Genomic DNA, 72,089 nt, shown 5'->3' with positions numbered 1-72,089 from the left:
TGTTGGCTTTGAGAGCAACGTCCTTGATCTTCATGCCATCTAGTTGTGCTTGTATCTCACCAAGCTTCTTTCTCTCAAGTGCCTCCTCTCTTTGCATGTCAAAAGTCATGATTCTTTGAAGCACATTATTTGGTGTGACGTGCTCAAACTTCTTCTTGTCTCTAATGAGTGTTACTACGGTCTCATTTCTAGGTGGGTAAGCTTCTAACATAATTTTGACAACCTTGTGATCATCAAACTCATCACCACCATAGCCTCTAATCTTTCCAACAATCACCATCAACCTATCAAACATCTCTTGTGGCCCTTCTACATCTAATATCACAAACCGATTGAGCTTAGCCATCAACAAATCAATTCTTGCTTTTCTTACTTTGTCAACCCCTTCATGTGCAAGGTGTAGAGTATTCCAAATTTGTTTGGTAACATCAACTCCCATGACTCTGTTGTACTCATCACCATCCAAAGCACTTAGCAACACACTTGTAGCTTGACCATTGAGATGAATGTTGCAAATTTTGGCTTGAGTTGGGTTATTGGGATCAATCGGTGGCTCAACACCATTGTGAACAATCTCCCAAATGCCCAGATGAAGACCTACAAGATAAGCCCTCATCAAATGCTTCCACTTGGCAAAGTTGGTCCCATCAAAATGAGGTAACTTGCTCGCGGGCACATTGATATAAGATCTATGATTATTGTTAGTCATAGAAGAATAGTTAAAGGATATGACTGTGTATTTGTTGTCGCTGCCCTTTCCCTTGCTTTGCTTCTTGCCACCCTTGGACACTTGATATGACTTATCATCATCTCCATCTTTGATGCTACTTGATAGCTCACTTGAAGAAGTATTACTTGCCTTATCTTCTTCTAGCTTCTTCTTCTTAGCTTCTTCTCTTTTCTTTCTTGCTTCTCTCTTTAGTCTTTGAGCTTCTTTTATTTGCATCTTCTCTTCAAGCCTTCACTGCGCTTCTTTTTTCTTTTCTCTTGCTACTCTTTTCTTTCTTCTCTGCTTCTTTTCTTCTAGTCTTTTGGACTTCCCTTCATCAGAGAGGACAACAACAGGAAAGCGAGGTGCCTGCTGTTGGGGCACTCAGCTCGCTGCTATCCATATCGTGCAGCTCCAAGTCTTCTAGGTCAACATGCACGGGTTGCACATCATCGGCTCCTTCTCTAGGCTCCATACCTCATGCGGTTAAGTGCAAACAAGATAATTGGCTTTGATACCACTTGTAGGATCGCTAGGAGGCCTAGAAGGGGGGTTGAATAGGCCTGTAAATTTTCTGCTCAAATAAATGTGAGAACTCTGCGCAACAGTGCTGCTCTATGCACAACACTACTGCCTCATAGCACTGCTGCTCTGCTCTGGCTGACACCTGAGACAATAGTTCAAAATCTACCCAACAAAAATTAGATCGAGTAAATTCCTGATGTTTCTAGGGTAGTATTGAACCTATTTCACCACTTGGAAGTTGGGGGAAGTGCACACACAAGTAGATCAAGACAAAACCCTAGAATCACTACAAACACAAATATTGCAAAGCAAATCATAAGAACGCAAGTGAGACACCAATTTATCCCATGGTTCGGCTCGCCACTAAGGCTTGCCTAACTCCACGTTGTTGAGGAGGCCACCAAGGCTTGGGTTTTGTGGAACCTTATCCTCGTTCTCAAGTCAAGAGATGAACTTTTGAGATGAGGGGTGATTTCACTAGCCGATTGGGGTGATTACAAACCTCTTAGGGCTGTAGCACAAGTTGGCAAGCTCCATAGGCGATGTGCTAGCCGGCTAGGAGCAAGCTCCAAGAGTAACGAACACAATCTGCCAGCTTGAACATGAACCAAGTGCTTTAGGCGATGAAGAATAGATTGTGAAGCTCTCTATCACAGTTTGGAGGCTCAATCTCTCAATGAATCGGAGAGGAATCAATGGGAGAAGGTTGAGGGGCTCCAATGGAGAGTGGGGAAGAGAGGAGAGCTTCTCTGGTCGAGTTCTGATGCAAATGGTCATGGGTGACTGTTGGGAGAGAAGGGAGGTGAAGGAAATACTCCCTTCTCCAATGGTTAGAAAACAAGTCATAGCAGTGCTGCTCGGAGAGCGGCAGTGCTGCTTGGAAAGCAGTAGTGCTGCACTAGACTGTCAGCTCCAAATTAAAAACTAAACCACATGCTGACTAGGCAGGGTAAAAGAGGATGTTTGGTGGATTTTTAGCACTTAGCTGCACGTTGAAGCTTGCGCCTTGTATCCCTCCTTGTAGTATGACTTTTCCTAAACTCAACTTCAAAATTAAAATGAATTATAAATGCCTTTGAGTCAGATGTCACATCCTTATTTATTTGGAGGCTCCACCATTCACATGTGTTATCCTCCTTTTGAATTTACCTACTTGTCATCTTGATAAATCTCGTTAGTCCCCTAATTGTGTGGTCATTATCACCAAAACCCATAATAGGGCTTGATTGCACTTACGCTCCTGAACCCAAGTGCAAGGCCACTGGTCATGACCACGACCCGACGTCATGCTTAGGAAACCCACTCCTAGGCTAGTCCTTAGGAGGGCTTGAGGCAACAAAGGGATATGGGTAGAGAGGAGATGGGCCCCTACGGCTCTATTTGGTGGTGCAGAGCCACACGACCATCTCTCTCTATGTTCGAGTCATCCACTTTGAAGTCTCCTAGGTTGACCCCCTCTAGGGGGAGGCATCTTGCCCTCTAGCCGCTACGGAGGTAGTTGGGGACTAATGGGATTGATGATAAATGATTTATGGGACATCTCTTGATGAGGCATAGCCGAACTCCATGTCGATTGGTGAGGATATCGGGTCCCGCTCGAATTACCCATCGACCCTGATAAGGCACACCGCTCTGACCACGTGGTTATGGTGGACATGCCTCTCCCTACATGGGGTGAAACCAAAACCTACCTATAAAAAGGCACCATGACCCCATGGATCAAGAGGGGCATCAGGAAAAGAAGGAGGTGGGCGCCAATGGCCCCACTATCAGGACAAGGCCTAGCCTCGACCGCCTCCTCCTTGAGCCTTAGATTCCTGACCCTCGAACAGATAGAAACGCATCCGCTGAGGATCACAATCCAGACATCGCCGGGTCGAGACATTGACCCTTGGTCTAGGAAGATGACTCAGAAACCTCGGCGCCACCCGAAAACATAACTTAAAATACAAACAAACTCATCTGAGCATCGCGGCACTTCACAAACAAACCCTTCTCTGATTCCCAACAAAACAGGTGTGGCCAGCACCATGCGGCCTGGCGATCTTAGGCATGGTAGAAGCGACCCAAGCTTTGGGAGCTATGGCACTAAATAGAGGCTTGCAGGACGCTCCCTTCCATTGCAACAAAACGCAACGGAGAGAAGCACCCCACAAAACTCTTCCTAGCACAGCAGCTCCCAAAGCATAGGACACGAGGGTGAGAGACTGATTCATTGCCGCCATCTCACAAGGATAGGGATGGCATGGTGGAACCACCCACAGCAAGGGCCACCTCACACATCCAAGCCAGAGCACTCCAAAAGCCTAGGAGGTCGGAAAAGTTGTGATTCCCATAACCATGCCGCCCCGTCTTGCCCAGATCGCAAGATCCTTCCTAGCACCGAATGATAGGTAGACAGATGTTGGCACCCGACCACCATAAGAAAACCTCAACAAAAACTCATGGTATCTCGCACTCTCTATTCCTCCCATTTTCCTCTTCCCTAAAAAATTGAGCCTCTCAAAAAGGAGATAGCTCTCGAACACAATTGCGAGTAGCTCAAGCAAAACAAAGGCCATTATTTATAGGCCCAAAAGCAAACCACACAGCTTAGAAGATCTGCACTGCATGACAAAACACAAGGGAGTCATGATCAACGTCAGATGCCCATGTGAGGTCGAGGAAATCAAGACCCTCCTAAAGGTAGGGCCGGTACAACATTGACGAGACCACTCAGCCCATGCCTACGTCACGAACCCCGAAACATGGCACACTGATGCGGCAAGGCTCAGAAGTCACGTACCACGTCGTCAGGGCATCTTGACAAGACCAAAAGCGCAATGGCCACCTACCACATTGAACCTACCAGCCCACAAGGGACTGGGTGATGAAGCCCAAGCAGACCATGACCACGAAGCTATGCTCTAACGCACACGCGTATCAGTGCTTTCATGATCACTTCGTGATCGCAAAAACACTCGGGGGCTAATGTTAGGGTTATAACCCCAAGGTGTCTCAAGGCACCGATTAGTTGCATGGACCTATGAACACTAGTGCAAAATCTTAACTTCTGAAGTGTATCAGAACTTCTAAAGAAAACTTTGGAACACCCAAAACTCCAAAAAGCAGCACAAGTCACTTTAAAAAATGCCATAACTTTTAGCTTCGAACTCTGATTTCAATGATCTTGGACTTCTCAAAAAGCTTATTCAAAGGGATAACCATTGAAAACTAGCTCTAAGACCAACAAGTGAAAGTGTTGTGGCATGTGTTTATATCTCATGTTAGCAATTAGATTTTTAGTTGGTTTGAGCACTCGAGACTTTCAAATTGTTCATATTATATCCCTCTTAATATAGTACAACATAAATATACTCAAGATAAAAAAGGACATGTATATTTCCATCATTTCAGCCTTCAATATTTTCACATGTCAATTCTTCTCAATATATCTTTATAATGGTTTTGCAACAATCTTTGTCTCATTCTTCTTGAGAAAATCCACCTTAAGCTTGTAACTTGAACCATTTCAACACATTTAAGTTTAATCCAATGGCTTCAAGCAACTTCACTTGTGATATAACAAAGATTTGATGCTTCACCAAGAATGACTTCTTGTGGCTTGATTAGTCCTTTAGGATTACCAAGTGCTTCTTCACCTTAGCCTTAACCCCTCGACGTCAAGCTGCTGGTTTTCCTTTATCGGAGTTATAACCCTAGGGTGTCTCAAGGCACCGATTAGTTAGCAGACCAAGCAGCCCACAACATGCTAGTTAGCAAAAGCCCAAATGACCAAGGCCCTGCTAAGCCAAGCAGAGCTGGCTGGACGCTAAGGCTAGGGTCAACCATGACCTCTTCATCCTTCCTTAGCTGCATGGCTCTCGAGCAGGGCATGACCTCATCCCCGTCATGTCCCCTAGGGGGAATAGGGAGAGGTCGAGCCTAGCTAAGCATGGCTGCTATGACAAGAGCAAGCACGCTGCACTAACCCCGTAAGGATCGAGAGGACAGTAGTCACCTCAGTCCGGTTAGATGCCATCCCTTTGCCATGCTACACAGACAAGACAACACCATGTGACGGTAGCGATAGGTACGGTACCCACCGTCCAAATATGCATGTATGATCCCATCCATTATGGGATGGGATCCATGATGAGAGCCTTGACTTTAAGACCATCCAGACTGGCGGAGAGCCATGACCCCAGTGATCGGGATGATGGCCCTCAGCTCCTCAAGCCAACCAGGCAATCGATGACCTAGGGCGGCTACCAACTCTTGTATGATGCACCAAGATACTGGGAGACGATGACAAAGACCACGATGGAGACCATGTCACATATGATGGCTGTCGAACCACCACCATGTCTACAGTTCCACCACGGCTTAGGTGAAGTGTACACACTTAGGCTTCGTTGGCAAAGTCAGATGATCATCATCCATGACTTAGTCAAAGAGGATGTTAGTATTGATACATGCACCGCAAGGTGCAATGTATGCATTGTAGTCCCCGAGCCTGACAGTAGGTGAAGAAGACACCTAGTGTCAGGATCAAAGAATATCAATGACTAAGAAAAAAGGGAACTTAGCCAACCATTAAATTTGATACAAGCACCGCAAGGTGCAATGTATACATTGTAGTCCCTGAGCCTGACGGTAGGTGAAGAATGCACCTAGTGTCAGGATCAAAGAAGTACAATGATCAATTATTTAGAATAACTAAGTCCTAGCTTAGCCGAGCACATAGCCAGTCCCCAGCTTAGCTGAAGACCAGTAAGAGGAAAAACAGTACACTCATTGCTAGGTGAAGTGTACACACTTAGTCCTTGAGCCTGCTGTAAGATAGAGCAGTATCTTGTAGCAGGATCAAAGAAACAAGTGAAAAGGACAAAATCCCCATGCTTAGCACTGGACATTGGAGTAAAATTTGGAGAGTGCTGAGCACTTAAAAATGGAGAAAAAATGAAGAGTGCTTAGCACTTTTACCATTGGAGAACATGGAGAGTGCTTAGCATTATACCATGGCGAACATGGAGAGTGCTTTGCACTATACCGTGGCGAACATGGAGAGTGCTTAGCACTATACCGTGGCGAACATGGGAAGTGCTTAACACTTAACCATGGCAAAATTTGGAGAGTGCTTAGCACTATACCATGGCAAACATGGAGAGTGCTTAGCACTTAAACCATGGAGAAAATGGAGAGTGCTTAGCACTATACCATGGCGAACATGGAGAGTGGTTAGCACTATACCGTGGTGAATATGGGAAGTGCTTAGCACTTAACCATGGTAAAATTTGGAGAGTGCTTAGCACTATACCATGGTGAACATGGAGAGTGCTTAGCACTTAAACCGTGGAGAAAATGGAGAGTGCTTAGCACTATATCAGGGCAAAATTGGAGAAGTAGACTGACAAAACAGGCTTAGTCGTTCAGTATGTCTAGAGGCCCATTAAACCAACCCAATAACCATTGATGGAGAAGTTGGAGGGGTGCAAATGACGCAGCAGAGTCAGCGCAATTTCTCGAAAACCTAGAAGGTGAAGGGTTGGGGTCAAACCATATGAATCAGCCCACCGCGACGCACTTCCCTCATTCCTCCTAGCGCGTCCTCTTCCTTACAACAGCAAAATACTCAGTGCTTCACCTTCGCACACCCTGCTACAGCGCATTACAACCATAGCACCTCCTCAATTGAATCTAAGCATAGCCAAATCGAATTAGATCTAATCCATGGCAAAGGGTGGGAAGAAACACAGCCGCTTAAGCCCGAAGAAGTCAGAGAGGGAGGCAGCAGAGAGTACTGGTGAGGTTCGCCACGACCAAGAGTGGGTCAGATCTACCATCACCCAGGAGACCCTAGAAAAAATGGTGTTCGAAGGCATCCTTCAAGATCAAGTAACCGCAGGATGGTGCCCCGCTATAGGTGAACCATTACCAACCCCTGATACCAACGAACTTGTTGTATTCGAGGCGTATTTTGTTCGTGGATTTGGTATTCATGTGCATCCTTTCCTGTGGAAGCTTCTTGGCTATTACGGCATTAACCTTTGCCATCTCCATTCCAACATCATTCTTCACATCTCCCTCTTCATCAATCTATGTGAAGCAATCATCAGAATCGCTCTACACTTCAACCTCTTTTGCTATTTCTTCTGCCTCAAACCCTTCCTTAGATCTGGGTCCCCCAAAGTTGTCAGCGGAGTTTATCTACAGTTGAGGGATGGCATGGTGAAGGAATACATACAAGTGCCTCTCAACACGTCGTTGAAGGGATGGAATGCTAAGTGGTTCTATATCTGAAATGCTAAACCAAGCCTATCGGCCAACATAGACCATTTAGCAGTGCCAAGCGCAAACTGGTTGGCAAGACCAACCAGTTCGCAGATGACCCAGGTCGATGAGCTTCTACAAATTCTAGGTCAGATGCGTAACAATCTTGACAAAATTAGTGTAGCCATCAACTTCATCATATGTTGGATCCAGCCGAGCAAGGAGAGGTTCCACCCCACGTATGAATATATAGGTGATGAAGATACCGCTCAGGAAACCCCTAAGAAGATAAATAAGGGTGATGCCTATATTTGCCTTGTAGAGCTCTTTTCAAGTAACACCAAACTAAGCAACACGGGGCAACGAGTGACATACGGCATCATGAATCCACCACCACTAGTAAGAGTGTACCATTGGTAGTCCTTGTAATGGCAAATCTTATTGATATTGAAACGTCTTCTTGAAAACTTATGGATAGGATCATGCTATGTATGTCTCCAACATGCTGGATGGGACCTGGTCAAAGGGTGTAGAAGCCCGTGCAAACCAAACTCTGGCTGGTCCTCCTTTGGAGAGTAGCTCATTGTCCTCATCCAAAGAAATGGTGGAGGAAACTCCTAGGCGTCGGCAACCATCACGTGGGAAACAACTGGCCTGAGTAGAGCCAGTGAAGAAAAAGAAAAAACCGAACACTCCACCACCATGCAAGAGGGGTGGAATTTCGATTATAGAGCCTTTGGCACATCGACAAGTCATCGTGGACTAGTCGAATGATGATGAAGATGTAGGTGAGATGCTACAGCAACGAGCTACATGGATGACCTATCCATCACTGATCGCCAGAGCCTCTGATCGGCTAGCCCAAGGCACAGTTGACCAGAGATCCACTTGGGGTGAAGTCCCTGAGCCTAGATGAGGGGCTTCAGTCAGGAGAGCCACCATGGTAAGGTCAGAAGTGCCGGAGGTGAACTGGCCACCTCTGGTGTTCTCGAGATTTGAGACGGTGGCTGAAGGATAGGGGAGCTCCAACTGGCCCCAGCCATTTAGAGCCGCACGTAGGTGATCCAATGAGTAAGTGTCTCTGCCCTAGACTTAGTCCAAGCATAACCAAAGTGGAAGTATTGATGATATGACATCATCTTGTAGGGAAGCATCAACCGAGGAACTTCACCCAATTGACATCGGCGATGCTCAGCAGGACGCTGAGTCAAGTGCCACAACTGCCGGTGCTCAGGGTGCTGGGGCGGTGTCGATGAAATATGGTCAGTAGTCTACCAAGGGGTATGCCCACAGTAGTAGATGAATCAATGAAGGTGCGTGTAATAGGAGTCGGATGGTGACACAAGCATAGAGACAAGTGATTTAGATAGGTTCAGGCCATCTGATCGACGTAATACCCTACGTCCTATGCCTTTGGTGGATTGTATTGAATATGAGATAAATTCAATGGGGGTCCCAACCCATCTTATATAGTCTAGGGGGTAGGGTTACAAGTCAGTTTAGGCCTAGATCTATTTGGCTATATGGTAAGTATTTACAAGAAATACGATATCTATCATATCTAAAAAGATCTTTCTTCATCACCAAGATATCTTCTGATTGCCTTGCGGTGTATGTCGACCAGAGCTGAACACCATAGGCCTTGATCTTATGGGGTAGAACTCCCCTGGTGATGCAGCCCATGTCCATTGTTATGGGTACCTAGGGTTGTACCCCCCCCCATAGGTGGGACAGCCAGAAGAAACATGAGAAATACCCAAAAACCAGACTAGTCCCCGAGCACCCAGAGCAAATGAATGAAGATGTTGCTACCAAGCCGACCAGTCACCCAGAGCCAAGGGCCAGTCCCCGGGCTCAAACGCCAATAATGGATCTTGGTTTCTACGTTCGACCACAAGCTGATCGGGCGCCAAGGCAGGCAAGGGAGTCCCCCGAGGTGATTTAAGAAATTAAACACGAAGCACCAAATACCCGGGATCCTCCTCCTTAGCTTTTGCGGACCTTCATGTGCCATGGAGATACAATTGAGGTGGTGGAGGACGAGGAGGTGAGTGAGTAGGTGAAGGAGCTCAGGGCAGCACTAGCATCAGTGTCTAGCCAGATTGAAGTAAGTTAGTCTGCATGACCAATTGAAGTTGGAGATTACACCAGTTAACTGTTGTTTGCCATAGGAGCTAATGAAGATCTCTGAGAACCACGCACACTAGCTAAAGTGGGCAGCTCCATCAATTGCTAAGAACCAAAGGCTACATGAGTCTATGGAGACTCTGGAGAAGATGCAGGCTAAAGCGCATGCCGATTGGGAGAAGTTGCAAGCAGAGAAGACGCGACTAGAGGCAGAAAACTAGGAGCTGATGAATTAGCTAGGCGATGGCGTAGCCTGAGATAAAAGTAAGGCCTTAGGCCCCATGGTGTATTGCTTTCATACCCTCAATTTGCACATGCTAGTAGTAATCTTTCATTGGTGTAGAGCTTGATGAAGTGAAGAAGCGGACGGAGATCGAAGCACGCCTAGCCTGTGATGCCAAGGTGGAGGCAGAGACCCAAGCTCTGCTAGCGCATGAAGCCAAAGTGCTAGCAAAGAAAGAAAGAGATGAAGCTCTAACAGTGAAAGAACAACTCACCGAAGAACTGAACCGTAAGTTATTCCTTATGTCAATACCCCTCTTGCTATGAGAAACGTGTTTAAGATCATTGCCCTTCTTGTCTACAGTGATCCAAACCAATAGTCAAGCGTAGTTCCACGACTTCGAGCTCTGGCTAGAGGCTAGTCAAGAAAAGTTGAAGACCATCTCCAATGGGATAAAACCCATGCTGGATCTCATCGACCAAGAAGTGTCGGAGCCCAACAGAGCGCCGTAGCTGGACATCATCATGGAGAGGTGCAAGTCAGCGCTGGAGAACTTTAAGCACTATGCTCATGGCATTGCTTGTTCTACCATGGGCCATGCACTAGCGGTTGTCCAGTCAGTCTACCCCTCGGTGAAGCTCAAACGAATCGACGGTGGCTTTGCCCAAAATCTGAGCGACAAGCAAATCACCGCGCTGGAGGAGGAGGTGTCCGATTCGGCGATCAAACTGGTGGACAACATGGAGCTGTTTTGCAATGCTGGCAATGAACCATGACAACTTAGAATGTAATAGGCTTGTCGGCATTATGCCGAGCAGTTGTAAATGAAACTTTAGTGTTTACTACGTATAAAGTGTTAATATTTAATATTAATGATGCATTGTTAGTCCTTTATCTTGTTATCAGCCCGGGCTATCCCACACCCCATGGCATAAAGAGCTTAGCTCCTGTACACACTAAGGAATATAGGCATCACCAAGGAGCTGCTACTGACCGCCCATAACGCAGAGTGCTACTACCCATGCACGTTTAGGTGCTAAATCGAGAATGGTACTACTTTTAGATAACGCGAATGAGAACGTGACTGGTCGGTGAATCGAATGGCGATAGAAAGCATCATCTTAAAGATGTTTAGCATGGAGAAAAACAAAAGATAATGGAGGAAAATTACGGAGAAAACAACAAATGGAGAAAACATCAGGGAGAAAATCATTATTGAAATGCATAAATACAAAAGGGGTACATATCTTAGTAGGACATCTCAAGGATAGAAACGCCTGAGGTGTTTGATGTGCCAGGAGTTAGGGATGTCTATGCTATCTTGATCACAGAGTCTATAGGATCCTGGTCAGGTCACAGCCTTGACAATGTATGGACACTCCTAAGGTGAAGATAGCTTGTGCATCCCATCGGTCTTCTGTTTCCTGCAGAGTACCATGTCACCGACCATGAAGGATCGCTCCTAGATATTACGGTTGAAGTATTTACGCAGACTATCTAGGTACTTGGCCATTCGAACACATGTGACCAACCATTCTTCCTCAAGTCGATCGACATCATCTTGTTGTGCCTGGTTGTTGTTCTCTTCATCATAGTTCTCTATCCTTGGTGCTTGGAAAGCGACATCGTCGGGTAACACAGCCTCTGATCCGAACACCAAGAAATAGGGGGAGACTCCAGTGTTATGACTGGGTTGGATCCTTAGTCCCCATACCATAGCTGGTAGTTCTTTGAGCCATTTGCCTAGATGTTTCTGATCCTTCTCATATAACCTTTTCTTCAAGGCGTCTAAAATCATGCCGTTCGCTCACTCAATCTAGCCATTAGCCCTGGGGTGCGCAGCCGATACATACTTAACGAATATGCACCAATCCTCGCACAAATCCTAGAAGTCGCTGTCGGTAAATGTAGAACCAAGATTGGTGATGATACTATTCGGTAGCCCAAACCTACGGATGATGTCGTTGAAGAGCTCTGCTGCTTTCTTTGTTGTAGACTAGATGAGCAGCTTGTACTCGATCAACTTGGAGAATTTATCAATAGCAACATAAATCCATTGGAATCCACTAGGGGCATTCTTGAATGGCCCAATCATGTCCAGTCCCTAGCATGCGAATGGCCAAGAGGAGGGAATTATCTGTAGAGCCTGAGCTGGAACGTGGATCTATTTGGCAAAAAATTGGCATCCCTCACATCGTCGGACAAGCGTTTCGGCATCTACGACTGCTGATGGCCAATAGAAACTTACTTGAAAAGCTTTGCCAACCAGACTTCAAGAGGTTGCATGGTTGCCGCAGGATCCAGCATGGATTTCTTGAAGCAATGTCACTCCTTCCTAAGACATGCACTTCTGAAGCAATTCCTCCTTTGCATTCTTTCGCATTAGCTTGCCATCGACTAGCATGTAATGCTTGCAGCGGTGAATTAGGCGTTTCATCTTGGTCTTGTTAGCTGGTACATCTGCAGTTATCAAGTACTTGATAAAAGGCTCTCGCCAATCACTCCTCGACGCAGGAATTACTAGGACCAATTGCTCAGCAGGGGAAGATTCATGAACTACTTGCTCCTACTTAATGGATGGAGTTTGAAGATCCTAGACAAAGACACCAGCTAGGACCACAGCTCTGGTCGACCCTAGCTTGGATAGCTGGTCGGCTGCTTGGTTCTAATCTCGTACGACATGGTGGTATTCAATACCATAGAATTTGTCCTCCAACTTTTTGATTTCTGAGCAGTAAGTATCCATCTTGTCACTGGTACAAGACCAATCTTTGTTGACCTGATTAATGACCAGTGCAAAGTCACCATATACCAAGAGGCATTTAACGCCAAGTTCGATGGCAATACAGAGACCATGGAGACAAGCTTTGTACTCGATGGCGTTATTGGAGGCTAGAAAATGAATTTGGAGGACATATCGGAGGTGATCTCCTGATGGAGAAATAAAAAAGATACCTACCCCAGCACCATCAAGGTTGAGGGAGCCATCGAAGTACATGATCCAGTGCTCGGGTCGGTCGGCTGAGACAGGAGCTTGCATGTCTGTCCATTAGGCGATGAAATCGGCGAGCACTTGAGACTTTATTGTCTATTGACCCCTGAAATCAATGGAGTATGTGCCGAGCTCTATCGCCCATTTCATGATGCGACCATTGGCTTCCTTATTATAGAGGATATCGTTCAGCAGATACTCAGTAACCACTACTACTTGATATGTATCAAAGTAATGGCAGAGTTTCCTAGACGTAATAAGGACAATGTACAACAGCTTTTGGACCTAAGGATATTGAGCCTTAGACTTGTTCAAGACTTCACTGATGAAGTAGATAGGGCGTTGAACTTTATAGGCGTGCCTAGCTTCTTCTCGTTCAACGATGATGGCAGTACTGACGACACAGTTGGCTGCAGCAATGTAGATCAATAAAGTTTCACCGGCTTGTGGTCCCTCTTGACTAGAGGCATTGTGAGGAATTACTTGAGCTCAGCAAAGGCCTTGTTGGCTTTAGGCATCTAGGTAAACTTCTCCAAAGCTTTGAGCAGCTTGAAGAACGGCAAACCCTTTTTGCCTAATCGGGATATGAAATGACTTAAAGCCACCATGCATCCCATTAGCTTCTGGACATCCTTCATGTAGGTCGGTGATTTCATCTTGGTAGCTGCTTCTATCTTCTCTGGGTTTGCTTCAATGCCATGGTGATGTTGCCTAGGAGTATACCAGATGTAACACCGAATATGCACTTAGTGGGATTTAGCTTTCATTGTAATTTCTTTAGGTTTTGGAAAGTTTCTTCAAGGTCAGTGATGAGGTTGTCGATAGTCTTAGACTTAACTACCACATCATCGATGTAGGCCTTGACATTCTTCCCAATTTGGTTATGGTGGCATCGCTGGATAGCCCTCTGGTAGGTGGCATCGGCGTTTTTTAGCCCAAAGGAAATGGTGGTGTAGCAATAGGCACCGAAGGGTGTGATGAATGGAGTTTTGATATGGTCTTCCTCCTTAAGGAGATCTGGTGATAACCAAAATAGCAATCAAGAAAGCACAAGAGCTCACAACCAGCCATTGAATCTATGACCTCATCAATGCGAGGTAAGCCAAAGGGGTCTTCAGGGCAGTGTTTGTTGAAATCATTGTAATCAACGCACAATCTCCATTCATTATTCTTTTTTGTACAAGGACCAGATTGGTGAGCCACTCTAGGTGATACACCTCTTTAATAAAGCTGACTGCTAATAGCTGAGTTATTTCTGCCCTAATAGCCTCTTTTTTGTCTTGCACGAATCGTCGGAGCTTTTGCTTGATCGATTTGGCGGTCGGTGAGAGGTTTAAGGAGTGCTCGATCAGCTCCCAAGGAATGCCAGGCATGTTAGTAGGTTTCCATGCAAACACATTGACATTTCTATGAAGGAAGCTAACGAGCGTGTCTTCCTATTTGGGGTCGAGATGGGCCCTAATCCAGGTCGTCTTGCTTTTGTCGCCGATCATGAGCTCAACCTCCTTTATGTCTTTGGACTTAGTCATAGACTGAGGTGGCTCCTGAGTTAGGATCGCCTGCTCCTCCACTAGGACCTTCTTGGAGTCAGTGATGCAAGCCTCCATTCTGGTCGTGAGATCCATCGCATCAGCGATGACAAGTCCTTCTTTTATTGTAGTCATAGGCGGTGGAGATGTTGGCACACAGGGTGAGAATGCCCTGTTCCGTCGAGATATTCAACACTAGGTAGATATAATGAGGCATGACCATGAACTTAGCAAGAGCTAGTCGGCCAAGGATGGCGTGGTAGGTGGTGTCGAAATCTGCCATGAGGAAGTTCATGTACTCAGTATGGAAGTGGTCGGCGATGCCAAACTAGACTGGCAAGGTGATCTGCCCCCAGAGGTTAGGACGCTCTACCAGGTACAATCCTCAAAATGGAGAATCAATAGGGATGAGATCATCCTTTGTGAGGCCTAACTCAGTTAGGGCTTCGATGAAGAGGAGATTGAGGGCACTCCCACCATTGATGAGGACCTTCTTGAACCACACATTGTGGATGGTGGGATCCAGCATGAGTGGGAAATGCCCTAGGTATGGGATATCCACCCACTGGTTGGCCCTACTGAAGGTGATAGGGTACTCCGACCAGTCTAGATCTTTAGGATCGGTGACCGTGTCGTATTTGGTGATCGACATGACCTGTTGAGCGGTGAGTTTCTACTAGCGTTTGCTCTTGGAGGTGGCGTACCCTCCGAATATTGTGGCGACGGTCTTGTTGGCATCTTGGAAAGTGGGTCATGCGTCCTTAGCACACTCCTCCCCCTTGCCATCATCTAACTCATCATCCTAGCGCCGCTACCACTTATGCTCCTCATCGTGGAAAGCTTTGGCCATGCCATAGCATTGCCGCATGGTGTGCTTGCTGTCCTTGTGAATTGGGCATGGGCTATCAAGGAGCTTTTCATAGGTAGCATTGAAATTGTGCTTAGCGTGTGGCTGCTCTACGTTGTTGATGAAGTTTTCTGGTCAGTGGCGATGTGGCTACGTAGCCCTTGATCCCTCTAGTCGATCATTATGATGGCGTTTGTGATCATCATAGCGCCTGCCGCGATCTTCATAACGATGTTCTTTGCGACAATCATCATCACATCATGGGTAGCGATCTGAGCGAGAAGCATAGGCAACATCATCCTTGAACTGCTGACCAGCTTCTTCGGAATCTGCATATGAGTTTGCAACCTTGAGGAGTTCGCTGATGGTCTGAGGCCTCTTGCGGTAAAGTTTGGAGTGTAGGTCCTGATGGTGATGGAGTCCTCTTGTGAAAGCGGAGATGGCCTCACCATCCCTGATGTTGGGGATGGTGTTCCTCATTTCTAAGAAACGCCTGATGTAGCTTCACAAAGGTTCCCCAGACGTTTGATGGAGTTTCTCTAGATCATACTTTGTGTCAGGCTACTGACACATTGCCATGTAATTCTTGATAAAAATTCTCTTAAGATCATCCCAAGATTCGATGGAGTCCTCCCCTAAGCCCATAAGCCAATTATTGGCAGGTTGGGAGAACATATCAGGCTGATAGTTTGCCATTACATCGTTGTTTCCCCCGATGGCATGTACGGTGATCTCGTAGAGCTGCATCCATTGCTCAGGATTAGCCTTACCGTCGTAGGGATCAACCCCAAAGACCTTGAAGCCTATAGGCCACTGTATAGCTTGTAGCCTTCTTGTCAAGGGGCGAGGTCCCGTCGGCTCAATAGTGGGGAGTGGCTGGAGGCCAACGGGGTTGCCGTGTTGGTCATCATACTCCTGTAGGCATTAGAGTTCTGCTCGATGCCGGTTGTAACACCCTAGGTGTTAGCCTTGCATAAATTGACTTGCATTGCATGAGCATGAGCATCAAGCATTCATATTAAGCTTTTATAATTGAAACATGTGATTGAAACATATGAAACATGCTTGTTATTTTATGTTTCCTTGTATATATGCATATGATCATGAGTGAATACATATAAATGGTTGATGTTAGTCACTAAAACATATTAGCTACACTTATGATGACGAGTGGAACAATGTTCATGAAGATCATTTTGTCTAATCAAGTACTTAAGTGATGCTATGTGTGTTGAACTGGGAAGCTTTATGTGTAACCAATGTATGAAATGATTGTGTGACCTTATAAATAGCTTAAACATGTTTAGAATATCATTATGAACAACTTTGGTATTCATGGTTAGGGCTAAATTGGTCACTAAGTCATAGTCCAAGTACAAGTCATCATTTGAATGTAATAGGTTTGACCAAGTTTGAACCATATGATAGAGACCTTACATGGATGTGGTCACTAAAGCAAAGTTATAGTATTTGAGGAGAGGAACAACTTTTATTTTTGGGTCATAGGCTAGTTTAGCCCCTAACATACATAAAATTGCTCACAAGAATCAGCATTTCATTGAATTCAGCACTTAAGAAATTTTCTCTAAGTCTTGCGTACTTGTAGTTTGATAGTCACTACTTTGAGTTGATTTTTCTCTCTATCCATTGCAAATTAGACCTTGATTTCTAAAGGAGTTTTGTAGCTAGTACTTAGGGCTATGAGTTCTGTTTAGATTATTTGCACTATGGAGCTACGAATTAGGAGTTTTATAGCTGTCTGATCGCGTTGTCAGGCTCGGTTTAGGGCTCTGATGGCCAACTCGTTCGGTCTTCAGTGGCCGATCGGCAATAGAGCATGGCCGCCATATGGTGGAAGTGAAGCCGCACGTCACTGCTAGTCTGAGCAGCCAGGCCACGTTGAGCCACAGCGCGCCTTCATCATCCCCAACACTCACCCGCTCCATCCCCGCGCTCTCACTTTGCTCTCTACCTCTTCCTTCGCCCACCCGCAGCAGCGGACAGTGCCGCCATCACCATTGCCAGCCACCCCGCTCGCCTTGTGCCGCATCATGTTGCTTCTCTTCCACCGCAACAGTGCCGTTGACACCTCCACCGCATCACCATGCCACTGAAAGGTCCTAATATGGCTAGAGGGGGGGGTGAATAGCCTATTTAAAAATCTACAAATCAAATAGAGCAATTTGATTAGTATGACAAAGAGCATAATGCAAATTTGCTCTAGCTCTACAAGGGTTGTAAGCCACCTATCCAACAATTCTAGTTGCAGTGATTACTTAGGCACACAAACTTGTTACTCTAAAGAGCTCAACTAGATGAATGTAAATAATAAAGTAAGCTCTCAATTCTAATTACACTAAAGAGCTTGTATCAACTAGTTTGCAAGAATGTAAATAAGTGAGTAGGGTGATTATACCGCCATGTAGGGGATGAACCAATCACAAGATGAATATATAGCCAATCACTGGGAGAATGCCAAAGACAAGAGACAATCGATTTTCTCCTGAGGTTCACGTGCTTGCCAACACGCTACGTCCCCATTGTGTCGACCAACAGTTGGTGGTTTGGCGGCTAAGAGGTGTTTCACAAACCTCATCCACATGATAGGACACCACAAGAACCGACCCACAAGTGAGGTAACTCAATGACATGAGCAATTTACTAGAGTTACCTTTCGACACTCCATCGGGGAAGGTACAACTCCCCTTACAATCACCGGAGATGGCCACGAACAATCACCAACTCATGCCAATGCTCCACCACTGCTCCAACCGTCTAGGTGGTGGCAACCACCAAGAGAAACAAGCAAAATCCATAGCGCAACACGAATACCAAGTGCCTCTAGATGCAATCACTCAAGCAATGCACTTGGATTCTCTCCTAATCTCACAATGATGATGGATCAATGATGGAGATGAGTGGGGGGGCTTTGGCTAAGCTCACAAGGTTGCTATGTCAATGAAAATGTGCAAGACCATGAGCTTGAGCCAGCCATGGGGCTTTAAATAGAAGCCCCCATCAAATAGAGCCGTTATACCCCTTCACTGGGCATAACGCGGGCTAACCGGACGTTGTAGTCCAACTGACCGGACGAAGCATCGGACGCTTCGGTCATGAATATCGGACACGTCTGGTCAGCATACCGGACATGTCTAGTAGCCCCCAGACTGCCATGTGTCTAGTTCAAACCATCATAGCCGTTGCTACTTAATCTACCGATGACCGGACGCTCACACCGGACGCATAGACCCAAATGATCGGACGCTGAGCCACAGCATCCGGTGGAGTACAGTAAGCATCCACCGATGACCAGACGCGTCCAGTCACACCAGACCGAACGCTGCCAGCGTCCAATCGACTAATCTACCGAGCACTATGTTAGCTAATTCACACCGGACACGTCCGGTGTGGTGACCGGACACGTCCGGTCACTGAGTATGTCGCCAAATACCGGACGTGTCCGGTCACCACACCGGACGCGTCCGGTAGCTCTAAAACCAGCGCGACTAACTCCTTTTCAACTCTATCTTCTTCACCCTTGCTTAAATGTGCCAACCACCAAGTGTATCACTATGTGCACATGTGTTAGCATATTTTCACAAACGTTTTCAAGGGTGTTAGCACCCCACTAGATCCTAAATGCATATGCAATGAATTAGAGCATCTAGTGGCACTTTGATAACCGCATTTTGATACGAGTTTTACTCCTCTTAATAGTACGGCTATCTATCCTAAATGTGATCACACTCGCTAAGTGTCTTGATCAGCGAAACAAAATGGCTCCTACAATTTTACCTTTGCCTTAAGCCTTTTGTTTTTTCTCTTTCTTCTTTTCCAAGTTTAAGCATTTGATCATCACCATGCCATCACCATTGTCATGATCTTCACCATTGCTTCATTACTTGGAGTAGTGCTACCTATCTCATAATCACTTTGATAAACTAGGTTAGCACTTAGGGTTTCATCAATTAACCAAAACCAAACTAGAGCTTTCAATCTTCCCCTTTTTGGTAATTGATGACAACCCTTTCACAAAGATATGAATTGAGATTTAATTGAATTCACGTTGCTTGCCCAAGCATATCTACCATGTGTAAAACAATATGGACAAGTTTCATGAACTCCAAATGGTAGTAATTGCTCCCCCTATATATGTGCTAAGAGTTTGGATTATAGATTACACATGCTTAGATAGAAAATACAGGAGTCCATTTCTACCAAATGATGCTAAGGTATAAGAGATGGACCTTTGAAGCGTGATACCAATCGGAGTGCACCAATATACCATTCTTAGCACCATTAGTAACTAGACATACACAAAAACTAGAATACCCCATGAGATCAATATTACAAATAAGGGTCTAGTTTCCATAGAATGAACATAGGTCTAGTTACTTTAGCCTAAGCATGCTAGTTTTTCATTTCATCATTCAAACCTATAATTAGCATACACCACACAAGCATGGATATTGTAATTAAGAACTTGTACCATGCAAGCAAATATATGAAATGTTCATTCAAATGCATCATACAAGTTTATGAGCTTGCTCCCCCTACTTGTGTGCTCAAAATTTTAATTGATCCCTTTCCTTTATCATATCTCTCTCCTATCACTCATATCTTTGTTTCTCTCCCCTTTGTCAACAATTAGCACAAAAGGTGAGTTTAAATTATAGATAGGTTGAAGTGAACCCATATGAAATGAGGATCATTTTCCCAATTTGGTTCAATCTACATGACTTTACAAAAAGATATTTAACTCGGTTTGATCCAAGGACAAGCTTCTTCACACCTCCAAATAAGGGTTATCTTGTACCATGTTGAGTTAAACACTTATAGCTCATTTTCTAAACCAAACACTAGGTTTACAAGCCCACAAACATGTCATATGCTACCACTAGATCATTTCAAATATACAAGCAATAGTGGTACCATACAAGCATCAAAATCATTTGATTTTCATGAATGAGCCTAGGACATGATGGGAATGACTAGATGCACTAAACAAGTCCTTAGCAATGGATGGATGACATGTCAATCAACTTAACCTTGCTTGCTTGAAGGAGAGGCATGTCATATAGTGGGGGTGCATTAACACATATTGGAGAAGTCAAGTATGTTCAATTCATTCCTTAGCTTGCAAAACCTCTTCTCATCAAGTGGCTTGGTGAATATGTTGGCAAGTTGATCTTTGGTGCCCACACTCTCTATGCAAATGTCCCCTTTTTGTTGGTGATCTCTTATGAAGTGATGACAGACATCTATATGCTTTGTTCTTGAGTGTTGAACCAGGTTGTTGGTGAGCTTTACAGCACTTTCATTGTCACATAGCAATAGCACTTGCTTGAACTTGATTCCAAAGTCACTCAAGGTAGCCTTCATCCAAAGTAATTGAGCACAACAATTACCGGCCAAAATGTACTCCACTTCGGCGGTTGAAAGTGCTACACTATTTTGCTTCTTTGATAACCAAGACACAAGTGATCTTCCCAATAGTTGATATGTGCCCGATGTGCTCTTTCTCTCAACTTTGCATCCCGCATAATTGGAATCCGAATATCCAATCAACTCAAATCTTGCTCCTTTGGGATACCATAATCCAACATGTTGTGTATGCTTCAAGTACCTCAATATTCTCTTAGTTGCCTTTAAATGACTTTCTCTTGGTGAGGCTTGAAATCTAGCACACATGCATACACTAAACATCACATCCGGTCTTGATACGGTCACATAGAGTAGGCTTCCAATCATAGACCGATACATCTTTTGATCCACCATGTTGCCACTAGCATCACTATCTAAGCTTCCACTTATCCCCATTGGTGTACTAATAACTTTACTCTCATCCATTTCAAACTTCTTGAGCATGTCCTTAATATACTTGCCTTGACTCACAAATGTGCCATTCTTCATTTGCTTGATTTGAAGACCAAGGAAGTAACTAAGCTCTCCAATCATAGACATCTCAAACTCACTTGCCATCATCTTGCCAAACTCCTCACAAAATTCTTGATTTGTTGATCTAAAGATAATATCATCAACATAGATTTGCATTACAAACAAGTCATTTCCAAGCTTCTTGGTGAAGAGAGTGGTGTCAACCTTTCCCATCTTGAATCCCTTAGAGAGTAGAAAATCTCTCAATCTCTCATACCATGCTCTAGGTGCTTGCTTCAATCCATACAAAGCCTTTCTCAACTTGTAAACATGGTTGGGTTTCTTTTCATCCTCAAAACCAGGAGGTTGCTCAACATACACAAGCTCATTGATGTACCCATTGAGAAATGCACTCTTCACATCTATTTGGTACAACTTGATGTTGTGGGCACAAGCATAGGCTAATAAAATCCTAATTGCTTCTAATCTTGCAACTAGGGCATATGTTTCTCCAAAGTCAAGACATTTAACTTGAGTGTAACCTTTAGCCACTAATCTTGCTTTGTTCCTTATTACTATCCCATCTTGATCTTGCTTGTTCTGAAAGACCCCCTTAGTTCCAATCACATTATGATCCTTAGGCCTCTCAACTAACTCCCATACTTGATTTCTTATGAAGTTGTTTAGCTCTTCATGCATAGCATTGATCGAATCAACATCCCTCAAAGCTTCATCTATCTTCTTAGGTTCTATGGATGACACAAATGAGAAATGTTCACAAAATGAAGCCAATCTTGACCTTGTTTGCACACCTCTTGAAATATCACCAATGATAGTATCCAATGGATGATCTCTTGCAATATTGGTTGGTTGAAGCACTTGCACTTGATTGCTAGCATTTGATTGATCACTTGTTTGAGATGATGAACTAGCCATTTGATGATCTTGCACATTGCCATCACTAGTGCTTACTTGGATTTGATCATGAGAACCACTAGCTTGCACATTTGAGTTAGAGAGCACTTGATTCTTGTCATCTTCAACATCAATCACCTGTCTAGGCCTTATATCACCAATGTCCATGTTCTTTATTGTATTGACCAATTGAGTGCCTCTCACATCATCTAGATTCTCATCTTCCTCGTGGGAACCATTTGTTTCATCAAATTCCACATCATGAACCTCCTCAAGAGTACCACTAGCCAAATTCCAAACTCTATAAGCCTTGCTAGTAGTGGAGTAACCAAGCAGGAAACCTTCATCACATTTCTTTTCAAACTTGCTCAATCTAGTGCCTTTCTTCAATATATATCATTTACATCCAAAAACCCGAAAGTATGCTATGTTGGGCTTTCTTCCATTCAATAGCTCATAAGGTGTCTTCTCCATCATGGGATAACAATAGAGTCGGTTGCTATAATAGCAAGCCATGTTGATTGCTTTGGCCCAAAATGAATGACTCACATTGTACTCACTCAACATTGATCTTGCCATATCAATCAAGGTTCTATTCTTTCTTTCAACTAGCCCATTTGATTGAGGAGTATACTTAGCCAAGAATTGATGTCTAATTCCAAATTTATCACACAACTCATCAATTCTAGTGTTCTTGAATTCACTACCATTGTCACTTCTAACTTTCTTGATGGTTGTTTTAAACTTATTGTGAATGCCCTTGACAAATGATTTGAATGTTGCAAACACATCACTCTTGTCACCAAGAAAGAAGACCCATGTATATCTAGTGAAATCATCCACAATCACAAAACCATATTTGTTTCCACCAATGCTAGTGTATGTGGTTGGTCCAAACAAGTCCATATGCATTAACTCAAATGCCTTAGATGTGCTCATCATGCTCTTTTTAGGATGTGTGTTACCAACTTGTTTTCCAGCTTGACATGCACTACATAGCTTATCCTTCTCAAATGTGACATCTTTCAAGCCTCTAACTAAGTCATGCTTAATCAACTTGTTCAATTGTTTCATTCTAACATGACCAAGCCTTCTATGCCATAACCAACCCATGCTAGACTTAGTGATCAAACATGTTGACAATTGAGCTTCTCTAGCATTGAAATCAACTAAATATAGATTCTCATATCTAAATCCTTTGAATATCAAGTTAGAGCCATCTACACTTATGATCTCTACATCATCCACACCAAATATGCACTTGAAACCAAGATCACACAATTAAGCTACCGATAATAGGTTGAAGTTCAAGCTCTCTACTAGTAGCACATTGGAAATGCTCAAGTCATTGGATATTGCAATCTTGCCAAGCCCTTTGACCTTGCCTTTGCCATTGTCACCAAATGTGATACTATCAATCCCATTGCTCTTGCTTTCATTGATTGAATTGAATATTCTTGGATCACCGGTCATGTGTTGTGTGTACCCACTATCAAGCACCTAATGCCTTCCTCTGGCTTTATAATTTACCTACAAAAGAAGATCAATTCTTTTTAGGTACCTAAACTTGCTTGGGTCCTTGTAGGTTAGTTACCAAGGTCTTTGGTACCCAAATGGCCTTCTTCTTTGGGCCCACAATTGGTGTACCAATGAACTTAGCCTTCACACCATTGGCACCCTTGAAAAGCATGTAACAAGAATCAAATTTAATTGAGGATACATTAGGTAGCTTGTTCTTGTTAGTCTTGCAATTTTGCTCTATATGCCCAACTTACTTGCATTTATTGCAAAATCGACCATTGCCCTTCACAAAGCTAACTTTGTGAGTGACAAAGACTGCCTTGCCTTTCTTGGGGGTATAGCCTAATCCCTCTTTGTTGAGAGAAAACCTTTGACTACCCAAGCACTTTAGCAAGCGGGCTTCTCCACCATAGGCATTGCCTAAGGCACAAGTGAGCTCATTCACCTCCTTCTTGAGGGTCTTATTTTCCACCATTAGTAAGGTTTCACAAGTGAGACCATCATTCAAAGGTGAAGTGGAAGTGGTAGTGCTACAAGAAGTGTTAGTAGGAGCAACAAAATTAGATTCATCAATAAGATCACATGTTAGTCCCACATCACATGTTATGATCACTTGCTCCTTCTTGGCTTCCTCCACTTTGACTTGCTCAATGAGAGAGGAGTGAGCCTTTTCAAGCTTAGAGTGAGCTTTGCCAAGCTTCTCATGGGCTTCCATTAGCCTCTCATGAGTGGCATTTAGCTCATCAAGGGATTGCTCAAGAAATTTGACTTTCTTGTTCGATTCCTTGCACTCCTTTCTCTTCATCTCAAAGCAAGTATGCACTTGCTCACACATGTCTATGAGCTCCTCCTTGGAGTACTCCTCCTCCTCATCATCATCACTCCTACAAGCATCACTTTCACATTCATCATCATCACTCACATCATATTTTACCTTGGTAGGTTTTTCCATGAGGCATGTCGATGGAGTATTGAAGATGGAGAGCTTCTTGTTGATGGCGATGCTTGCTAGTGCTCTCTTGATGGATTTCTTGTCATCATCACTAGAGCTATCACCATCCGAGGAACCATCACTATCCCAAGTGACTACATAGCCTCCACCCTTCTTCTTTTGGAAGGTCATTCTCTTCTCCTTCTTCTCCTTCTTTTCATTCTTATCTTTCTTGTGCTTCTTCTTCTCATCTTCATCATTATCACTATTGTAGGGACAATTTGCTACAACATGATCGGGGCTCTTGCAATTGTAGCACCTTCTCACATACTCTTTGCTCTTGGTGTGATTTCTTCTCTTTCTTGCACCATAGCCCTTCTTCTTCATGAATTTTCCCATCTTACGGACAAAGAGGGCCATAGCTTCATCATCAATGTCACTAAGATCATCATCATCGCTTGATTCTTTCTTGGACTTGCCCTTGTTCTTGGATGATGATGAGCTAGCCTTGAATGCTATACTCTTCTTCTTCTTGTCTTCTTCTTCCTTCTTGTCATCCTTGTCATCCCCTTCCCTTTCCACATGGTATGTCTCTTGGGTCATGACATCACCTAGTACTTGGTTGGGGGTAATCTCCTTCAATCCTCCTCTTATGATGAGCAATCTCAACATCTCAAATCTTGGAGGTAGGCACATCAAGAACCAATAAGAGACATCATCATCCTTGATCTTTTCTCCCAAAGCCTTCAAGTCATTGATAATTACTTGTAGCCAATGGAACATCTCCAGAATCCTCTCATCATCCTTCATCTTGAAACTTATCAATTTGTCCTTGAGGATGTACAACTTGGCACTCTTCACCGCCGGTGTGCCCTCATATGTTTCCTCCAATCTTATCCACACCTTATTTGCTCTTTCACAATCCTTGATTTGCTCAAACATTTTGGAATCAATGGCATTGTATATGGTGTTGAGGGCCATTGTGTTGCATTGCTTGTTGGTCTTATCTTGGTTGGTGGGATTGTTGGGATCAATGATAGCATAATCATTTTTGGTCACTTCCCATACTTGATCATTGATTGAACCAAGATACATCCTCATCTTTCTCTTCCAATAATCATAGCATGTGCCATCAAAGAACGGTGGTTTGCCCCCCACATGGTTGAACACAACTTGAGCCATAATTTGACACCAAGGTTGTTAAGCCTTCAATCAAACGGTGACCACGGCTCCGATACCACTTGAAAGGTCCTAATATGGCTAGAGGGGGGGTGAATAGCCTATTTAAAAATCTACAAATCAACTAGAGCAATTTGATTAGTATAACAAAGAGCGTAATGCAAACTTGCTCTAGCTCTACAAGGGTTGCAAGCCACCTATCCAACAATTCTAGTTGCAATGATTACTTAGGCACACAAACTTGTTACTCTAAAGAGCTCAACTAGATGAATGTAAATAATAAAGTAAGCTCTCAATTCTAATTACACTAAAAAGCTTGTATCAACTAGTTTGCAAGAATGTAAATAAGTGAGTAGGGTGATTATACCGCCGTGTAGGGGATGAACCAATCACAAGATGAATATATAGCCAATCACCGAGAGAATGCCAAAGACAAGAGACAATCAATTTTCTCTCGAGGTTCACGTGCTTGCCAACATGCTATGTCCCTGTTGTGTCGACCAACACTTGATAGTTCAGCGGCTAAGAGGTGTTTCACAAACCTCGTCCACACAATAGGACACCGCAAGAACCAACCCACAAGTGAGGCAACTCAATGACACGAGCAATTTACTAGAGTTACCTTTCAGCACTCCGCAGGAGAAGGTACAACTCCCCTTACACTCACCGGAGATGGCCACGAACAATCACCAACTCATGTCAATGCTCCACCACTGCTCCAACCATCTAGGTGGTGGCAACCACCAAGAGAAACAAGCGAAATCCATAGTGCAACACGAATACCAAGTGCCTCTAGATGCAATCACTTAAGCAATGCACTTGTATTCTCTCCCAATCTCACAATGATGATGGATCAATGATGGAGATGAGTGGGAGGGCTTTAGCTAAGCTCACAAGGTTGCTATGTCAATGAAAATGTGCAAGACCATGAGCTTGAGCCAGCCATGGGGCTTTAAATAGAAGCCCCCATCAAATAGAGCCATTATACCCCTTCACTGGGCATAATGCGGGCTGACCGGACGTTGCAGTCCAACTGACCGGACGCAGCATCGGACGCTCCAGTCATGAATACCGAATGCGTCTGGTTAGCATACCGGACGTGTCTGGTAGCCCCTAGACTGCCACATGTCCAGTTCAAACCATCATAGTCGTTGCTACTTAATCTACCGACGACCGGACGCTCACACCGGACGCATAGACACAAATGACTGGACGCTGAGCCGCAGCGTCTGGTGGAGTACAGTAAGCATCCACCGACGACCGGACGTGTCCGGTCACACTGGACCGAACGCTGCCAGTGTTCGATCGACTAATCTACCGAGCACTGTGTTAGCTAATTCACACCGGACGCGTCCGGTGTGGTGACTGGACATGTCCGGTCGCTGAGTACGTCGCCAAATACCGGACGTGTCCGGTCACCACACCGGACGCGTCCGGTAGCTCTAAAACCAGCGCGACTAACTCCTTTTCAACTCTATCTTCTTCACCCTTGCTTAAATGTGCCAACCACCAAGTGTATCACCATGTGCACATGTGTTAGCATATTTTCACAAATGTTTTCAAGGGTGTTAGCACCCCACTAGATCCTAAATGCATATGCAATGAATTAGAGCATCTAGTGGCACTTTGATAACCGCATTTCGATACGAGTTTCACTCCTCTTAATAGTACAGCTTTCTATTCTAAATGTGATCGCACTCGCTAAGTGTCTTGATCACCGAAACAAAATGGCTCCTACAATTTTACCTTTGCCTTAAGCCTTTTGTTTTTTCTCTTTCTTCTTTTCCAAGTTTAAGCATTTGATCATCACCATGCCATCACCATTGTCATGATCTTCACCATTGCTTCATTACTTGGAGTAGTGCTACCTATCTCATAATCACTTTGATAAACTAGGTTAGCACTTAGGGTTTCATCAATTAACCAAAACCAAACTAGAGCTTTCAGCCACCTCCACCGAGCACCACACCACCTCCGCCAAGCATCGCGCCACCTCCACCGAGCACCGCAGCCACCCCACCATCATCCCAGAGTCTCATCGTGCCCACATTTGCTTACTAACCGCGCTCAGTAAGTTGTCGTGGCCGCACCGCCTCCGACCGCCTTTCGTCGTAGCGGTTGGTGCTCTAGAACTACCGTCGTGTGTAGCAGCTCATAGACTCATTAGATCAAGTAGTCATGGTCACCGCTGGTGTAGCACCATTGTCCCGCTCTACCATGCCGCCATTGATGCCACCGCCGTGCTTAGCTTCAGCAATAGGTCCAGCTTGTCAGCTCAATAGGTGCGGGAGTTCATGGGGATCACGGTTGGGTCAGCACTGTCGCCGGAGAGGGTCGTCGTCGGTGAACTTTGGTTGTCCCGTGCCGCGCTCTGTTTTGCCGCCGCTGACGTATGGGATCGACTGAACCGAGGGCTCCAGCTATCAGTGACTCGAGGAGAAATCTAGTTCATTTGTTTTCAGTTTTGTTGCAAACTTTGAAAAATGATAAGTAGGGTTGTAGAGATCCAAATCTTGTGAACCAAATTTTGTAGTGTTTCTTAGGAAGTGTAGTATTTTATAAAAATATAAAATCTATTGCTTGACACTTTTTGCTAGGGTTCCTATTTATGTTATTTTAAGCCTTTATGTCTTGTCATTTTTGCATAGGATGTTTTACTTGGTAAAATGGCATGAAACTTTTACAGTAGTCTATTGGTAGCACTAGTAAGCCATTGTAAAATTCTAAGAATTTATGATGTACATTTAGTATATGTTTGTTATTTACCCTAATTATTTAATTAAATTAATAAAGGAATTTAAATAATTAGATTGTGATTAAGCATGATGTTTTCTATGGGTCTTATATGCATAGTAACTGTTGATGTCAATAGTAAGGCTTAGAAGCCATTGATTGTATACAAATAACTAATTATCGCTTTATCATTCAAATACAAGACTGCATCTATAGTTTTGATTGTGTGGATGATTTCATATGGGTAATGGTCTTTGTTGTAAAACTTGTTAATAACAAAGTTGTAGATAACTTACTAATCTACCTTGTGTTAAAGTTTTATAGTCATAGGACTTAGGGTTTTTGAGTTCTAGCTGTTACAAGTTTGCTGTCCGAAAGGTTTACTTTTTGGACAGATTTGATTGAATGATTTGTTTGCCCTATATAACTCTTGAATCACAGTAAGAGTATTAAAATAAAGTTGTAGATAATTTTATAAGCTTTCCAGAAAGTCCAAGATCATAGCATTTGGATAAGTAGAACTTCAGTTATGAGTAAAACAAGTAGCTACTATTTTGTGGTGTAGTAAAAGAATTGTTGAAGTGTTTGATTAAGTAATCAAGAAGAGATATGAACGTACTCAGTAAAGTGTGATGCACTTGTTATTACTTTAACACCATGCTGTTAAGAATGCTTACAAGAATCCATTCATCATGTATCATCATACTATACCTGTCAACATGTATGCATTCGCAATATCTTATGCCATATTCATGCATATAGGATCGACAGAGGAGATAACATTGCTGGAATTTAACGAAGGAGAGGAAGGGGACCAGCAGGAGATTCCTCAAGCCGCAGCTCCTGAAGGCGAGGAGCAGACCCCAGAAGAGCTTCTGGAGTGCCCTGACCACCGCCCCACTTCCTTTCTGAAAGGCAAATCCCGAAGCATTCTAAGTCTCCTAGTATTTTACTAAATATTACTTGAGTCCTTTATGATTAATGCATTAGGTTATAAGAGTTGATTGGAACCACTTGATGCATATAATTTCCTTGTTCAGAAATATACCTTAAACCCTATATAGGTCTAGGATCGAATATATGCTTAGCCATGCTTAGACCGGTAGAAGTCGGGTAATTTCCTATCACCTACGAGATATAGGTGGATACCAAAGCACGGTTGGCTATATTTGCTATCATGGAAAAGAACCATGGGGTGATGTAAATCAAGGCTAGATGGAGTCTATGTGTAGGTTGACTCATATGATTCTATCTGTGTCGATTAAGGACAGTACCGTTGTTGGCGCTTCTGACAAGATTGAACGCATGTCTATCACTTAGCTGGCCGGATAACTCGTTTCGATCGTGAATTCGAGTAGCTCAACTCAGGCCAGGCCCCGCTCTGTAAGAGTGTGCACTCTGGATGGTAGTAAGGATGTGTGGGGAGCCAGACTAAGCTCAAGGGCAGGCTAGGCCTGAACGTCCTGGCATTTGGTTGTTCCTGATTGTGCGAAGCTGGGCGAACCCACGAAATGTGTACTTGAGTTGTACCAAAGGTGACCTAAGGCTACCATGGCTGGTAGACCTGGGTTTGTGTTAGAAATAAATTCCCAGCTGGTTGAAATCGATTCGAAATGCCGTCTCTCCCGAAGAGTGAGAAACTTGGCTAGTCCCAACATCGTAGTAATTGTATTATAGAATATGACGGTTCGGATAAACATGGAATTACAATACCTGCTATGGTTACTATTGTATGCTCTTAAAATGATATACCACATGTTTGGCACAGGATAGTTGCTAATTTAGAGATGGATAGTTATAATTAACTTAATAACAGAATTATAATTGTATAACTGAGTTAATCGCTTTTTATGCAAAATGTTGTCAAGCTATCTCCACTTATACAGCCTTGCATAATCCTTAGAGTCATTTTATTTCTAGTTTATGACGGGTAAGTCTAGCTGAGTACCTTCTCGTACTCAGGGTTTTATTTCCCATTGTTGCAGATGGCACTGTGTATCATGGTTATTGCAAGAGTTGCTTCTATCTCGATGTGGATGAGGAGTAAGCCTTGGGCAGGCTTCTTTATTAATCCCTCTACATGCTTTTGTGGATTGTGATCATATGTTGGCACTGTATTAAACTATGTTGGCAAATGCTACTTTCAAACTTAATTTGCTTCCGCTTTTATCTATCAAACTTGGTTTGTAATAACTTTATTTCATACTCTGATGATGGAAATATATCTGTGAACTTTATGTAATATGTGACATGTATGTTGAATCATGTATAATCTTGGTTGTTGTGAATCATTTATCAAGACCCGTCGTGGTACTCGACGGACTACCGGGTTTATATAGGTTCAAGTATGACAGTGTGATCGCTTACGGGCTGCCATTGTACTTGTACTCTTATAAATTGGTTGGTTCTACGATAGGTGGGCACGACTGTTCTCGATGCAATTATGAGCATCAAGATTGGCGTTGATATGGTCGCGGGCATCATCGCGTAAGGGTTGATTAACCTCCTGGTTGGTGTCACGGGCTGGTCGACCACGCTGATTTCATGGTCCTTGTGATCCAGGGTTGATGGCAACATTGCCCCTGGACCCCCTGGATGATCTGGCCACTATGATAATGGCTTCCCCCTTGTGGAGAGAGCCACGGGGGTCTCAACTACGAGCCGATGCGATCAAAAAAGATGGAACTAGGTTCTAGATGTCATTGACCTGGACCTGAGCTGCTTTAAGCAGCGCTTGAATATTGAGTACCTCCGGCGTTGGTGGGAGTCTAGCCAGCTCGAGGGTGGCCACAGCTAGATTGGTGCTTGGCATCTGCTCCACTTGCTGGTTGTCCACCATGAGGAACTCTTGTTGGAGATTACGAGCGAGAGGTGGTGGGTCTCCTCTGGCAGCTTGGGTGGCGTTTTCTGCTTCTTCATTGCGACGTCGTTGGCGATCGGCGTTCCTGGCTTCACACTCACGGTGCTGGACACTGGTTTATCTATCGATAGCAACGCTGTTGTGGCTAACCATAAAAAGCTCTCTCCCAAAGCCTAGAGGGAAAGGTGGGCAGTTGCTGGTAGAGCCCTCGGAGTATGGCTCGAGGCTTTCCTCCAGGATTGTATGGAGCATGTCATCCGGAAGCTGCTGGATTTGCATGATGTTTATCATTAGTGCAGGCTAGTTGGCCTCAGGGAGGTCGATCTGGTAGAGGTCATTGACGTAGTTGCGCTTGGTGTGGTCGGCGAAAAGATGGTGCAGGGTGTCCCAACAGATCGGATTTGCACCCACCAGCCCAAAAGAATAGGGCCTCAGTATGTTCTCCATTAGGGCAGGGAGTGGTCGGCGTTGAACGGTACGCCCTTCCGGAGTTGCCGTGATCACCAAATCTTCATCTTGCCACCTCGGACGACGTGCATGAGCAGGGTGCTCGGCATTAGTGGCATGGTGACCTTGGAGTGTAGGAACTTCGTCGCTCGCTCTAGATTGATCTAAGACCAAATCCACAAGGAGCTGGCATTCCGCTAAGCGGTCTGTGACCCGATCAATTGATGCGATCAGATCGCCATTGCTGATGGATCTCCAAACCCAGCGGTGAGGCACCAAGATCGGAGATGTCATTGTAGATGTTGGCATGATCGACATAGGGTGATTCTGCACCGCCTCCATGATTTCCTCGACGTTGTCGGCGTTGATGACCCAAGTCATAGATCTAACCGTGAAGGTCTGGCCTGGCTCGAGAAGGATCATGGAGCTCGGGAAGCGGACCATCTGGCTTGCCATGGAATCAGCACGCACACCCCCTACCTAGCGCGCCACTATTGATGAAATCTAGTCAGTAGTCTACCAAGGGATATGCCCACGGTAGTAGATGAATCGGTGAAGGTGCACGTAATAGGAGCCAGATGGCGACACAAGCGCAGAGACAAGCGATTTAGACAGGTTCAGGTTGTCTGATCGACGTAATACCCTATGTCTTGTGTCTTCGGTGGATTGTATTGAATATGAGATGCATTCGGTGGATTATATAGTCTGGAGGGTAGGGTTATATGTCGGTTTAAGTCTAGATCTATTCGGCTATATGGTAAGTATTTTTAAGGAATATGATATCTATCATATCCGAATAGATCTTCCTTCATCGCCAAGATGTCTTCTGATTGTCTTGCGGTGCACGCCGACTAGAGCCGAGCACCGTAGGCCTTGATCTTATGGGCTGGACCTCCCCTGGCCGTGTGGCCCATGTTCATTGCTGTGGGTACCTGGGGTTATACCCCCACAAAAACCAAACAAGGACCTTTCAGCCGTTTCTGTTGGCAGATTCTGCCATGGATCCGATGGGCTTCTCTACACGTTGGGCCCATCTGACAGTGGTTGTTTGAGCCATTGGCTAAATGGCTGGGCTGAATCCTGAACGGATCAGCTCCTTTGTCGTCGTATTCTCTCGTTCAAACTTTAAAGTACTCAGTGTTAACCTTTCATCAAAATAAAGTACTCCACACATCATATCTTTCAAAATAAAGTACTCCATGTTCACATCATATCTTTCAAAATAAAGTACTCCATGTTCACACCATATATCTTTCAAAATTGTCTTGTGCTAAGACAATTTTTTTCCATAAATGAAGTTTATAAATAAATGAAATTCTCTTGTACCTTGTCTGGCACATCCTTTTGTTGTTCAGCACACACGTACAGGAACTCCACAATTTTCCCATCTAGCTTCTTTCTTGTTGACCACCAACCATTTATATGGATTGGGGCTTTAAGGTCAATGCTTGTTTTCCTTTACCCGAGCAAAATCCCTACTCATTTGCTTAGAAACGGTAGAAGTCAAATCAGTGATGGGTTGCTCATGATTCGCGCATTATGAGAATTTTTCACATTGCTTGCTAAAACATTTAAACTGTGTATCTATCGTAATAAGTTTTGAAGATAACCCATACATACCACTTTCCATGTTATGAGGATGGTAAACTTAGTACCTTATTGGGATCAGATATCCCGTGGATAAACCATCTAGGAGACGGCAACCTCCAAAATTAACAAGAACTCCGCAACGAACACACTCAACTAGTGTCGCTAGATGCAAACTCTCAATTGCACTTGATCACCCTAAATCTCACCAAGTCGCAATCGTAAGTGTTCTTATGTGAGTGGAGTGAGTTCTTAAGTTCCAATAGGAGTAGCTATCAAATGGGAGAGCCAAGAGAGCCAAAGTGGCTGTCCACACCGCCAATTTATAAGCCCATCTCAAGAGCTACCGTGCAGAAAACGTACTCACTGGAGCTCCCACACCAAAGAGCTCCAACGGCTATTATATTACCAATGGCTACTTTAACTAGCCGTTACTGTTGATCACTCCGGTGCTATCTCTTATGTAAGCACTGGAGGGCCCGGTGAACACTTATGCTTGAAGTGCGTTGAAAAAATATCTCTCTAGAGTATCCCTAGCTCCAATGCACTTTTCGGTGCCCTCACCAAAAACCTCCGGTGACCATGTTTGAACATCCCACGATGTTAGTTACCATTATGCGAAAAGCACGATGCCCCACCTCCGGTGAGTACCGGAACACAACACTCCAAATTGCAGCCAACAGCTAACATTGTATGAAAACTCTAGTGCACGCCTTTGGTGGTGCACCAGAGACATCTAGTGACCACTTCGCATCTTGTTGAACTTTGGGCGAGTTACTCTCCTATGGCATCACTTATAGAAGATGCAATATAAGAGATCTGGTGGAGATGCTCTTAGTCCACTAGTTTTCATTCAATTAAAATTGGGGCTTGCAGAATGCCATCCCGCGTGACTGGAGGTAGCAATGTGCAAGGAGGACCGTCGAGGTGTGGTGGGGGTGGGGGAGAGGGCGTGGGGTGAGGAAGAAAGGGGGTGGGCGGGAGCGATGACAACCATGGCCATATACACTATCCTCCCCTCTATGTTGTCACAATGTACATTCAATGTCAATGCAATAACTCTAGCAACATTTGCGCCACGGAATACATGCCAACAACCAAGACACAAATGGAGCTTGATTTTTTTTTAGATTTGAACACCTTATATTAGAAGGAAACTTTACCAACCTATGCCAAAGGTAATAATATATTAGGGCAGTCCCAACGGTGCATTGATGATGGTTTCTATCCTCATTAAATGACTTGCCACGTAGGCAAAACGCTGATATGGCAACGTAATTAATGAAGAAAGAGAGCAAAAATAATAGAAATGGTTTCTTCAGGGCAGTCCCAATGAAAGAAACTAGTAGTTTCTATAACATAGGATACCGCACCAAAAAAGTACTGTTTTCCAACCCATGGTTTCTATGAGTAATAACTATTTTCTCTTTCTCTCTCCCAACTCTATCTTTTCCTCCAATGGGAGTGCGACACGAGCTCCCTAGAAACTGGTGGTTTCTCCCCAATGGCGATTTCATGGTTTCTTGGTGCATTGGGTCAAGAGTAGACCTGGTTTCTTCATGAAAAAACCATTTCTATGATTTTTGCTCTCTTTCTTCATTAATTACGTTGCCATGTCAGCATTTTGCCTACGTGGCAAGTCATTTAATGAGGATAGAAACCATCATCAATGCACCGTTGGGACTGCCCTCATGAAGAAATCAGGTCTACTCTTGACCCAATGCACCAAGAAACCATGAAATCGCCATTGGGGAGAAACCACCAATTTCTAGGGAGCTCGTGTCGCACTCCCATTGGAGGAAAAAGATAGAGTTAGGAGAGAGAAAGAGAAAATAATTATTACTCATAGAAACCATGGGTTAAAAAGCAGTACTTTTTTTTGCGGTACCCTATATTATAGAAACTACTAGTTTTTTTTTTATTGGGACTGCTCTTAGTAGATCATAAAAAATGCATTATCTCGGGGACAGGCCTAGCCCAGCACTAACTACGCACATTGATTGGAGTACCATGGTAACGCTAGTTTCTGCCGTGTTGATGTGAAAACGCCTCCCCTTCTGATCTGCGGATACGTGGTGAAAACCAAAACATGAAAACTAATTAAAAAGTTACACTTTTAAACTAAAAAAATTTTGAACCTTGGCACGCCGCACATATATAGATATAGTTCATCCACGTATGTGCTCTCATGAAAAAGTTGAGATGCAAAGTCATTTTTAAAAGTTCATATGAAAATAACAAAATTCAAGTGTATGTGTCCTACTAGAAGACACAGTCCTGGAATTGTGTCTTGTAAATGCGCTTACAAGTGAAATTTGTCTTTTTTTTATACGATTTTTTCAAAAATAATTCGGCATCCAACTTTAGATACTACGTGTCTACGTGCCAGGTTTTAATTTTTTTTTTCAAGTTACACAAGTGCATTTTTAAATTACTTTTCGCAATTGTTAAAGATTTGATTTGATTTGATTTGCAGTGCATATTTCCCCGCCACAGGCCACAGTACTCCAGATCCCTATAGATCCTCGACAACATGTTCCGCCGCCGGAGCGTCGTCTCGGTCGGCGATCGGAGCGTCGTCTCCGTCGCCGCCCAGAGCAGCAGCAGCAGCAGCATTTCCCGGATCTATGGGCCGAGGGACCTCAAGGATGAGTTCCTCCTAGGCGATCTGAAAAAAAGAGAGTAGACCAGTTCTTAGCAAGATCGCGAGGTGCTACAGCCGATTGTTGGATGAAAAGCTCGGATACGTTGGGTTTTGCTTCGGCCTCCTGGATCCCACCTCCAACATCTACGTCAATTACTTCCTGTCCCCAGATGAAGCTGCCTGGGAGGACCGGAGGAGGATGAAGGAGTAGGAGACCAGGCTGCGGACGTGATCCAGCGGTCTTTCAATGGCCTCCACGCCTTCCTGACCTGCCTCTTTCCCTACCTCCCCGACGTGGAGGCCGTGCGATACCTTGACGCTGCCGGGGCGGATCCCCTCGTCGCCTCCCTCCTCATCATCAACCGCCGCGGGATAGAGCAGTCGTTCAGACTCGACTCCGACACCACCGCGGCCGCCGTCGAGGTGGCCCTTCGATGCGCAGCAGTCGCCGCCCGGCACCCAGATCCGCAGAAGCTCGTTCTAGGGTGGAAGCTGGTTTCACCTGACCTGAAGAAGCTCCTACCCAAGTTTCAACCTTCGTCCAACCGTGATGTACTTCTGATCCCCAAGACGAAGATGGAGCAAGAGGATCCTGGGACATTGGATGATCTAGTGCTTCCGCTTGCCCGGGCGGCGAAATCTCGGCTGCATCGGGCAAAACCCCAGGCGCTGCCGCTTGCCCGGGCGGCGAGGAAGCGTGTGCTTATTGCAATGATCCATCGGTTCTACCTAACGGCGCTTGCCAAGCTGCCCAAGGACGAGCTGTGCTCTCGGTATCACCACAGCCTGCTGAAGGCCGGCCACTGCTATGGTCCGCTGGACCCTGTCTCCAACATCATCAATTCATCATCGACACTGTTTGGTATGACAGAGCCTTCCCTCCGAGCAAACAGGTTACAATACACATGATCGGAACCAGGTGTCTGATGCGAATTATGGCCCGATCATTCTATGGCCTTGTGTCCTTCATGTGCACCCGCTACCCGGATCGCACGGCTGACCAAGTTCTGGAGCGCCTTCTGGTTGCCAATGCTGACTTGCGAGTTGCTGATCCCACCCTTGCTGACATGGCTGTTGTCGCTGGGCCTGCTATGAGAAGAGACTTCAGCTTGAGCACCTCTGGTAATTTGCCACAGGTGGCTTCTTTCATGGCCTTGGCTTATGAGGTAACAAAAAGTTGTTTTGGAGGAACGACCACACTCCGCAGTCTCCGATCAGCGTATACCGCTGCTGCCATCGCCGCGTGCCACCCCGCGCCACATGAGCAACAAGCGCTTCTTGCATCACCTGACTCGCTGCTCAAGCTTCAGGTTGCCCATATGCAGGTGCTGCATAAAGATGGCCTGCTCTCCTCCGATAGTGTTGAGTTCCTCGCCAGGTTACTACTCCTGTCTCCCAATGCTGATGAGTACTATCAGCAACCGCAACCAGAGCCTCAAAAGGTTGACAAGCCAGCCTACATGGAGTTTTCTTATCGATGCCTCAAATTTTGGAGGCAGCATGATTCAGTCCAAAGGATGGTGGGAGTAGCATTGGCCAAATTCAACAGGAACAAGGTTGGTTTCTTCTCTTACCAGCAAAGATGCCCGTGCATTACAACGAGAGAAAAAACAATATCTCTAGGTCAATGGACTTGATTCAACTTAGATGATCACCTCATCTTCCTCCATATCTTACCTTCCACCGTTGATACAGGGATCCATACGTTATTAATTGTTACATTTCACCGGTAGTTGATGAGCTCTTTGTGATTCAGTCAACAGTAGTTTTATCGTTCGGTAGAAGTGTAGGTGTTAGATTGCAAAGTACGTGTGCACAGGCTACGGGCTCGGTCCATGGGCCATGGACCTGCAGTCCACCGGACCATGTCCATGATGGTGTATTGGGATGATTAAATCTCGACCTCAGATCTGGTGATGAGTATTTAGATGGTATATCTGGATTTATTTTTTAAGAAAAACGCCGTATATCATGTATTGATAACAACATGGTGACGTCATCACGCTAACAAAGAATCAAGCCGAGCACGTTCTTTGGCAGAGCAAAAGAGAGCACGGCGCCACGGCCACCGTGGCTCGGTCGGCACTCGGCACATGCGGCAAGGTCCTGTTCGAGGAATTTTGAAGGAATCTGAATAAATTTAAAAGAATTTGTAAGAGAAAAATATTGTTTTGGATGAGAAAAAAAAGCAGCCAGATTTAAGATCACTCGAACGGGGCCAAGGTGTTCGCCCGTGTGCGGGAGTGACGCAGGAGCGCCTGCCTCCATCTCAGCACTACCGTAGACAGCTCGGCCGAGCAGCCGACGTCTGAGGCCATGTGCAGCGGTGTACGGAAATTTTGAGAAAAGCTCCAAATCGAAGCAAACACGAAATCTTCTCGACCGTACCCCTCCGTAAATTCTAATCCTATGTAATTACTTTCCGTCACAATTTTAGGTCTACAAATGTTGCCTAAGAAGCATTTGTCAGGTGCGGAGAAAAAAAAAAGGAAACGGCAGGATGAGTTCATTGAATCACAAAGGGGTGCTTTACATTTTTTCAGCAAGCCCTGAAGCATTATTTTTTTATTTGAGGTAATCATATTAGTTATTTTATCTTTCTTTTAGTTACTTCTATTGTAAAAACATTGTGTTTTATGAACTATATATATTCTCCCATTTATCTCATACCGGTACTAGTATATGATTTCTCATGTTAGAAGTGGCAAAAAAAAAGGCCTAAAGGGCCCTTGCTTTCCTATTGTCCAAGGGCCTTGAAATCTATAGAGCCGACCCTAGGTGAGCCCTTGTTGGTCGCTCTACGCCAGCGTGGTCTCGTCCTGCAGAAGGTAGGATACGCACTGGATGGCACCAGGGAACTGGGGCAGGTGGAGGTCACCGGCGAGATGCACCACGATGTGTGCCGCGAGCTTCCTCATCTCCGCGTTTTCCGGTCGCCGGCCGTCTCTCCATCAAAGCGAGTCGATCAGCTTCTGGATCTTGGGCCTAGAAGGAAGAAACAGCTTTCGGGGACGCTCCACCCGAAGTCCGGCAGGAGCAGGAGTCCTTCGACGCCGACGGCAACCGTGGCGGTAGCGAGAGCCAGCGCCGCGAGCGCGGTGACCAGGAGGCGGTGGCCCTCGACGAGGTCCCGCCGCACGCCATATCGATCCTGGAGTCAGTACCCGAGCTCGCAGAGCGCATGGACGTGACCCAGCGTGGCCCCACGCGTGCAGAGCCACCCCTGCATAGCCGCGTGCAGCCGTGCAGGTCGCGGTCTGACTTGGCGCGGCGCTGCGGCGTGCCTGCCGAAGGCCGCCCTCTCCATAAGTGCTGCGCCACCGTTGCGGCTGCCCAGGCACTCAACCCCCATCCTATCCATGATCCATCATGCTACGCACACGGGATCCAAGGGGCACAGTAAAAGCTCCTCCAAATAGTTACGCATGAAATTCACGGAATGGCGGGAAAGGAAGCATAAATCAAGAAGATCATTTTTTCAGCGGCAACGAAGGATGGTTATAATTTTCAGCGACAACTAACGAATTTTCTCCTCTTTCTCTATGCCGCCCTTCGTCTCGCCTCCTCTCATGTGCGCTCGACGGCGCCAGCCGTCTGCGGCAAACAGCGCTCGGGCCGCTTTCTCCACAGTTTCGGACTACCTGCGCTCCGACGCTCTTTATGCCTTTGCGATTCGAGCGACGGCGGCCTCCACGATTTGAGTGATGACGCCGGCTCTGCTTGTCGAAACCAAATCGAAATCAGATTTTGATTCGCTAACCGGATGATGAAGGGTCGGCGAAGCCATGAACGACGGCCATCGCGGCGTCGCCAGCTTCTCGGCCGAGGCAGCTCTGCGCTCAAGGAGGAGCCACGGAGGGCCTGCGTCTGACTCCACGGCGCCTCGCCGTCGCGGCCTGTGCTCGCGACTCGACGCCGCCTCACCGTCGCTGCCCCGCGCCCCCGCTTTTGACTCCATGGCGTCTCGTGGTGGCGGCCCGAGCTCGCGACTCGACGCCGCCTCGCCGTCGCTGCCCCCACGCCCCCGCTCGTGACTCCACAGCGCCTCGCCGTCGCGGCCCGCGCTCGTGACTCGATGCCGCCTCGCCGTCGCTGTCCCGCGCACCTGCCTCGACCTTCCTCCCTCGGCCTTATTGATTCGATGGGGATCGAGATGATTTGGGTGCGAAGTCGGCTGTTTATAGGAGGACGAGTCATGGCGAGGGTGGATTCCATATTGGTTTCTATGTTTGGCCGAGTTCTTGACGGATAGGAGACGAACGAGCCGAGCCTGTAGCGTAGGGAGGCCAGGCGAAAAAATATCCAGACCAAAAAAAGAACCGAATTTACTATATATATATATATATATATATATATATATATATATATATATATATATATATATATATAGTATTACTATATTGGGTACCGAGCATGAGTATGGACTTTTTGTTAAATATAAACCGTACACAACTTAATACGTTTTAAAATCGGACTTCGTACCGTGCTAGACAAGAACTATTCTAATTTATATGAGCATGGATTATATATATAGATCATATTCGCTTCTCTTATAATATGTCTTTTTCGGCTTGTTTTTTTAGTCGAAACATTGTTTTTCTCCCACGATAAATCAGCCGGAACAGTATTTTGGCTTGTTTTTTCAGCGAAGCGAACGGGGCCATAAGGCCAAACAGAAAAAAAAAACTCTCGATCACCGGTAGTTAAGAGGAGGTGGATGAAAAAAATAGATGGACGAAAAAAATAGTTGTAAATTTTGCCTCTTTATTATTACCCTAATGCTACTTTCTGAGCGCGCAGGCTCGTGTCTCTGGGCGTGCGCACCGCGTAGGCCATCGGATCCAATCACAGGATGAAACAACGAAGCGCCCCACCACCGCACGCATGCGTTATCTCCTCGACTCCTCCCCACCGCAAGCCTCTCTCTCTTTCATCTCCGGTGAACTCTCTCCAACGGCCACGCTAGTGCGCCCCACTCCGGCAAGGTCCTCCCTAGCGGCCGCGCCCCCAAAGTGCCCACGTGGCGCCCCTCCATGGCGGCAGCGGCGGCCATGGCGGGTTCCAACGTTGTCGTCAGATCCGAAGCCGAGTGACGTGGAGGCAGCGGGAGAGGCAACGCCGGCGGCCGTGAAGACGCTCTGGGAGGAGGCGGGGGTGGGGAGGAGAAAGACAATAGAGGAAGAAGATAAGGTAGAAAGTGAGCAGGCGTGGGTGCTGTGGGGGTGTGCAGGTAGGCAGTAGTAAAATTCTTATTATTAGGTATAGATATAGATATAGACTTGCTCTAAAGTTTTGCTTAAAATAACCCCCCGTTGTATTATGCTCAGGCTTCCAAGTTAACTCTCTCTTCATGTTCATGGTTGAAGGTACACAAGTATAGGCTTCATTTTATCTGTGGCGTCAATGAGCTCGTATCTGGTCCGGAGTACAACATAACCTTAAGCTATGATAAAGAGAATCCTTTGATTTATCATCACACCCATGTCAACTTTCTAGTGACCTGCGAAGACCCTCAATTTGCCTATGGACCTGCAATGCTCTTTTTTGCTGAATGTGGCAACTATAACACTAAAGAGTCTTGGTGTTTCCCTGTGAATCCGCAGGATCAGGACACTGGTATGCTCTTGTATTGACCTTACAATTTCCATGTTAATATTCTGCATATCATTATAATATCGATTTCATGATCTGTGTTGTGATATAGTTCACAAGTACAGGCCTAGGCAAAATACTCGATACCCATTATCCGTACCCGAATTACCCGAACCCGAGGTACCCGATCTTAAATTCGGATAGCAATTCTGATTAAACGAAATTAGTTTGGGTAATTCGGGTAATATCCCCGGTACCCGAACTACCCAAACTACCTGAACATGTGCCTGTGTATGGAACATGTATTCGGGAACATGTGCAACTGACAACACATCACAAGCACAAAGACATGGGTTAAGGCGATGCTTATCCTGTGATACAGTGACTGATCCAAAATGCCTCAGATGAAAATAAGTAATAAAGGATGCCTGGAGTCGAGTATTGTTACCATAAAATATTTAGAAGAAATTTTCCTTTGGAGCCAACATGCTTGCATCATCAAATGCTGAACGAGAATCCAAGATGGGGACCAACTATACTGAATATGGTTTTCCTTCTATATAATACAGAGATATTTGTTGAGAATGCTTAATTGCAAGGATGGAACAAATTATGTATCTTTGTGCAGGACCCATGGTTTTTAAGGTGGTAAGGCGAGGTGTTGCTACCCACCCATTCCCATTGCCTAGTTGACGTCTTAAATACCATGGGAAAATCCTTTTGGTTTTGCTGAATTAGATTCATCGGTTCAATTTTGACAGTTGTGTACATTGGTTTATTATAAACGTTTTTTTCATGTATATCATAGCAGTAGGGGCAAGAGAGATTAACAACTGCTATTTATCTTGAATAGGGATCTAGCATCACACCATCTATCCGGAAGCTAGGACATCATGATGTGTGATATAAGTAATTAACACGATTGTTTAAAATAAGATTTGGAACCAGCCAGGTAGCATGGAAATTGTTTGGTATAACTTGATTTATACATAATAGTATTGTAATGTACGTACCATATATACGACCACAATGCTTCTTTCTGCCATACCTCCACACGACCTTATTAAGAATAGTAGTTAGTCATTTGGCCCCAAATCTGAATATTATGGCTGCTGAGTCTGCATTGAACATCTAGTGAATTTTTACCTATAGACTTAACGGCCAAATGCTTAAAAAATTAAATGCCCAAACGTTTTACTATAGAAGAAAAATTAAGCATGTTAATGCTAGAATTTTTTGGCATTCAACGAGTTTAGAAGATGCTCTGCCATTGTAAACCAGTATAATGAAAGGGTATACCTAATGCTGACCATAACCAGAATGAATCATGGTTTCTTCTATAATCAGAATAAATCCTAATATGAATTGAGATGCCGCTCGAAATATTTGGAGATTTAGTTCATTCACAAAATCTTGGAGATGTTTAGGCCCCATTCGCTTCGCTGAAAAAACAAGCCAAAACACTGTTCCGGCTGATTTGTTGTGAGAGAAAAATACTCTTCCGGCTAAAAAAAAGCTGAAAAGTACGGATTATAAGAGAAGCGAACAGGGCCTTAGCAAGTAACAATCATAATGCGGCAATACATTCAATATTAGTGGAATTGAAGAATGTATATCGACGTCCTTTATATGATGTTCAGGTCAATACTCAATAGCTAAAATCAGAATACCGAGAAATAAAACAGATGCTTTTCCTGTAGTAAGTAAACCTGCAAATAGAAGGAGTTAACCTTATTTAACGAAAACGTCCTTTATTTTGGCAACAAACAAGAACAAACCTTTAAATTCTTTGGTCCTTCCCTATGTGGTGCACAAATGCAATAGAGATTTTCTCACATGAAAAATTGTCACTAGCATGTGCCCCCTATGCTATTTAATGTATTTTGATTTTCATGTGTGCAGAGCATGTCCGTTGCATTTACTGTGAGCGCCAAGGGATTACAATTGTGCATCCAGCTGTGAGGACTTTTCATGGGCGTGACAGAGAGTTTGACAAAGTGTTGCGTGGAGAACGTCTTTTTACTGGATCAGACATAAGAAACTGTCACATCAGGTATAGTTTGGAATTTGACATATAGTAGCTCATGTGTATGTTAATGATATATTATGGAGAGTTTAGTTCCACCTTGATTGTTTAGAGTAAGATAGACCAACATATAAGGCTTCTATAGTCTATCCCACCATTCCCGGGTTAATCCTTTTACGCGAAGCGAGGACGAAAGCTTAAGTGGGATGGTGGTAGGTGTGGTTCGCTCAGCGTATAGAGTGAATCTAAGCCGTTTGGACTCTAGGGTGTTACAAATGGTATCGGAGCCGACCTTCGCGGCCATAGGCACGTGTGGGTCAGGTGCGCAGACATGGGGTTCATTACGCGTGTAGGTCCTGCGGGGGTGCACGGTGTGGCACATGTGCTGGCACTGGATGCACGGTTGCGTGTGCTAAGAGAGAATGTTCCTGGTCATCTTTTGCCCGGTTGTGGGTGTGTTGGGTCGACGAGGACGTCGGTTCCTTTGAGGGGGGTGTATGTCACATCCGGCATAGTTTAGAATTTAGCCCATAGTGGCCCATGTGCATGTTAATGATATATTGTGGAGAGTTTAGTCCCCACCTTGGTGTTTAGAGTGGGATAGATGGCCGAGTGCGGGTCAGGTGCACGGACATGGGGTTCATTGCGCGTGTAGGCCCTGCGGGGTGCACGGCGTGGCACATGTGCCGGCACTGGACGCACGGTCACGTGTGCTAAGAGGGACCGTTCCTGGTCATCGTTTGCCCGGTTGTGGGTGTGTTGGGCCGACGATGACGTCGGTTCCTTTGAGGAGGGTATATGTCACATCCCGCATAGTTTAGAATTTGGCCCATAATAGCCCATGTGCATGTTAATAATATATTATGGAGAGTTTAGTCCCACCTTAGTTGTTTAGAGTGGGATAGAAACATATAAGGCTTCTAAAGTCCATCCCACTATCCTTGGGTTAATCCTTTTACGCAAAGCGATGACAAAAGCTTAAGTGTGATGGTGGTAGGTGTGATTTGCTCAGCGCGCAGAGTGGATCTAAACCATATAAGGCTTCTAAAGTTCATCCTACCATCCATGGGTTAATCCTTTTAGGCGAAGCGAAGACGAAAGCTTAAATGGGATGGTGGTATGTGGGTTAATCCTTTTACGCGAAGCGATGACGAAAATTTAAGTGGGATGATGGTAGGTGTAGTTTGCTCAACGTGCAGAGTAAATCTAAGCCGTTTAGATTCACCAACCACGCTCTGTTTCTGTTTGCTAACAATGCCCCAGATAGGCTGGATGGTATTCTTGCAGACGACTTCATCTACTGTGATTATGTCCTAGATCCTAATGCTAGAGAAATCGACTTCCCATTTATGTTTATGTCAGAGATGTAGCGGATAAGCTTTGACTGCATCTACTCTGACTGGGCAGTAGATGCTAACAATAGAGCAACGGACATGCTTGCAGTTGTGTCTGCTTGTCGGGTTTAACGTCATGTGATGTTGCTCTAGGTGTATTTGGGTGTTGGATCTGTGGTGCAAAATTCTTAACACTATTTTATGTCGTGTTATGTTTCCCAAGTGGCATTTGGACGTCGGATTAAAATGTGCGTGAACTTTTAAGTACTACCCTATTCTAGTATTCTGTTTGATATGCGCCTTGTCTTATACCTGCCGGGTGAAGTTTTCCATTTGCCGGTTTTGCTTGATGGAGGCGTGGACGAAAGTACTATGTTTGATTTTGATAATTAAGTGGCAATCAGTGGATTAATCTTTATTTTAAGTGTAGTGTTTGAGATAGATTATGTCCACACTAAGGTCAAGCAAGATGGCACTCATAGAGGAGATGAGAGGTGGCCATAAGTTGATCTAGCGCTCAAATTCTTGGAAAACAAGAAAGAGAAAAACAAAGCCCTATGAATTGAAAGCAAACGTATAAGATATGGTGTTTGTTTTGCTGGTCAAGACACAATAGAGTGTGTGATTTTGTTTAGGATAAATAACTGTATTATTAAGTGGGGAGCTCTCAAGTTGACACGGTTGTCTAGTGCCACTAGGTGTGATTTCTTTTGCATATGCATCACACTCAGTGACATGATGAGAAAGTGTGAAAGATGCCTTTGCAAAATAATTGTGAAAATACTCACTAACGTGCACAAAGTTAGTGAAAATACTTTAAAGTTGGCACATTTGAAAATGTGTTGGAGAAGGCTTGTAGGGCTGCTGTAGTGCCCTGGCAATGGGACCGCCAGCACTGGCGGTGGGACTACCAGGGGCACCGGACGCGTCCTATGGCCGCGCCGATGCTGGCTGGCCGCAACGCGTGGGCCGCTTGTTGTGGCTAAGCCCAGTCGACCAGGCGATCTGACCGCTGGCAGTGCCGGTGGGACCGCCAGGGAGGGCTGAGCGTAGGAACTAGGAACAAACCAATCACCCTGGGCATTCGGTCAGACCGAACCGATCGGTTCGGTTCCTCGGTCATTCGGTCAGACCGAACCGATCGGTTCGGTTCCTCGGTCATTCGATCAGTTCGGTCATCAGAAACCTAGGACCGATCGGTCTTTGTAAAAAACGAAGACCGAGGAAGTTCGGTCTCGGTCACGACCGAACTAACCGGACCTGAGTAGCAGCCACAAACAATAGCAGAATCTATAGCAATTTTCAACAGCATGCTTGCTATTTGAAGGCAAAAAAATAACAACACAATATATAAAACAAACCACACATTATTATGACAAGTTCTAGCACACAACTTTCTCGGTTCTCACAAATCACAATCACACATTACGAACGAAGTCTACAGAACTACGGTCAGTTCGGTCACTTCGGTTAACCGACACATATGACCGAACTTCTATCGGTTACTTCGGTTAGTTGGGAGCCAGGACCGAACTCATGACCGAACTTTTCGGTCTCGGTCTTTTCGGTCTCGGTCTCGGTCTTTTCGGTTCGGTCTTCGGTTAATTATGCCCAGAGTGACAAACCAAGGCCTTGTTTAGATCACCTCCAAATTCCAAGTTTTTTCACTCTCTCTCCATCACATCAATTTTTGGACGCATGCATGGAGCATTAAATATAGGTAAAAAAATAACTAATTACACAGTTTGGTTGTAAATCACGAGACGAATCTTTTGAGCCTAGTTAGTCCATGATCGGACAAAGTTTGTCAAATACAAACGAAACGTGTTACAGTGTCCAGATTGCAAAAATTTACAATCTAAACCAGGCCCAATTCAAAAGTTGGTCCACTCGTTGTTAACAAGTGTACACCGGACTTGGACCCACTGACCAGTACGGTAGCCCATCGGACCAGGGCACGGTCCTATTCTACCAGATAGCATGTTTTTGGGCGTTTTGGGCTTAAAGTCCACCAGACGTGTCTGGTGTTGAGCCGGACAACCGCACTGGACACATGGGCTGTTAATTGAGCTGGCGCACCCTAATGGTGGGATCGCTAGGTGGTGCGGCTCCATGTTTGGGGGTGTTGTAACACCCCATGCCCGGCACACGGCCCAGACCCACTCTATCGAAGAGTGAGTCCCACCTACGTAGCAACCTGTTTACGTTTTTTTCTCGCTTCGCGCAAAACGGTTAACCGAAGGTTACTACGCGTCCTTGGCCTGACTATTTAAACTGGTTCAACGAACTCAGAATTTTGGGCGCACGGTATTTTTCCGCAGCTACAGTACTCAGCGCTGCAATAACCTCAAATCCCAGCCTAGTTCAGCGCTACAGCTACAGTATCCCCCGGCCCAACCGCAATTCGGCCCATGAGCTGAGTCTCACATCCACCCACCCTCAATAGGTTCGACGTCCTCATCGAGCTATCGAACCAGCTTACCCATAAGGAACAAATGCTTAGGATCGACTCTCTTGGCCCACGTCCGTATTCCCAGCTCCCTGGCCCAAGTGCCATGCTCTTGCAAAGCCATGCGCAACCTGTCCGAGCTCCCGAGCCATACGTCCGTGAAACCACGAGAGTTGGTTCTGAATGCCATTTGTAACACCCCAGGCTCGGCACACGGCCCAGGCCCACTCTGTCGAGGGGTGGGCCCCACCTACGTAGCACCCCGCTTGTGCTTTTGTCATCGCTTCGCGCAAAACGGTTAACTGAAGGTTACTACGTGTCCTTGGCCTGGCTATTTAAGCTGGTTCGGCGAACTCAGAATTCACGGTATGGTACTAAACTTCTGGGTGCATAGTGTTTCCCGCAGCTGCAGCTCGGTGCTACAGTACCCCCAATTTCAGACCAGCCCAACTCAGCGCTGCATCTACAGTAGACCGCTCAACCGCAATTCAACCCGTGAGCTGGGTCTCACAGGTCCATTTCAAATTTTGTGTGGCGACCCCTTCTAAACCCTAAATAGAAGTTGCAGTGCTCTACGGAAAACTAGCATGCAAAAAAACCCCAACTTTGTTTGGACAATTTTGGATCTCCAAATTTAAATGTTTGGACAATTTTGGATCTCCAAATTTGAAATCCAAATCAGCAGAGGAGGAAGACAGGGAAGGAAACAAACACAGGGGGAAAGGAGAAGGCCACATGGGCCCCGCTGATAGACCTTTCCACGTCATCGCTATGCGGGGCGCTACGTAGGCTGCCACACAGAAAAGTTTGGACCGATGGCTGACCAAAACTTTTTTAATGGCTCGTGGACAATTATAAACTTCTATAATGGCAGTTATGCCGAGTATACGGCCTCCTAGGCTTCATCCTAATAAACCAATATATACCTCATATAGGCTCCCTAGCAGCCCTACTGCCTACTGTCTAGGTTTAAATCCTCAGCAAAGCCCGTACAAGTATAGTTGCCTCCACAAAATTAGTGCAAATTTCGTGGTGCAAGCGTCCCTATTAGTGATTTATCGTTGTCGCAGTGTTTCAAAAAATCAATCCTGCGTGTAGTACACATAAAGTGAAAAAAAGATCTTTGCCATGCCGATGCCACCACGACCACAGGGACGATGCAGGCGACCATCTACATCACGACACCTGAAGTCACCTCTTTTCGTCCAGTTCGCTTGGTTAAAAAACTATACTTTTTCAGCTGACAAACAATATTTTTTTTTCACAACAAATCAGTCAACAGTATTTTTAGCCATGACTTATCAGCCAAGCGAACAAGGTGTTCACAACTATACGGCATTGTTTAGTTCCAAAAAGTTTTCCCAAAAAGTGCTACAATAGCCATCACATCGAATCTTGCGATACGTGTATGGAGCATTAAATGTAGATGAAAAAAAAACTAATTGCACAGTTTGGTTGGAAATCGCGAGACGAACGTTTTGAGCCTAATTAGTCCATGATTGAATACTAATTGCCAAATAAAAACGAAAGTGCTACAGTAGCCAAATTCCCAAATTTCGTCCAACTAAACAAGACCTACATCAAGCAACTGCTGTAAAAGCCACAGTGGCTTCTTCAAGGACTAGTCACCAATTCCGCATTAGTTTAGGAGTTCCGACTTCCGAGTAAGGTAAAAGTGACTCTGGAACAAGCTGTAGGCTGCGGCTGCCATTCTTTGGCTGCAGCTGTGGGCTGCGGCTGCAGAATTGTAGTGTTGATTCCTGTAGCAGTGTGACAGCTGAATGAGTGAGCTGCAACAAGCTTGTAAAGTTTCCCTAAGTTTTGCATCTGTAATGAAAAATATGTCCCGTACATTGATAAGAAACACGAGCAAATACTAAAGTGCCGCTGAAACGATCGATCGGCTCAAACAAGATCTAGTGGGTATCAGTGCTTTCTGCTTAAATTCGTCTCAAACAAGACATGACTAGAGTAGAATTCATGGAAGACTATACATGCCTATAATGATACTTTTCAGATTAAGGTAAAAGTGAACGAACAGTGTTTTCCTCTTACAACATATCAGCATAAACCAAATTTCAGCGAAACGAACAAGGGGCGTTGTATTAGGTGGGTTTTTTTTTTTTTGAAACGAGATCAAGTTCGATTTATATTGAAAGCGAGTAACAGAATACAAGGTTCAGAGCCGGGGATACCAGCATCCTAGAGTAGCATAGCAAAGGGTTAACGACTATTATTACAAAGATCAGATGTCTGCGAGAGGCTGTCTTTGTTGCTACGAAGTCTGCATCCAGCGCAGAAGCTTCTGCACAAACTGGTCCTCGTGGTCGAAGTTCATTGCCAAATGGTCCATTGAAGATTTCACTGCCAGCGCCCTTCATCGCGAACCCTTCAATGCCAGCGCTCTTCATCGCGAGGACGGGCACAAGCACAACCAGCCTAGCAGGTACAGCTACTTGTCTCTCAACAGCAGGAGACAGAGCTTCAGATGGATGGTGCCCAAAAAACGTGCAAGGGACTTCTGTACAGAGCTTCAGATGGATGGTGCCCAAGCTTGGTGAGCACAGAGCACGGGATGCATCTCATCTGTGCGCTGCGGATGTGGACGTTTATCAGTGTTCTGTCCCATAGTCCCATCTCCCATATATATGTGGCTTCCGGCGCCTTCTCATGCTAGCAAGTATTTATGCAATGCCCTCTCGTTCATGCAATGGCATGTGAACCCAACCTCACCTGACTCTGTTGCAACAAACAGCCAACAACCCAAGGGATAATGAACTGCATACATTGAATTGAATTAAACCTCATCCAGACCACGGTAGCTGTATATACATATATCTCTCAAATACACTATTCTCATGAGATCCCTGATGGAGCATAAAGGCAAAAGCAGCTCAACATGAACATACTATGTTTTTTTCCTTTCCTTTTCTTTCTTTCTTTCAAACTTAAACGCAATGAATTCTAAATGTGACTGTAGTACAAGCCTAACTGAGTTCGCACATTGCAGAACTGATAAAATACCACAAAGCAAAAGGAGGATGCGACCAATCCCATCCTCCAACAATGGACTACCATGTCACAATCATAAGAATATGAATCACTAATTCAATAACAAAAGCACAGCTTCCTGTGCTTTACATAGCAAACCTGACCAAAACAACAACTAGCGTATGCAAATCATAGAGGGCTACCAGCCTTGTGAAAAGAATAGGCTTGTGTATGGATTGCATCACAACCAGGAAGCAGACTCTTTCATGTATAGAAAAAAATGCAACACAACAAATCCATGTAGTGTGTCCCATGTAGCAATTGACCTGCAGAGTGAAATAAATTAGAAAATTCAGTAAGGGCAGCACTTAGGAAGTCGAACGATTAAATACAAGAACTTTATGAACAAATTTGCTGTCATGATAACCTGGCTACTTTCGATGCACAGAAGTAACTGAGAGCAGTTATTGAAATATCATCACGGTAGTCGAGAAAAGAACTTTAAAAGCACTTCATAAGGAGATACATATCATCTGACTTGAATTACAAAGATCATGGGCTCATGGCACAAACAATGAATTGTAGTCTGGTAGTAAAACTGTACAAAGGAACACCAAACTGGTGTTGGACTCCATAAACCCACAACCTTTTAAGATGATCTGAGCTGCTTCAAGCAAACATGCTTAAGTTTACTTTAAGGCCACCTTAAAAGGAATTTTATAGTAGTTCACATCAGTGGTAAAATTTGCCTACTACCTAGGTTGAAGTCCCTCAAACAGATCATGCAAAACTGTACAACTGGTAACAGTCACCCGTAAAATTATTTTACATAGCATTGACTGGATCGATGATATAGTGTTGCAAGTATGAATGCACATTTGAACATTTGATGGATTTAATGATATAATGTTGCCCCTTTGAATGCACAATCAAAAAGCAATAAAGTTCGTATATCAGAGGATGTGAATTTAATCAGTAAGTACTAATATATATTGATGATAATAGTGGAAACAGCACCAAGCATGTGCTGGGGATTGGGGACTCAAGAATCCTAGTGCTGGACTATGTTAAGAAAATCTTTTCTTGGGAAAAGAAAAACGCAACCAACTTGTGCCACCACAATCAGATCACCACTACAACAGTACAACTATCTTCAAAGCAAAGTGCATCAACCATCCCCCCAAACCACATGGAATGGAAAAGATCCATAGTCACAAACATTTAATTAGAAAGTGCAAGGGTGCAGGTAAAGAAAAACTCAACAAATATCATAGTGCGTACTGCATCCTCGTATGAACAAAACTAATCTATTACAAGATAAACATACAGTTATTGTACTCACCGAAAAGAGAAAAGTGGCACTGATAAAAAAGCCTTCAAATTCAATATGCTGTAGAGCAACTTCATGAGTACTATATATGTTCAAGTGCAGTATGCAATTGTGGAACTCTTCGCCTAAATAATGGCTCAAGGCGAAAGGATGGAACACCACGCAGCCACCGTTTAATGTCATACATTTCATTCCAAGCTTGAACAATTTCATCAATCTTGAAGCCCAAACCTACAAAGAAATTGGATAATCATAGTTAATACTTTCTCCACTGTTTTTGAACTTTCAAGGGTGACTTTGAATAATAAGGGTGGGATTTGGAAACATTCAGCATACCATACAATGCTCAGCCACTAACAGTTACTGATTGTGCTACATAATCATCATTTTCACAATGTTTCGAAGAAACGATCTTAAGGTACAGAAAATAAGCTGAAAGTGATTTAACACTTAATGAATGTGCTACATATAAACTTTTAAACAATGATAATAGGTGAACTCCCAAATGTAAAGGTCCAATGATTAATTTAACAAACTCAGTGTGACTACTACAAAGGATTCACAGAGCTGATGGTATTCAGCACAATTTAATTAACACTTTGCATAATCCCTTTATAATTCTTGTATTCTCCAGCAAAATCAACAGCGTAGTTTTCACAGAAAAAAATAGAAAAAAGCAGTAAATTTCTCTTACCATCTTGGGCAGTTTCATTAGCGCAGTGGTTTTTCACCAGCACAGCAATATCTGTGGCAGAAGCTCCCCCAAGTTTAAACTTTTCAATAGCAGCCATTAGACAATCCTCCCACATTGGAAGACCTAATTTAAATTCCACAACTGAACGCTCATAAAGGAGCATACCCCATAAAATGTTTATCTGAGACCTTAAATTGGAAGCCTGTTCAGCCGCATCATCAGTGGATACATCCTTGATATACTCCTCGAAGCCCATCTTCTCTAGCACAACATTCTCCTGGCTAGGTTTAGATCGATTCTTCAGACGCTGTTCTTCCATTAACTCCCACATCTCTATACCCTTCTCAATGTTATCCTCGGCTTTATTGAAGAGCTCCAGGATTTCGGAAGAACAGCTGTCCAAATCTGCGTTACTACCAATTGCATAGTACCATGACAGTTTTGCTTGTTCAAACTGCTGATGAGCAAGTGCAAGGAAACCTTCAAAAAAGTTTGGCTTGGCCTTCACGGCATCTTCATATCTCTTTCCAGCCTTATTGTATTCGTCCCTTGCCCATTCATATGCTTCCTTCACCTGCTCAAGCACCAATTCTCTTGGGGAGTCTCCTGATAGCAGCAACCTCTTCCTGGCCCGGGACATGTGAACATTACCCCAGTGGAAAAATGCAAGTGCTGCCATCTCCTGGAAGTTTCCCTCAGCAAGATTAAACACCTCCTGGGCTTCTTCAGTAGTAATAGTGTCCTCGATTGCCTCAGTGTAGAGCTTCATACTAACCTCATGGAGGTCCAGGTACTCATCAGAGCTAATCCCAACATGGTTCTTGAAAAGCCGAGCGAATTGCACAATCCAATCATCAATACAAGTCACCGTGCTCCTGTCCTCATCCTGCCGATTGCTTCTGATACTCCCATTATCCGAAGCGCTGTTTACATTTCTCTCCAATGGCCCACTATTGGTGTCATCAACATAAGGTTCATGCTCTGGATTGGCCTCAGTAACATACAGCCGAAGTGCGCTCCCAGCCTCAGCCAAGTCCTCAGCCCATTTCAGCTCATCCTGGTTGGTGATTGTCACAAGATCACCCTCCTTGTCCTTGTACTTGACAAGAACAGCCTTGAGCCCAGGAAACTTGCTCCGGACGGCCTCGCGCAGCTGTGCCATGCTGCAGCTCGCCGGCACCTGAGCCCACCTTATGTCCTCCCCAAACACAAGTTTCACCTGCCTTGGCTGCTCCTCCACTTCCTCCTCTTTGACAGCTTCCGCAATCTTCTGTTCCTCGACCTCCTCCACAGCAGCAGCCGCAGCCTTGGCAGCAAACTTCCGTCCTCCCCTTTTCTTGCGCGGCTTCTGCTTGGGCGCAGCGGCCACCACCTCCTCCGGCGTGGGCATGATCTCCTTGTCGTCCAACACAATCCCCTTGTCCTCCATGGCCTTCTTCACCCTGTCGGCTACATCCAGCGCAGTGAGGTTGTTGGGTTCCAAAGCCAGCACCTTGTTGACGTCCCTGCAGGCGAGGTCGAGCCTGCCCAGCGCCTCGAAGCAGCGCGCCCGCTTGAGCAGCGCCTTGGTGTACTTGGGCGACGTCTCGAGCGCGACGTTGCACTCGTTGATGGCGCGGTAGTAGTCGGGCGGGCTCATCTGCATGTAGCAGGCGGCGATGTTGCTGTGGAGGTAGGCAACGTCGGGGTGCGCCCGGGGCAGCAGCTTGATGGCCTTGTCGTAGTTGAGCAGCGCGCGGTCGTAGTCCCGGCGCTGGAAGAGCTTGTTGCCCTCCTCCTTGTGCTCCTGCGCCATGTCCGTGAAGAGGGTCTCGTCGCCGTCGAGGACCTTGGAGCCGGACCGCTCCAGCGACGCCGGCTTGCCCCCGCCGCCGGAGGCCCTCTTCTTCTTCAGCGACAGCTTGCCCATCTCCGGCAACAAATCTACAACCAAAAGGTTGCTGCTTTACCCTCCTCTCGCAATCACCAAACGCCGCCTCGAATCCTCAAGGAACTCCCAAATTCAACGGAAGCAAGGTGGAATTAGACAGAAATCTCACCTTTCTCCTGCTAAACCGCAAACAGACCAACTGAAAGCAAGAATTCGAGAGCGCCGCTCGTCTCAAAAACCAAGAAGCGACCAAATCTCCAGCAAGACTGGAGGAAGGGGAGGGGGAGGAAACCCAACTGCCCCAAGTCAAAGCAAGCGAAGGACAGAACGGAAACCAACAAGGCAGCGAGGACACGGTCGGAGCAGGGAATCTCCCTCTTTCGTGCGTGCGGCTGGGGATTGACGAATTGTTGGGATGCGTGGAACGGAATAAACGAACAAACTGCAAGCACGCTTAACGGCTCAAGCAAGGGAAATGAACAGCAAGACAGCAATCTTTCTGTAGCTTAAGCTTCTGGTCTACTAATCCTTTTCTTTCCGCTGGTGTGGTCTCGTGGAGCAGGTGCTAAAGAACGAGAAAGGAAGGATCGGGCAGTGCTCCACTAATCTTTTGATTAGCGTGTGTGGTTGGTTTGCGGGAACGGCTACGCCGCTGCGGGTATACGGGACCTGGTCGGCGTCGGCGGGCGCGTGTGGTGACAGCCAAGACGCGGGCGCCGCCAGCCGGCCGATGCGCTGGGTGTTGCGGTGCGTGTGGTTGTGGTGTGGAAGCAACAACGGTGGACGGTGGTTGGCGCCGGACCGCCGATTGTGACATGCCCGAACGGGGCCGTCCTGCGTCAGCCGTCAGCGTCATGGGCTCATGGCCTGACCTGATTAAATTAAAATTAAAATAAAAGTTAAACGCGCGCTAAACCGCTGCCGCCTCCCGAGGATTAGGTTAGGGTTTCCCGCCTCGGCTGCGTCGCGTTCACTCTCTTTCGCCACCGGGCCAGGCCGGGCCTCCCATTGCCAAGTGGGAGCTTTTGTAAGCCTCCTGGGTCGACTCGTACGAATGGGCCGGAGTAGGTCCATTTGTTGGCCCACGTGCACCCTGACTCTTGACTGGCTGAGCTCCTCCTCCGTGACGTGCGTCGACCAATCAGCGCGTGCCATGTCAGACTCGCGGCTGTCACCGACGGGCGGGTCCCAGCCCGTCAATGTGGATCTACATGGTAACATGGGCTAACTTCTCTCTCTTCCGTAAGCGCTTCCCCAGAAAACGACGACTGAGAGGAAACTGCAGTGAAGTCGCCGGCGCCGCCGCGACAGGAGGAAGGAAAGAGCAGTAGCGGCAGGGGAGGCCCGGCGATCTCTGCTGCTGCGGCGTGGTAACGGAGGAAGCGGAGCTGCGACAGGATGCACTCCTTTGGGCACCGCGCCAACGCGGTGGCAACGTTCGGGGTCACCATACTGGCAGCGATGTGCTTCGCCGCCTCCTTCTCCGACAACTTCAACACCCCGACGCCCACCGCCTCCGTCAAGGTACCACACCCGTCTTCCCTGCCTCCACCCCGTCTCTCTCAATCACGTCGAGCCTGCCCGTCTGCCTTGTGTCCGATCTCCGCCTGCGTATCTATCTTAATTCGTGACTTGGAGCGTGGGCGGGTCTATCAGCTTCTACAATCTTCATGTGTCATGCTAACGGGGTCCCCATCGTTTGGGTTACACAGATCTTGAATATAAACTGGTTCCAGAAGGAGGCCAACGGCAACGACGAGGTAACTCATCTCCGTATCCTTTTTTGTTTGCAAATTAATCATAACTAGCATCAGATTATTTGTGTCAGATATGTGCCTCGAATTTGTAACGATTAATTACTCTGTCTTTTGTTCGTTCAGGTTAGCATGACGCTCAACATTTCAGCAGACCTTTCATCTCTTTTCACGTGGAACACAAAACAGGTAATGTCTATTTCTGGTACTTCATACCCTTTCCCCTCATGTTTCACCGTTTCCAGTTTCCACATCATTACTAAGTTTTACTGCACTATAAAGTATGGTTTTAGCTTTATGTACGAGGTCAACACTGAAAAGTAACTGAAGAGGAATCCTCGAGCACAGGAAGTACTCTCGTTCCTGTCTGGGTCTTTTGAGCGAATGAGAATTTGGGCCTGAGTTTTGGGTAACTATATTATAGTGTTCTCAGTTGTTGCAGAATGATCTATTATAAGAAATATAATGGAAATTTGCCACCAGAAAATTTCAGTGTATTATAATACATCTGTGCAACTGAATTTCTAATGCACCTGATCTATTAGTGCTGTTCAAGCGAAACTTTAGAAGGTTCTCGCTTCTGTCTGCTTAACTTTACTTTTGCTGCATGACTGTAGGTGTTTGTTTTTGTGGCAGCAGAGTATGAGACTCCACAGAATGCTTTGAATCAAGTAAGTTTGTTGATTATTATTCTTGAGTCAATATATTACTTGTGATCTTGTGATTGGTCCATTATTATAATGGCTCATATATGATTATCAGTTACAATTAGCCTGCATCAATTGTCCATAGGGGCATGAATTTCTGCTTGGTACTGTCGTGCAATATCATGCAATTGCCACTTGCTTGAGGGTTGCAGTAATGATGTCATATAGCTTTCTTCTTGGTCTGTCCTTCAACATAAGTTGGGAATTGTGGCAGATACATATAGTGGTTTTGGAAAGTGAATTTACTTTGCGGTTGTGCCAAATCTTTCTAAGCTACACAATTTGACCTAGTCCATTAGACTTTTACATGTGTTGTTGATGGGATTTTTTTCACAAGTATATGTAAATCTAGGTGAACTACAGTTGAAGTATATATCAGGGAAAAACTCAAGTCTGTTAGCTTAATTAATCCATGTGCTTCTAGAGCCAGCTAGCTAATAAATCTGATCGAAGGAACATGAAAACAACATTTTAGAACATGATAGACAGTGTTCTTGATGTTAGCTTTATAATTTGCATAATTACTGCTGGTTTTCCAAATTTTTGGCTAGTAACTTGAGACTATGCTCTATATATTATGTGATATATATACTCTTGGACTTAATGGATATGTCATTTGCATAATTACTGTTGGTTTTCTGAACTTTGGGTGAGCAACTCGAGACTATATCTTTTTATGTGATACAATCTTATGACTTAATAGAGAGAATGTGGTCATAGCACGGTGGTAACTCTGGTTCTCACAAAAAGAGGCCCCTCGTTGTGTGTTCCCTGTGTTCCTGGCATGGTAGCTAAAGCTTTAGCTTGCAGATAGTAGCTGACTTTCAGGGCCTTTTCTTGACCTAAGTGTAATGCCTTTGAAATGTCTATCCCCTTGGGTCAAGATTTTTTAATGATTGTATGGATATCTGTACCAGTAGTCCAGTGTGATGTTCGTTGCCCTATTGAATGATTTTTGTTGCTTTCTGAGGTTCTGTTATATTTCAGATTTTCTCTTATAACTATATTGTAAGTGTATTTGGATTATGTGACAGGTTTCCCTTTGGGATGGTATTATACCTGCAAAGGAGCATGCCAAGTTTTTGATCCATACCACAAACAAGTACAGATTTATTGACCAGGCAAGCACATTACATAGATTGAATGCTAATTAAAATTCTGTCATTGGGGCTGATGTACTTCAGTACGATTATTCTGAAATTTTTATGAATAAGGATCTTTTCCCTTTTCTGTATATGTATTTTGAGCTAGGGACCTACTTATAATTGGTCATGATGCCGAACCATGCAAACAGTTTTATGTTTTTACATGGCTTTCAGACTACTCAATAGAAATCCCAAATCTACGTAAATTCTGGTAGAACAGTATTGCGTCCAGACCCACACCCATTTCCATGTGGTCGTTCATTCTTGACATTAATTTTGGGTAGCTATATAAGTACAGGTTGACCCTTACTAGTGGACTGAGCATCCATTATTTTGGTTGATATCAGTATCCTTTATTTGTGTTAGGATAGGTCTGTAATGGTCTACGTTATGTTCATTACTTCGATCAATGTGCACGTGGCTGTACTTTGCAACTACGACAAAGTTATTATGTACTGCGACACACGATTCTTCGGAGATTTTGATTAATTATTTCTTTTTATCTCATTACAGGGAAGCAATCTAAAGGGCAAGGAATTCAACTTGACAATGCACTGGCACATTATGCCAAAGACTGGCAAGATGTTTGCAGATAAGATAGTCATGACAGGCTATCGGCTCCCTGAGCAGTACAGATAGTCAAGATAGATCATGAACAAGAGTGGAGGCCTGCAAGAAGTGTTAGTGGCAGTGGCATAGCTGATCCTGAGCTTTTTTGTTCTAATCTAAGTGGAACATGTAATCTTATAAGCATGTACTTAAGCTGAACCAGGCGAAACAAAGTTGTAATTTGAGGAGATATATGTATTGTTCAACTTTGCTTTGCCTATAAAATGTTGATTCTGAACTTGAAAGGTATGCGTTGTTCTGAAACTGTATTGCAATCGCGGAGCACTACACTTGGAAGTTTATTTTTCCTTGTTCTTTTCCCACGCTGGAAAAGTCCAAGTTCTTGTATGTAGAGTCTTTCCATGGATGCCGGCTAGCTGCTGGTAGCAGACCAGCAACCGGTGATTGATGCCGGTGGCAAGGCTGTTATGAAACGGTGCCCATCAACAGACACCTGTTCATGGGTGATCTCATCCAATTAGATGTACAGTTTGAATTAGGGTTAGCATAGTAGTTAATCCTGTCACCAAGGGTCTGTCCTTTGGTGAACGGTTGTCTTTTGGAGACACCCCCTTAAATGTATATAATCCCCTTTACAGATCAATGAAAAGTGGTTGTTCCCAAATCTTGTTCATTACATTCACTGTTTAACACGTTATCAGCACTGTCCTACTGGACAAGAGAAAGAGAACGATGACGACAGAGGCACATGCCTCTGAACCCTCATCGTTTCTACAGGGGTCAATCTGATGGAGGAGGAATTATGCCTAGTGGACAGTGGTACCACTAATTCTATGCTTAGAGAAACAAAGTATTTCCAAACTCTTACAAAAAAAGACAAGGAAGTATTTTGACAATCATCGGGCGCGATGCTACGAAAGTTGGCTCTGGTCGTGCCACTATTGTACTCCCCATGGGTACCCAAATTACAACTGAAGATGCATTATTGTATCCCGATTCAAAGCGTACCTTGTTAAGTTATAGAGATATCCGTCAAAATGGTTTTCATATAGAAACCCGTGATGACAATAATGAGGAAATTCTTCTCATTACTAAAAATAATAGATATGGCAAACGAATTGTTGAGAAAATTCTCTCTTTTCCGTCCGGATTGTACTACACATACATTAAACCCGTACCGCATGTTGCATACAAGGTAATTTTTCAGAATGTTGACACATTCAAAATTTGGCATGAATGCCTTGGCCATCCTGGTATGGGATGATGCGAAAAATTATCAGCAATTCTAAAGGTCATGAGTTAAATACTGCTAAATTCTCAAAATCTTCAGATTTTATGTGCACTTCATGCGCTATAGGAAAATTGATCGCACGGCCATCGCCCGTTAAGATCCAAAATGAGCCACTAAAATTTCTTGAACGCATTCAAGGAGATATTTGTGGTCCCATACAACTAACGTCTGGACCGTTCAGGTACTTCATGGTTCTAATAGATGCATCTACTCGATGGTCTCATATGTGTCTTTTGTCCACACGTAACCATGCTTTTGCAAAAATTATTGCTCAAGTTATTAGACTTAGAGCACATCATCCTGAACATTAAATTCAATCAATTCAAATGGACAATGCTGCTGAATTTTCCTTAAAGGCTTTCAACGATTATTATATGGCTTTGGGAATTCAAGTTCAGCACTCTGTCACATATGTCCATACACAAAATGGTTTAGCAGAATCTCTTATTAAGAGAATTAAACTCATTGCAAGACCGTTATTACAAAATTGCAACCTACCAACTTCATGTTGGGGTCATGCAGTCTTACACGCTGCTGACTTAATTCGATTGCGACCAACTGCATATCACGTTGTCTCCCCATTGCAATTAGTACGTGGGAATATACCAAATATTTCCCATCTGCGAAAATTCGGTTGCATTGTATATGTACCGATCTCACTGCCTAAGCGTACTTCTATGGGTCCACATAGGAAACTTGGTATCTATGTAGGATATCAATCTCCATCAATTATTAACTACCTCGAGCATCTTATAGGGGACTTATTCATGGCCCGATACGCTGACTGCATATTTAATTAGGACCATTTCCGGGCATTAGTGGGAGACTTCAAGTACCAAAATGAATACTAGGAAATCATCCGGAATGCCCAAGGCATTCCCCCCTCAGATCCACGTACTCTAGAGACTGAACAACAAGTTCAGAAAATCATAAACTTGCAACATATTGCAAATAACCTGCCAAAAGCATTTACTGATTATAAGGGTGTCACTAAATCCTCTTATCCTGCTCGCAATGCGCCCGAAAGAGTGGAGGTACCAATAAAAACCATTCAACTCCCACTTCCAAAGAAGAGGGGGAGAAGTACAGCCGCTCCTAAGGATAATGCTACAAGTAAGCGTCCGAGGATATCGAGGGCTAAATCTTCCAAATCAGTAAATCCAAGCCAACCTCAAGTTGGTAAACACCCAATAATGGATAAAAATCCAACATCAGGATCAAATCCACAACCCGGATCAACGGTGCATCCAAATTCTGATCCTAGGATATCAGAACACCCTGACTCCATAGTTTTAGAAAATGTTGAGTCAAATAACGAGGTGAAAGAAATTTCCATCAATTACATAGATTCTAGAGAATCATACGATCGTAAGACTACTATTGTCGACATATACTTCTCCGCAGCAATTGTAGAAATCTTTCTAAATGATCCAGATCCCAAGACCATGGCAGAGTGCAAAAAACGCTCGGGCTGGGCTCAATGGAAAGAAGCAATTCAAGCTGAGATAGCTTCACTCACTAGAAGAGGGGTATTCACATCTGTAATACCTATACCTTCCAAAGTTTTTCCTGTAGGCTTTAAATGGATTTTCATCCGGAAACGGAATGAGAACAATGAGGTGGTGAGATATAAAGTGAGGCTAGTAGCACAAGGGTTCACGCAGACACCCGACATTGATTACAATGAAACCTATTCTCCAGTAATGAGTGAAATTACTTTCCGATTCTTAATATCATTGGCAGTTCAAAATCATCTATCTATGCAGTTGATGGATGTGGTGACAGCATATCTATATGAGTCACTTGATTCGGACATATACATGAAGGTTCCCGATGGAATCCAAATTCCGAATTCAAACGCAAATCGCAACATGTATTATGTAAAACTACAAAAGTCATTATATGGCTTGAAGCAGTCGGGACGAATGTGGTACAACCGACTGAGGAAATTCCTTCTAAAGAAAGGATACTCTAACAATGATGATTGCCCATGTGTTTTTATTAAGAAATCTTGAATGGGATTTTGTATTATATTCATGTATGTTGATGATTTAAATATCATTGGCAGCTCAAAAGATATAGATGAAGCACGTAAACATCTAAAGAGGGAATTCGAGATGAAGGATTTGGGTAAGACCAAGTATTGCCTAGGCTTACAACTTGAGCACCGTCCTTCAGGGATTTTAGTGCATCAATCAGCCTATATCTAGAAAATATTGGAGAAATTCAATATGGATAAATCATACCCTAATAAAACTCCGATGGTTGTTCGTTCCTTAGAAACAGGGAAAGATCTATTTAGACCACGTGATATTAGGGAAAAGATGTTGGGACTAGAGATCCCATATCTTAGTGTCATTGGCGCACTTATGTATCTTGTAAATTGCACCAGGCCTGATATCGCATTTGCAGTGAACTTACTAGCTTGGCATAGTGCGGACCCAACTCACCGTCATTGGATGGGAGCGAAGTGTATCCTCAGATACCTTAATGGCACAAAGAATCTTGGTTTATTCTTCAAGAAAAATCATGATCCCAGTATGATTGGTTATACTGATGCAGGCTACTTATCTCATCCTCATAACGGAAAATCCCAAACAGGATTTGTATTCCTACATGGAGGTACAACTATTTCATAGAAGTCTTCTGAGCAGACTCTAACAGCAACTTCTACTAATCGTTCTAAAATTATGCTCTATACGAGGCATCACGAGAATGTGTATGGCTTCGCAAAATGATTAACCACATACAACAATCATGTGGTATTGGTTCAATTGAATCACCTAAATTATCTATGAAGATAATTCCGCTTGTGTTACACAAATGCAATCAAGTTATATAAAGAGCAATATCACTAAGCATATTGTTCCTAAATTGTTTTATCCCCATGAATTACAAGAAAACAGGGAAATAAACATCTTGCAAATCAAGTCATGTGATAATCTCGCTGATCTATTTGCTAAGTCCCTACCAACTTCTGTGTTTCAAAAAATTGATACATGAAATTGGTATGCGGCGACTTCGAGATTTGCCAGAATCAGGGGGAGACATCTCCTAAATGTTGACCTGTACCAGCATCATATTATACTCTTTTCTTTCACAAGTTTTACTTATAAGGTTTCTTGTTAAAGTTTTTAATGAGGTAATATTAACATAAGTATGTGTCATATTTTCTATTTTCCCCACCGGGCTTTTTGTGGGAAATATCAAAGACAAATATTGCCCTTACAACTCATACATGGTTTTTTTCCTGAAAAGGTTTTTCATGCGAGTTATCCAAGAGGCAATACCAATAATATGTCGTCATATTTTCTCCTAATTTTCCCGCTGGTTTTTTACAAGAGTTTTAGCGACATATCACTTTATATTGCTTCTCATATTTTTCCTAAAATGGTTTTTAGGGAAGTAATCTATATGTCGTATGTCTAATATTTTTCCCCACTGGGGTTTTTAATGGGATACCAATGATATAGTGATTTATTTAAATCACACTCATATATGCTATTTTTTTCTTATTTTCCTATAAAGTTTAAAGGAGTTTTTATGGCATATCTATACATACATATTCCTTATATTTTTCCCACAGGGTTTTTCGAGGAATTCAAGCATACAACTACATTGATCTCAAAAAAGATTCGATCAAGGGGGAGTGTTATGAAACGGTGCCTGCCAATAGACACCTATTCATGGGTGATCTCATCCAATTAGATGTGCAGTTAGGATTAAGGTTAGCATAGCAGTTAATCCCGTCACCAAAGGGTCTGTCCTTTGGTGAACAGTTGTCTCTTGGAGACACCCCCTCAAATGTATATAATCCCCTTTATAGATCAATGAAAAGTGGTTGTTCCCAAATCTTGTTCATTACATTCACTGTTTAACAAAGGCCACGGGGGTTGCGACGGTGCACGTCCAAAAATGGAGAGCCTTGTTATGCACAAACAGAAGGAGACCTTGTTACGCAGAAACAGAAACAGAAACAGATGGTTGATTGTCGCCTCATACTTGTTACGCAGAAACAGAAACAGATAGTTGCGGCCTATTCGGCTGGGCTGGAGGGTCGTGGATTATTACTGCTGGCTGGTTTGGTGTGAGAGAAAAATACTGTTCCGGCTAGAAATTTACGATCATTTACGAAATCCACCAGCCAACCGATCAGACCCACCTCGTACTTGGTGGTCGGCTGCCCTTGTTGTAGCCTTGTAGGGATGAAAACGAGCAGAAAAAAACCTTCTGTCTTTTATTCTATATATATATATATTTGGAAGCAGGATCAGATCAGTACAGTGATGGACAAAGTAATCGGTCTAATATACTCACTTAGCATGCCAGGTGCTAACATGTTAACATGCATAATTGTTGATTAGTAGATTTATGTCAAAATAGCGCAAGGATATGTAATTGTTAAGCATATCCGTATAGATTGAAAAAATGAATAAAAATAAGTTTATTCAGATGGAATCGTGATCCTACAAAACGATGAAAACCCCCCTTTTTTTCCCCATCCTGTTCCCTTATTTTTCTTTAAATACGGAGGCGGACGGAACAAAAGTAGACGACATGACGAGATGAGACCGGATTTATCCTGTCTGTTTTCGTCGGTTTAGCTGCTTCTCTTGCGAGCCTGTCACTGGTGTTTCATGCAATAATGCCTCCAAATTCAACCATGTCGCCGATGCCCGAAGCCGTGGCAGCTCAGGATTACTATCTTACAACAAAGAAAATAAAGATTCTACTAGAACCGATTTCATATTCTGAACTATTTTGGACTTCAAACATGTAGTGCTTTTGTGCGTTTCCAGTTTCGTGGTTAGCGTTCCCTAGATACAGGCTTCATGTTATGATGCAGTGTAAATGGGATCAGAGATTTTTCCTCAGAAAGATGAGATCAGAGCCTATCCTCGCATATATTGTACTACGACCATGTCAACTTTTTTGGCGCCCTACAAAGAGTCCAAATCTCCTCCACTGCTCTTCTTTGCTGAATGCTGAATTAATGTAGCTACAAGGAGGTGTCATTGTGCTGCCCTGTCAACCTGCGGCATCCGGATGCTGGTACAAGGTCTCAATGTTTAAAAGATGACATACAAAAGCTATATACAAACCAGACAACATCAGTCATTATACTGAAACGGCCAAACCCGATGATTATCATGCCGGTTTTGTGCTGACCTCGCCGCCGCCAAGCACTGTCCTCAACTTCAAACGCCACCACATATTCACAATGTTGGCCTTCTCTGTGTTTGTCGAAAGTGATCGCACTGTGAAATATCATGCCGGTTCGTGGCTTTGTGCTGTCCTCGCTTGATGTCCTTTTAGTGCTAGCTAATAGCTATATAGGCCCTAATTGGGCTGGGCTTTTTTCAGTCATTGTAGTGGGCTTTTGGCAGGCCAGTGCTAAACAGGCCGTGACTATCTATGGAACTCATCAAATATGACCCGCTTGCTGCTGATGGCGTGTGTTCTGTACAACTTAGCATGAACCACTCAGTCACACTTGGCCACTTGGGGACGAGAGTACCCCAATTGGTTGTGTTGGATCAAAACTGTCTACGGAGTAGTTCATTTACTTTTTTATTAGTTTTTATGCTTTAAAGTCTGAACTAGTTCTAATTACAAATTTTTCGAATTACAACGTGGATTAGTTTTTATGCTTTAAAGTCTGAACTAGTTCTAATTACTACGGAGTAGTTTATACTGTTCGAGACGAAGAGACGCCCGGCCACGAGGACGCGAATAATTCACGTTGGCGCGTGGGGATAGGTGGGCAGGACAAGGCGCGTGGGCCCGGAACTGCGTGTGTGTGTGCAGAGCAGTGCAGGAGCAGGAGTGCGGCGGAGGAAGAGACAGGGAGATCAAATAAAGGAGGGAGGGAGCGGAGCAGGTGAGCCCAAGCGGTCGAGTCCAATCCAGACAGTCACGCGAGAAGAACATCCTATCCGAATCCGATGAGCCCGGCCGGTCGATGGACCCTTGCACCTTTTGAGCGCAACAAAAAGGGGATCGCTTTTAATTTACCTCTTCATAGCATGCATGCTTGACTGTCCTCCAGCTCCAGTGTTGTTATATTTTCCTCTCTCTCTCTCCGTGCACTGCTGGTTGCCTTGCATGCAACAATTCTGAATTTCTGATCAAAGAATTAGAGTCAAATATGTATATATATATATATATATACTCTCTCCAGTCACAAATATTTGACAACCTTAACTAACCCAGTATTTGACGATTTGACAAGTTTAACCATATATCGCTGGCTTCGGAGTATTTTTCCTCTCCTCTTTGTTGCTATGCTTTTGTCATCAATGAATACATGATCTGCAGAAGTCGTCCATTGGTTCCAAAACTTATCACTAGATTTATCTGAGACATATAGATGTTACACTTTTTTTTTTTTTGTAAATTTAGTAAAATATAAGATAGTTTGGCTTAGACGATCAAATTTAGAAATGCTATCTTCTTGGACAGAGGTAGCATTTAGAAGCGGTGATGGATCTAACTAAACTGGCATATGCAACTATGCATATGCATGTATGCCACTCCAAAGTACAGAACTTCAGACAGACTCCACTCATGACTTAGAGAGCACACATGGTGGTGGTGTCTGCATGCATGACCTTAGCAACAGTTCATAGGAACATGAGCCATGTAGTATCTTTTTGGTGAGGGAAATCGAATGAGAGTGGCCAGGAAAGTTGTAATTGATTACACTTGTTGGGTGGGCCTTTACATCTTTTTCGGTACTGTACCGGCCGGTCATCTTTCTTTGGCTTCTTCTCGGCTGGCATCGTCGGACACTACCCAATCATGCATGGTTATCAACTTATCATCTCTCATCCTTTGCACATTTATGATATTTAATTAGCACAAGAATATTACGCTATACCCGTAGAGCATTACTCACTCAGTTGTCTTAAGTTAAACCTTTTTAAATTTAACCAAATTCATAGAAAAGAGCACCAAAACTTATGACACCAAATCAGTATCTACACCATAAACTGTATTTTTCATCATGTGCTCATTTGGCATCACATTATTTGTATTTTTATGTAAATTTGGTCAAACATAGAAAATTTGACTTAAGATAACTCTAAGAATTAATTTATACTATATCGCATCACTCTCTCTAAGCTGTCCTGTCATATATATATATATATATATATATATATATATATATATATATATATATATATATATATATATATATATAGAACTACTATCCTGTAGCTGGCTACAGAATAACTTATTCTGTAGCCACTTTGAGTTACGATAATTACTATGTTATTTTACGAGATTATAGTAACTCCTTACTAAGTGGTTTAATATAACGTTATGGTAAATATCCCCATGTGTTATAGTAACCCAACTATCGTAAATATGTATTTATATTATGGTAAATTAGTATATAAAATTATAGTAAATGGAGGTGGCTACAGAATAACTTATTTTGTAGCCGGCTACTGAATAGCCTCTCCCTATATATATATATATATATATATATATATATATATATATATATATATATATATACAAGTATGATATAACTCGCCAAATGTATGCTCCCTCGTCCCTAAAACAAATTAGCACACTGTATTGGATAAATGACCTTAATAATGCTCTCCATTAATATTTTGTTCCTTTACAAAGATGTTGTGATCCATGATAATTGTTCCGTGCCAAACCACATCTTAGTTGACCACGACCATGAATGATGATGACAGAATTAAACAGGATTATTGGATGGATGTGGAGTTCATCCAAGAAGGAATTAATAGCGAGGGTTGTGTGAATACAATTCAAAGCAGTAGTAGTTAAAGGGGAACTAAGAACATAAAAGCATTGAAGTTGATATATTTTGGGACATTTTTTGGTTAGAATGATTTATTTTGGAACAAAGGGAGTAGTATCTTTTTTAACATAAAAAATATTTGAACATAAAAGGGAGTAGTATTTTGGTGTTGTTTTTAGAACCTTAAATAAATTAATTTTTGCATACAATGTTCACGACCATGTAAAAAGTAGGGTTTGTATATATTTTACAGCCTAGACCTTATATTTACTTATATAAACGAAGAAATGTCATAATATATGATAATGGATGATGTTGACTTTGATGTGGACAACTAAATATATATTAGTGCATGGTGTTGCTTAATGATGTGAATAGCTTGAATGAAGACATAATTACATGTGCTACTTGATGCTGATGTGGACAACTTGCATGTCGAGCTGATAGAATGCTAATAGGGATTGAAAATATAAAATACTAGAAGCATACCCCACTCGTTGCTGCAGAAATTATTGATGAATTAGAATTAAATTAGACTAAATTACTTATATGAAGAAATAAACTATTATAAACTATTAGTAGTGGATGGCATGACATACTGATGACGACAATTAAATGCATGTGATAGTGAACTGCTGGGGTGCACTGCTTGTTGAAATAAAATGGCTAGCAGGGTTTAGGATTATAAGATATATAGATATAGATATAGATATAGATATAGATATAGATATAGATATAGATAGAGAGGGTGCATTTTTGCTACTCCCGGGAGTAGTTACTCCCATCTTCAATAAACCACATTACGTATGTGTGCATACTAATTTATCAGTTTGAGTATGTTTATATACTCAATTTAAGATACTTCAAATCTTAGTACACGATTTTTTTCAAAAGAACCCGTACTTTAATATACCACACTGCAGTACTATATAAAATAAATATAACCATATACTCTGTATACTTGCATACTTGACATACATACTACCTTAGTATGATCATATACTCCGTCTATATACACTTCGTCGAGCCATATACGCCCTAAATCTAGCGATATACACATGGGAGTAACTACTCCCTAGGAGTAGAAAATAATTTACCGAGATATAGATATAGATATAGATATAGATATAGATATAGATATAGATATAGATATAGATATAGATATAGATATAGATATAGATATAGATATAGATATAGATATAGATATAGATATAGACATAGACATAGACATAGATGTGCAATGATATACTCATTTAAGAAATATGTATCCATTGTCCAATTGTCTATGTCAATATGTAGCAATATGTTCAGGTATGTCTAAACTGTTTATGTGTGTTCAGTTGTGCAACTTTGTGCATGTGTCAATCTACCATTGGTTGCATAATGATTTTGTTTTTTCTCCCCCTAATTCCATTTGAAGTCAGTGAGATATCCTAGGTAGCAATAATTTAATGGCGACAATACTGTGCACTGGGAATTTGTATCATTAGGCTATTTTCAATCCACAGTATCATACTCCCGATATCCACAAATATCGCATCACAGGGAGTGTGGGGGTATTAACCCCTATACCCTTACGGCTAGGCTTGGGCCGGCCCAGATCGGTGGGTTCGGTCCACCAAAAGACGACGCGCGGCCTGGCCAACCTGTTCGGAGTCCCACGTAAGGAGTCAAGACAGATTTGGCGATCAAGCAAGATCCTGGTCGGTTAGAATAGGAATCCTTATCCGGCCACATATGGCAATTATGACTGGCTAGGATTACTTTCCAGATCTGTAACCCTGCCCCCGGACTATATAAGGCGGGCAAAGGACCCCTCTAAAAAACATCTCTCATTGACATATAGCAATACAAATCAGACATAGGACGTAGGTATTATGCCTTCTTGGCGGCCGAACCTGGATAAAACCTCGTGTCTGTCTTGCGTCACCGTCTTGTTTGTGGCTTGCGCATCTGTCTGCCGATAATCTACTACACTGGGCATACCCCTAGGAAGACTGCCGACCATATTTCGTCGACAGTGGTGCGCCAGGTAGGGGGTGTGCATACTATTCTCCAAGCAAACAAGATGGTCATCATCTCCGGCTCCATGGCTACGCCGAACGGCCTCACGTTCACCGTTGGCCAGATCACCTGGACCACCGGCTCCGATGGCTTCATCGCCATGACCCCGGAGAAGGCGTGGATTTAGTCTGCGCCGATCACTGCTTCACCTGCATCGGCTATGGCACCGACCACGGTGGATACGGCTCCGACCACGATGGATACGGCTCTGACCACGATGGATTTGGCTCCGACCACGGTACATCTGGCTCTGACCACGTCTGCATCATCTTCAGCCACGTCGACAACTCGTCATCCGCTTCCCTGCTACAAAGGGAAGCAGATCGACAACACCGACCTGCTCGACTCCATCGATCGGGTCGGCACCAAACTCGCTGAAACCCTAGCTCTGGTAAGTATGATTCAAAGTCAACCTAATGAGCAGGTAACCGCTCCCCACAACAGATCTACCCAATCAGCTCGGACCAGTCGCCCTACATGACTTGGTATAGATCTCATGGTCATATCTACTCCTGAAGGGCGCTCCGCTCGTTGCCGGCCAGCCTCCGCGATGGGTCTCCGGCTCTCCGAGTACAAAGCCTCGACGGAGAACCACCAGGTCCAGCCCTATGGCCTGCGAAACGCTGCCTCTAGCTACGCGTATAACCTACAACGCCACTTGGATCTGTGTTTTACGCACTGACCTCGGCCGAAGCCACACAACTTCGTCAACATGATCCGGATTGAAGATTATCAAGAAGGATCCGTCTACATAGTCCAAGAGGGCGACTCCAGCTCCTCGTCTGCATCGCATCTAATGCATCTGTCCACACCGAGCTTCAGCATCACAAAGATGAAGGCGTCAAGTACGATCTGGATATCCCAGACCACGCCCTGGGGTACTCACAATTCCCGTCTTTCCCGCTAAGACGAGGGGATTTGATCCATGTTGTCAGCAATGACGAACCGCCAGCAGTTGGCGAAACAGAACAAGAAAGGACTGCACGCGAAGCACACAATATTGACCGTTTTAATCACCGACAAATCGAAGCCGAAGCAGACCAGGAGGCACGACGCATAAGGGTCCAGCCACGTGACCTCAATGATGCTTTCGACAGGGTGGGGGACAAACAGGTCTTTAGGACTCCAAGTGCCAATGTAGCCGTCGCCATGGCGACAATGCAACGGCTACCCAACACCCTAGAAACCCAAGCAGTTCGCGATGAAATACAATCCTATCTGACGGCTGCTATGGCCCAGATCGCAGAGATTGTAAACCAAGCTCGGGCTCCATCCGCCTCAGTCGAGTCAAGCCACAGCCGCCAGCATCCAAGTCCCTCACAGCCACTCAACCAACGTGGCTCGCGCAACAACGACCCATCAGACAACCGTTAAGGTGGAAATGGTGGCCATGATGGTGGCTAGGATGACAACCGCCGTCGGGACGACAACCGCCGTGACGTCCAGGATGATAACCGCCGAGACAATCGCGACAATCGCCGCGATAACCACGGTCGCAGGACTAATCCAGATGGCAATCGTGATCGCCGCGATGGCAATAACGATCTCCGCCATTACCTCGGTGGACGCGATCTGTGCGCTCGCATCAACTAGAGAGCCGATGATCGAGCATCCCACGAAAGTTATCGCCGTATGGAATATGACACTGCCCACGGCCCGCTGGGTTTGAAGCAATTTACTCCACACCTTCGCCAAGTCATATGGCCCAAGAATTTCAAGCTTGAGAAACTTCAGAAGTACGACGACAAGGAAAACCCCGAATTATGGGTCATGCTCTACGAAACTACGTGCAGATCAGCCATGGTTGACGAGCACGTCATGTCTAACTATTTCCCAGTCGCTGTTGGCCATGCAGGTCACCAATGGATGGTCAACTTGCTGGCGAACTACTTTGACTCTTGGCAGGAGCTCAAGCAAGCCTTCATCGATAACTTCATTGCTACTTGTGAACAACCAGGCAACAAATACGATCTGCAACGGATTCAAGATCAAAAAGATGAGCCACTGCGTGAGTACGTCCGGTGATTCTCGGAGATGCGCATCAAGGTCCCATCAATCTCCGACAATGAGGCAATCGAGGCTTTCATCACTGGCCTCTGCTTCCACGACGCCCTAAGGGACAAGCTCCTCCGCAAGAGACCTGACTCGGTCACAGCGCTCCTGGCCACCGCTAAGAAATATGCGGACGCCGATGACGCTAAAAAGATAATTATTGAAGAAGCAGCAAGGGTTCCATGCTCCGACCACCCCCCACACCGCGACGACTACCGCGGCAATCGTGGTCGGAACGACAATTTTGACCGCCGCAACCAGCGCAATGACTCCCACGACCACCGCGACCAACGTAATCAGCGGCGTAACCGCTGTGACGATTACAGGAGCAAGCATGCTTGGGAAGACAACGGTGAGGTCAACACCGTTAAAAAGGGTGGTGGATGTCATAATTATGAAGATGACTACGCCAAAGCATTGAAAGGGCCCTGCCAGCTCCATCCTAAGTCAAACCATACCATGGAGAATTGCTGCGTTCTCAAGTCTATCTACACGCGTCAATAGGCTCCGGATACGTCCGACAAGCCTAACGACGCAGG

The 72,089-nt window shown here is 44.3% G+C and overlaps 2 protein-coding genes, 1 long non-coding RNA gene and 1 pseudogene across 3 annotated transcripts; 3 read left to right on the top strand and 1 right to left on the bottom strand.

The window, feature by feature from the left end:
• Nucleotides 1-35,984: 35,984 nt before the first annotated feature.
• On the top strand, nucleotides 35,985-39,301 carry LOC136542915 (uncharacterized; annotated as a pseudogene).
• A 1,419-nt stretch (nucleotides 39,302-40,720) lies between these two features.
• LOC136542260 (uncharacterized) lies at nucleotides 40,721-44,233 on the top strand. Its single transcript, XR_010780637.1, has 3 exons — nucleotides 40,721-41,128; nucleotides 41,265-41,514; nucleotides 43,393-44,233. It is a non-coding gene; the product is annotated as an uncharacterized lncRNA (long non-coding RNA).
• A 5,837-nt stretch (nucleotides 44,234-50,070) lies between these two features.
• On the bottom strand, nucleotides 50,071-54,910 carry LOC136542258 (protein PHOX1-like). The gene is made up of 3 exons (XM_066534605.1): nucleotides 52,315-54,910; nucleotides 51,633-51,851; nucleotides 50,071-50,616 (listed from the first exon to the last, which is right to left on the bottom strand). The coding sequence occupies exons 1-2, from the start codon at nucleotides 54,221-54,223 to the stop codon at nucleotides 51,703-51,705; spliced, it is 2,058 nt and encodes a 685-aa protein (XP_066390702.1). The 5' UTR covers nucleotides 54,224-54,910; the 3' UTR covers nucleotides 50,071-50,616; nucleotides 51,633-51,702.
• Nucleotides 54,911-55,442: 532 nt separating this feature from the next.
• On the top strand, nucleotides 55,443-58,605 carry LOC136542259 (signal peptidase complex subunit 3B-like). The gene is made up of 6 exons (XM_066534606.1): nucleotides 55,443-55,708; nucleotides 55,897-55,944; nucleotides 56,065-56,127; nucleotides 56,556-56,609; nucleotides 57,680-57,766; nucleotides 58,304-58,605. Exons 1-6 carry the CDS (start codon nucleotides 55,583-55,585, stop codon nucleotides 58,427-58,429), a joined length of 504 nt encoding a protein of 167 aa, XP_066390703.1. The 5' UTR covers nucleotides 55,443-55,582; the 3' UTR covers nucleotides 58,430-58,605.
• The last annotated feature ends 13,484 nt before the right edge of the window (nucleotides 58,606-72,089 follow it).

This window comes from Miscanthus floridulus, chromosome 3 (genome assembly GCF_019320115.1).
Source record: "Miscanthus floridulus cultivar M001 chromosome 3, ASM1932011v1, whole genome shotgun sequence".
Classification (NCBI taxonomy): domain Eukaryota; kingdom Viridiplantae; phylum Streptophyta; class Magnoliopsida; order Poales; family Poaceae; genus Miscanthus; species Miscanthus floridulus.
The sequence above is the reverse complement of the archived record's forward strand: the minus strand, read 5'-3'. Positions and strand labels throughout refer to the sequence as shown.

Bases quoted from the DNA above. Each gene is read 5' to 3' on its own strand.
- LOC136542259 (XM_066534606.1), top strand. From the start codon at position 55,583: ATGCACTCCTTTGGGCACCGCGCCAACGCGGTGGCAACGTTCGGGGTC. The intron at 55,709-55,896 runs GTACCACACCCG...TGGGTTACACAG, and splicing joins CGCCCACCGCCTCCGTCAAG to ATCTTGAATATAAACTGGTT. The intron at 56,128-56,555 runs GTAATGTCTATT...GCATGACTGTAG, and splicing joins TCACGTGGAACACAAAACAG to GTGTTTGTTTTTGTGGCAGC.
- LOC136542258 (XM_066534605.1), bottom strand. From the start codon at position 54,223: ATGGGCAAGCTGTCGCTGAAGAAGAAGAGGGCCTCCGGCGGCGGGGGC. The intron at 51,852-52,314 runs GTAAGAGAAATT...ATTTCTTTGTAG, and splicing joins TAATGAAACTGCCCAAGATG to GTTTGGGCTTCAAGATTGAT.